This window comes from Lathamus discolor, chromosome 18, assembly GCF_037157495.1.
Source record: "Lathamus discolor isolate bLatDis1 chromosome 18, bLatDis1.hap1, whole genome shotgun sequence".
Classification (NCBI taxonomy): domain Eukaryota; kingdom Metazoa; phylum Chordata; class Aves; order Psittaciformes; family Psittacidae; genus Lathamus; species Lathamus discolor.
In genome coordinates, this window is record NC_088901.1 from 3,663,844 (window position 1) to 3,734,880 (window position 71,037).

A 71,037-nucleotide genomic window follows, 5' to 3' on the forward strand; every position below is an offset into this window, starting at 1 on the left:
TATTACTGAACTCAGTGGGAATATAAATGATGGTGGATGGCAGTGCTGCCAGCAGAGCCCCTCTGGCTGAGGAGATCAGCTTGAGAATAATTTGGGTGGGAATTTGAAGAGTGCCATGGGAGTACAAAACTGATTCCTGCTTTCAACTGCAAATGAAAGGAAAATACAGAGAGTTAGTAAAAATACCGCATACATGAGTGCAAAGAGGGAGAACGTGGATGAGGATGGAGTTCTCTGATATTCTGGCTGGCATTAAAAATTCATGCCAGTAACTTGTCAGCGAAGCCTGGCTCTGTGCTGAGCCTCCCACAGCATCCATAGTGCAAAGTGCAGGTTTGGGGTTTTTTTGTCCCTCCCAGGACAGAATGCTCCTAAACCGGTCAGCCCCACTCCTGCCTCCATATGGAATCTGCACCATGGAGTGTTCTCTGTCTTTAGTTTCTGAGTTTTCTCATGCATTTCTTTTTGAAGATGAAATTATTGTTGTATTCCTTCTCCTTTTTCTCTTGGGAGGTCTGAGCCCAGCTGTTTATCCAGACTGAGCAGAGTCTGGGTTATTGTAAGGATCTGGAGGGAGAAAAGTAGTTGAATTTTGTAAAAACCACCCTATGTCTGACTAACTGGTTCTGGTACAACCCTACATCATTTTCTCAACCATCAACTCCACCATCTTCTCATAGACTCATAGAATCAACCAGGTTGGAAAAGACCTTGGAGATCAGCCCTGTCTGTTTTCAGAAACAGGAAACAGTATGTTTGTGGCAGAAAAGTTTTGGGTTGTTGGAGGGGGAAGATGGATTTTGCTGTTTCAAACCAGTTTTTCTACTAAAAAAGAGCCTTGGAGTACTGAAAGAAAAGCATACTTTAAAATATTTTTTTTTTTCAGGACTAAAAATGTTTCAGGAAAATGTCAGCTTTGCTTGAAAATGCAGTTCTTATAAAAAAAAAAAATAGAGAGAGATTCAATGGAGAATTCAGCTGAGTCCATTTGCTCCTGATCCTAGCTGTGAAATGTTGACAGCCTATGCCTACCCGATGGGTTTGATCCATCTGTTTCCACATTCTTCATCCTCTGCACCTGGTATTTCCTACTGGCTGTATCAGTGTGAAGGTTTAGAAACACCACAAATCAGGAAGCCAAACTGGACATTGCAGCTTTAGTCAAAGTCTAATGGTGCCATATGTCTCTGGGAATTTATATAAGCCTTATTCCCTTTCTGTGACTCATTCATCAGACTGACTCATCCTTTAGGCTTTTTTCCCTGTGGAAAACACAGCTTGTTTTTATCCAGAGCCCTACCTTCCATTTTATTTAGGGTCAATCTTAGCCTCTTTTCATACTGGACCAAGAACACAGCATCTGGTTTTGCAGCTGTCCTTGTTCTAACACAGCTGAGCAGTTGCCCTCCCTTGGGTACTGTTTACAGCCGCAAGCAAATGTCACTTGTCCCACTGCTGATGCCTTCGGGTCTTTTCCATTCACTTAGTGTTTAGTCTCTTAGCTCTGCCAATATTCACTCCATCCTATGTCACTCAAAGCCTGTATCTCTCATCCAGAGGGACCCATTTCTGAGATGGAGAGGAATGAATCAGCTGTAGCTTCATGAGGTGCCATCCCTAGAACAGCAGAGCATGAAGCTCTTCTGCCCACTTTGATTGAAGGTGACTGACAAGTTGCCTGTGACAAAGTAGTCTTGAAGAGAACAATAGTGTTGTGCTGGGATCAAGACCTGGATATTAATCCAAGGAGCCATCCCAGGGTCCAGGTGGACTCTGGGGATGTCAGGAAAAAGAAAGGATCAACTCCTGTTGTGTCTGTTAAATAGGGGATGGAGTCACAGGGGTAATGTGTAATGGAGTGTGTAATCAGAAGTGAGCACATCAAGCCCTACAACTTCCCTGTTCTGCTGCTTGTAGCTAGAGTGTGGCATGACAGAGGTGAGCAAGGTTGGATGTACACTCAGGTAACAAACTTGCAGGGAGCCTGCCTCAGTGATTTCTTAGCATGTACTGTTACAGTGTGATTGACAACGTACCAGTGTGTGGAGAAACACAGTGACCCAACACTGATGGAAAGATCTACGGGCCGTGATAATGCTGGCATTTCTTCTGGAGAACTGTTCTCATGGACTTTTTCTGGGGAAGAAAATAAACAAGCAAAGCATACGGTATACAGACAAGAGAGCATTTCATTAGTATGATGATGAGATTGGGGCTGAAATCCTGATGGAAGCACATCTTAAGAAGAGCTAGAAATTAAATCCCTGCAGCAGTTTTGTAATACAAGTATTTGAGGAGACCAAATAGCTCCAGGCAGCACAGGCATGGCTATGACGAATTTAATAAGCAGTGGGAACTTTGTTTATGTGAGCTATAGAGGGAACAGCCCAAAGCCAGGTTGCTGCTCTGTATTGTTGTAGTACATTATTTATTATTGAGTGCTGTATCAGAAAGAATTTTCTTCAGATCCTCCCTTTGCTCCTCATTTTAGTGTTCTCTCATCTGTTCAGCTCTCCTTGATGTTTGATATATTTTTCATCCTCCGTCTTCACTGGACTTTGCCTTTCTACCTCTTTTCCAAAGATTTCCTGTGTGGGCATGGTCTCTTGGACTTGAGGTTCTCACTGAGGTTTTGATGCAAGGGCATTTGAATGTCTTACTCAGCCTCTAGGAAATCCATCCCACAGGAAACCATTAGGTTCAGTGGGACTCTGGTAGTGCATGTGCGTTGAGCTAAATTTCTCTGAAAGGCCAAGTTCCTCCATCCTGAAGCCCCACAGAAGCTTAAGAGACTGGTTATATGAGTAGGAAGAAGATAATAGTAAAGAAATGTTACTGTTGGAGTGTTCAGATCCATTTCAGAACTCAACTAAGGTTCCCCTCAAGATTCCCAGGAAGGAAGATAAAACATTTCAGCTTTTAGGAATGGTGTCTCATAAATCATAAGAGTCAATTTTAACAGTGACCTTAGGAGTGGCTCTATTAGGAAGCTCACAGAAATTGTGACTGTATCTCACTTCATTTAGGGAGCACAAGCAGCACGATAAGCACATTCCCTAAACACAGTGCTTTCAGCCCTGCCTGCTGGTCTAAGCATATTTTATCCTGAAACTGTGGAAGCCTTTTGAACTCTGGATTTGGGAAAGACATCTCAAACTAATGGCCACTCTGGTCAATATTGGCAGCCAGTCATTGAGAACTCTGCACTCTGGAAAACTTTGGTTTCCATCTACTGTGGCCAAAGACTTTAAGCTGTTATAAATGTCTCCACAGTTCAGCACAATAAAGTCTTCATGCTGAAGCAACCAAAAGCTATATCCAAGTCACTCAAGAATCTGTGAGATATAAAGTCTTTGCATGCTGGTAACATTTGCTGTGGATGGAAATCTGCAGTAAAGGTTAATACTAGGACAAATCCATCTACTTATGTACCGAAGAGGTACTCTTCCTAGAAACTAGTGTTCATGTCAAGAAATCACTTCTCTAAATTGCAACTCCAAGTGACATTTGGCCCATTAATACACAGAGAGTTAAAAGCTGACTATGATCATTCTTTTATTACATTCTCTGGCCTCTAATATCTTTTAGTACTTTCAGTACTCTGACTATAACTGTGCCAGGGGCCAGCAATATAACCCTGCTATTACATCCTGGAATCAACAAGAAAGGGGCAGAAGACAGCAGCTGCATGAAAATGTGCTTTTTGCAATACAGAAGGAAAGCTGGCATGATACCAGTCTTCTATAAGATGAAGAGCGGGCTTGAATCCAGATTCAATTTTGTCTGGCTACATGAGCATTATGGGTTCTGTCCCTGTTGCTAGCAGCGAGTACAACTGTATCTTGGGCTGAAATAATTCACATGGAGATTTGGAAGAGTCGGACTTGGAGCATCTGGTGATGGACTGTGCAACTGCACTACTTGTGCTGAGTCCTGTACAAGCTGCCTAAACAAGACCTTTGACTTGCCTCAGCACTCACCTTGGCCAAGAGCTTTCCCTGCCATTCAGGCCGAGCCAGTCTCTCAGTGCAGGCTTGTGGTCTTGTAATGTGAGCAATGGATCAATTGGTTTGATTTGGAGTGGGTTGGACTTCACTAACATTATTAATGAGTCTGATCATCTGATGACCTTCACCCAGCCCCCCTGGCTCTTCTCTGCTGAAGAGCCTCGTGGCTGTTAGAGCCAGCACCCTGTACACAGCACAGAGCTGTTTCCATGCAAGGGCACCGTGAAGCAGGGGTGCACAGGGCCTCATGGCTTTTCCTGCTCCATCAGCGGGCTCCAGCAGTCACTGCAGGTCTGCAGGGAGAAGGGGAACAGGCTCGGCACTAGGTTACAGCAATAGAGGTCAGATCTTTGCTGTAGGTACATCCTCTGGGATTAATTTAGATAGGTGTAACAAAGCCAGCTCCAAGGCCTCATGACCTGATACCTTCACCACAGGGCAGGTGCCCTGCCATTTCTTAAAGAGAAAAGATGAGATTTATTCTTCTTCTGAAAGAGACTATTTCAAATCTGCTTCCAACACGCAGAGCCTTTATACTAAAGGCTATAAATAGCAATAATGGCCTAAAGATGTAGGAGACCCAGGTCTGATTCTCTCTGCTTCCCAAAAAGATTAAAACTCACTGTCTCTTAAGAGAGCAGCATGGCTGCCGTAGAGATGTGGTGCATATGGAGGGTCTCTGTCTCTTTTTAAGTCTGCATTTAGGCATTGACATTTCATTTACATGGGGCCTACTTTAGCTTATTAGTCTTGGTTTCGATATGGTACTTGTCCTGCATCCTTTTTGCCTGAAGAGCTCCCATGGTCCATTAAAGAGTCCTTCTGTGTGTACCCTTTCAGCCAAGGCTTTGCTCCACCCCAAGTTTCCATCTCATTTCCTCCTGGGAGGTATCAACACAACCATTAGGAAGTGAAGGTCATTTGTATAGCACGGTCCTGTCTGCAGCAGCAGTTGGGTATAACTGCAGACATCTGGGAGAGCATGGGAGAAATGACTGTAGTGGAAAATGAGCTTCAAAAGCCCTGAGCAGTTTATGTGAGAAAGCCTTGTTGCTATTAGTGAAATACAGATTTGTTATGACGTTGTAAGTCTTAGCTGTGATACGCATCATATTTCCTTGGACTATCTGGCAGCTGTATCACTGCTTAATATATCTATTAAATACCACATCTAGATGTAGGAGCAACCAGTAAAACTTGTTTATTTATCTTTGAAACCTTTGACTGAGTAAAGCGTATCACTCTCTAGATAGATTCCCCCATTCAAATCTACTCGATATTTGAAATGGCAGTAATAAAAGAAGAAACTATAGATTTTCTTTCCAGCTCTGCAGTTACTGTGGACAAAACAAAGATGATCAAAATGCATTTATTTATTTATCTATTGCTGCTCTCTTTTGAATGCACCAAAAGTAAAACTCAAAAGAGTTCCCTGATGTGCTTGCACAATTGCATAAAGTATCCAAGAGGGACCGATAATCGCTGTCTTTACAGAGGGTTCTCTGAAATCAATCATCAGAAAAGATTCAGCATTTTGGTTTTATTGGCATTCATGGTCATATTTATTGTCCCTCTGCTGGGACAACTCTGGGCTTTCTTGGCTGGTGTGTGCATGTGCACACACATTCCTTCCAGCGCCTTTCAACTATCAATTCACAAAGATTGCTTTCAATTCTGAAACTATAACATTTCAAACAAGAGCGGCTGAAATAAAATAGAACATTAAAGCAGCCTCGTGGGTTCAGGCAAGTGCACGGCAACCAGGAAAGCCAAAAAGAGGAATCTTTTTGCTTTCCCACTTGATGAAGGTTACAGTCTCCTCGTGACTTGTTTTCTTAACTTTATTATCATTTGATATTTTTCCATTCCTGTTATAGGCAGAGCTTTAGACACTTGAAATAGCTTGTGCATCAGGAGGAGCAAAGGGCAGATCGACCTTGTCTCCTGTCACTTCTCCGTCTGCTCAGCCGGAGCCAACACGCTGTGTTAAATCGCTAAAGTTTGGAACAAGATAAATCCAGGTGGAGGCTGGGAAAAGGGAGAGAGATAAAAAGCAAGTGTGTACTCCTGGTGATTCCCTTGAATCTCTCCAAATAACTGAAGAAACACACGAACAAGGGAAGATTTGGTCTTTTTTTTTTCATGACAAACAGAAAAGAGATTGTGATCTTCCCCAGGTAATGCTGTTAATACAGTGGCTAGATGAACCGGGCTTACTTCTGATCTGCAGCACTGAAGAAGCAGCTTATATTAAGACCTGAAATTGTTTCTTATTTATTCTCCCTCCTGGTCTTGTTTGTGTAATTTTACAAGGTGGCTGTGGAAGGAAAGTTCACAGTGCAGCAGAGCCGAGGCATCAGCGGGAAGGGGCTCCACGTGCAGACCTGTAATGAGTAATAACCTTCCCAAGTGTGTCTCTTCAAGTAATTAGAGAGCATTAATTACCAGTTCAGGCTTTGGACATGCTAAATGTGTACACGTGCTCATTTACATGAGCAAAACTGCCATGTACATGTACATTTTTGTAAAAGGGGAGTGAGAGGGAGTTTAGGTGTGATTCAGAAGAGAGAAAAATCTGTTTCTATGTTTTTTTTCCTGTAATGATTAGTCCAGAGTTCACAGAGTAGCTATGTGAGTGTATATCCATTATACATCCTTACAGATCATATCATTGCATAATCAATACCTGGGAGTCATTTTAGCAATGTGCTTTGATAATTCCCATTTTGGAAGTCAATTTTATAATGAGAATGGCAATGAAGACAAAGTCAGTTTTATAGTAAGACTGAATAGAGACCAAGATGAACATGTTCAATCTATGTTATAAAGACTTAGAGATAGTAAGTCCAATAAAAGCTTCTGGATGAGATAATCACAGAAATTCCCTGAACAAACTCCACTGTTCATCTAAAATGTTTCAGCAGGCATGAATGAGTTTAAGCAACAGCTCAAGTGTAAGCCACCCACTGCCCTGTTGAGATGCCATTCTGCTTGCTGATACTTCAAATCTCCCCACAGGGCAGTGAGGCCACCATTGAGCTCTGAGGCTCTCCATACCTCCAGCAATCTGGATCTGGATTGGAAAATGGGGACAAATGCTGGGGAGAGAAGATCCAGCTTTTCATTTGTCGTGGTTTAAGCCCAGCCGGTAACTCAGAGCCACACATCCACTCACTCACTCCCCTAAAGTAGCAGGAGAACTGAACAGTTCTTAATAAAACTATTAGCTGTAGGCTGTAGACTATGGTTACTCTTTAGGGGCCAGATAGAGATCTCAATTAGAAGCTGAAATAATTTCCTGGCTCTCACAGGGCTTGCTCTGGCTTACAACTAATGCAAGCCAGAACTTCCTCACAAAGCATCGTGGCCACATTAACTTTTACAATTTCCATCAGTCAAGGAGTTGACTCTCAGCATTTTAGGGTTTGACCAAGAGAGAAGGAATACAATTGAGTTGGGGCTCTGTTTTTGAAACCAATTTCTAACTAATAGTTTTTTCCCCTTCATTTTAATACATGATCCTCTCTTGTACCTATATCTGATTGAATGAAATATTACTGTGCTGTGTAATATCATTGCCTAGCCCCCCGGGTCATGCAGAAGGCATGTTACTGCATTTTCCACAATATGGGTACAACCTACCTCCCTGCACAGCCTGGAGGCTGAATCCCACAAGACAGGATGATGAGTGAGAGAGGACTACTCTTTAAATCTTCTCTTTTAATAAGATATGGTAATTTTGAATTCAGCCCTGGGAAAGCAATAAATGAAGTGAGATTCATGGTGTTGTAGCTGTTTGGCACTGCAGAGGAGACAGTAAATGTGCTTACACTGATGGCAGGAAAGGGAGATGCCTCTGCTGCTGGTAGAGGTGCAGTGACAGCAGATTCAGGGACAATAAGCAATGTTTGCACTGGTAGTTTCTAATCTGCTTCATATGCAAAAGCAAAGTGGTCAGGCTGCTCAGAGAGACACCATCATGCACAGTGCCCCTGAGATTGGTTTGCAGCTGGGAATGAAGTGGGGACTACGATGATGGTGGGAGCAATGGGTGCAATATTCTGTGGGAAACAGAGTGATGGAAAAGCTGAAAGCTGGGTTCTAGAAAAGATCTTCAAGCCTCTTACAGAGACCACTAACAATTTGCTCTCCCTCTAGGGAAATGGGATATAGGGCCCAAACTGTGATGCTAACAGGTCCTTACCCTTAAAGCCTAATTCTCTGTTCACAATGCCACACCTAAGTTAAAACTTTAGCCCAGACTCAATGAAGCAGCTTGTTTTCTGGTGAGCTTCTACCTGAGTCAGGACTTTTGATCCTGGAAACAAAGATTTGTGAGGAAATGTACTTCATTTTAAAGTCAATTTTGAGATTAAAACTCTCACCATAAAGTGAAAAGTAACTTCAAACTGGAGAACGAAAAGGTGGTATTAAAATAAAAGCAGCTTTAAAAGTGATATGTCAGTATTTTTTGATTTTTTTTTTGTAAGGTGAAATACTGATGATGCCAACAGAATCCTGCATAATTTTCTGTCCTGATGGGATTGCAGATCTGGACACAGTTTGCCTGCGTGAAGTTTTGTCAGCTGTCTCTGTATTTTAGCTATTATATCTTTATTGAGCCCCTTGAAAATCATGCCATTCATTTTGATGCAAAAATGACAACTGTGCTGTTCTGAAACGCTGATGCTTAAAGGAGAAGGATGTTCCTCGTACCTGAGCCTGGCAGGTGTATCTATCTTGTCTTCATGAGTCTCTATGGGTTGCTTTAGGGACCAAACTGCTATAGGAAAGACTTCTTTGTACATGACTGCCGCACTCAAACCCTGCTCTCTTTTCCCTTGTTTACAGTGCATTTGGGGTTTGTGGTGCTTTTTAATGTGAAGCACCTTTAATACTTTAAGCAGTGTTGACATGTGAGTCTTGTCACTTTATGAGGTGGAAAACAGTCACTGTCACTGACAAGTGAATAATAATAGAGATGAAAAATTAGCCATGAAGAGCAGGGCCTATGCATTACTGTGCTAACGACAAACACAGGCACATTCATACATCAGGATTAATCTCTAATAGAAAGTGGGCAATGCTCTGTTGCATTTGTCACTGCAGTGAGGGATATAGAAGCAGGGAAATCATCACCTACTGCTTTCTTAAAGTAGGTGGATTAAGAAATAGGTAAGATTTGATTGCCATGATGCAAGACTTTCACTTTGGGCTGTGTCTGGAGCAAGAAATCTCTGCAGAGGGAAAACTGGGTGGAAACCCCATTCAAAGTCATCTTTTATCTGTATCCTTTTGTTTCAAAGCACAGAAGTGTGTGCATCTGAAAATCCTTATTCTGGCCAGGTTGGCAGGCTGGAGATGGGGAAATGGGTGTGAGTTTCAGCTCTACTCTTTTCATTTTCTGGCCAGGTTAAGGATAAGTATTTATGAATCTGACCCAACTTTGACAACTGCTTTTGGGCAAAAGGGAGAGACGGAGAACAAAAAAAAAAAAAAAGGATAAAATAATACATAAGAATTGTAAAAGTTGGTTTTTACATTGGCAAAGTGAATACTTCGACTTGGCTGAAATGATGTTTTCCTTTGATATTGACCTAAATTTTAACTTTTCAAAATGTTTAAAGGGATACAGGAACCTCCAACCTGAATGCTTCATTTTTGTATAAGCCCAGGGTATTCTGTGATCTATCAGGTTGTTCCCAACGCTTGTCTCATTCCATCGAGAAGGTAAGCAAGACTTTCAGTAACAACTTAATAATGAATTTGTTTCAGAGGTTTCTTCTTAGGACAGGAACAGGAGGAGGCTAAAGGCCAGGATTTGTCTTCCATGTGAACCCTGTGCTATGCGGAATTACCAATCTTCTGTGTGCTAAGGGGAGAAGAGCTTAGTGCAGGTCCCAGTTAGCACAGCTCTATCTCTTGGATCAGAAGAATGGCTACAATAGCAAAAATCATCAAAATCCTCTTACCCCTGAGTTTGACATCATTAGTGATTTTCTGGTGAGTAATAACAAGAAACAAAAGAAGAGAGAGGAAAAGCATTAATGTGAACTGGTGCAGGTTTCCCATTAGCTACAGATAATCAAACAGACAGAGCCCTTAAAGGTAATTATTGGAGCCAGCTGGAAATGTTTGCTGGAAATTGCATTCTGAGTAAAACCCGAGGTTCTTGCTGTATTTTTTGGATTGGGGGAAAAAGTAAAAGTGCCTTAGTTTCAGTCAGTCTTTGCCAGCATCAGCACAACTGCAGAGCTCCAGACCAAAAAGCACAAACAAGCAGTTTCATTTGGAAGGATGGTGGTATCTGACTAGCAGCTCTGTAAAACCTGCCTGATTCCCTTGACAGACAACGTAAAGTGAGGATACATTCAGAGGGAAGGGAGAACTGGCTGCAGAGGGAGACTCTGAGGACCCCCAGATGAAAGCAGCTCCTTGGGTGGATGTAGCAACGATTCATGCTTCAGCCCCAGAAGGCGGCTGCCCCACCAAAGGCTGCTGATACATTTGCTGTCAGACAAATGCTCTTTCATCACTGCATGTGATTTAAATTAATCACTTTTCTCACATATCCTGAGGCAAACCTGTTCCTAACATAGGAATGGAGCTTAAATCAGGGACTGCCTGCTATAACTGACAGCCTTCACTCAAACAGGGATTCAGAACATACAAGCAAGCACTCGAGAAAAGGAGAGGGAATTACAGGTGGGAGGATCACCAAGCTGTATTAAGCACTTCTGTCTGAACTCAAGGTATCATTATGATTTTCACATCAGAGCCTGTGGGGTGAGTTTCTACCTCTTCTAGTGTTAATGAAAACGATTCCATCAAACATAGCTGCCAAATACTACCTTGTATTTGTATCTTGTGTAACAAATGGAAAAAATATGACAGCTTGGATTCAAAAAGGGAAAAATCTAATTGGCTTTTGATGTAACTCTTGTGTTACCTGAATTGTATAGACACTGGGGGAAGACTATTTGAAAACAACTGCCTTTATCCTTGTTCCTGGAAACAAGGATAAGATGGCAGACATTAAGGGAGATGCATTAAAACCACAAAGTTGCATCTAATCTTCCAGTTTGGCCTTCTCTGAGCCAGAGCCCAAAGGTGCTCAGGCATTGGAACAGGCTGCCCAGGGCGATACTGGAGTCACAAGCCCTGGAAGTGTTCACATACCATGTAGATGAGGCCCTCAGTGCTGTGGCTTAGTGGTGGCCTTGGCAGTGCTGGGGAATGGTTGGACTGGATGAGCTTAAAGATCTTATCCAACCTGGCTGATTCTGAGATTCTGTGGTTCTATGATTCTATGGTCATGGAAGGCACTGGACGAGCTGAACAGCACTTTCATATGCATTGGCAGGCCTTTGCAGGCATTTACTTACTAAGGCCTTAGTTCGGACGAGGTGCAGTACTAAAGCCCAGACTCAGTTTTAATCACTCAGCATCAGGAAGGAAGCTCTTATTCAGCACTTCGTCCAAACCTCTCCCTGGATCAGACGTTGTGATGGAAGGTGAGGAGGAGTTTGGGCCTCTCTGCATGGTGGTAATTACAGTATGCTGACATGGTTGACCACACTGCAGCAAGAGCATCTGAAAACCCTCCCTTTGTACTGCTCTTCCAGCGAGGCCCTTGATAGTGTAAATGCCCAGGTGAGAGCTCGCTCATCAATTTGATATGCTACATGTCTGATCCATCCGCCCTATACAGACTCTCTGATCCTTGACCCTGCTTTCCTTTCATCACTGCCTGCGCTTACAAGATAGCAGCTATCTCTTTTCAACACTGGTCTGTTACACTTCTCGTCAGAGCTTTGCTTGCTCACATCTTCCAGTGCTGAAAAGAGACTGGGAGAAACACCGACAACTTGCAGATGCTCTCTTTATTCTGCAAGAGCAAGACAGGCCTTTTCTTTCCCCAGGCTGCAGCAGTGCACTTCTGGAAACATCACGTTGGAGCAGGAGGCTCTCATGGTATGAGAAGTCTGAACTTCCACAAAAAAAAAAACCCTCTTGTCATTACACGCTTGAGCAAAACAAAGCAAAACTCTGCATGAATATTCTGGCAAGTACCAGAAGGGCAAGATTGATGCTGCCTTCACCCTCCCTGGCTTCTCATCACCCATGTAATTAATACTCACCACCCCATGATAGATGGGAAGTTCGGTGCCAATTGTGAATGCTAAACAGGGAGGGTGGGTAGGTGCCCCCTCCTCTCCCGAATTGACCTACTTAAAGGTATTCTCTGATGACCTGGGTAAATAGGAGCTTCTTGAGTTAGAGACAGGATAATGAGGTGTGTATCCACAAGCTTTATCGATCTGCACTGCCTGGGTAACCACAAAGCCCTGGTAAAGGCTTCACACCCCCTCTCCCAGCATGCAGTGGAAGCAAGATAAAACTCAAAAGGGATTGTCTGCAGACAGTACCTTCTTTGTATGTTTAAAGCCTGATTAGGAATCTGCAAGGGTATTTCGAATGAAAGAGAGATGTTCAAACCCTCCCATGAGTTGTGCATTAGGAATGGAGTCAGAAGTGCAGGACAGGCAGTACAAAGTACTTGTCTTTAGTGCAGGAGGGGAGATTTCTGGAAGAAGAAGGTTTTCCAGGTGGAATAGGCACAGGAAGCATACAGTGGTCCAAATAGCACAATGCTGCTGGGCAGGTTTTGATCCAAGCCATGGAACAGAGGGCTTCATGGTGGCAGCACTGGCAGGCAGCTTTCCCTTTACAGTTGGTTTTGGGGTTTTTTCCCAGCTCTTTTTTTCCTGCAAACATTTCAGACCAATGCCAAGATCTAAACAGATTTTCAAGTATAGAAACCTGGAGTTGAGTTGATGTTTGACTCTTTCAAAGTGCTCCCTAGGAAAGAACAACAAAAATCAGTATTTGGAAGCTATAGCAAGAGAGATGGGCAAGATAACACATGAGCATTGTGAATGATAAACCACTAAAACAAGCAGTGGTTTAAAACAAGCAGTTTCAATTGAAAACATGGCAATTAATCTGGAAGATGCTACTCAAGCATCTGTCAGGTGTCCATCATTTGGCCCAAAATAGAGCTATGCAAGAGATCAGGCTTCTCTCAAAGTCTTTGTTACCTTCACTACTTGATTTCAGTCTATCTGGGAACTTACATGGTCTGCAAGCAGGAATTTCTGAGCAGTGTTGAAGACATAAGAACATATGAACAGGGAATCAACTCAGTTCTCCAAGCCCAGTTCCTCCATATGGGTTGTTCGTGTGTGGCCTGGACCTTTTCAACAGGTTGTGTCCTAGTGCCATTACAACTGAAAATGACAAAGCATCAAGACTCAATCAAGCTGTTATTGCTCCTCCAAGACATATTTTTACCCTTGGAAGTGGATTTTTGTGTAGCCACAGCAAACTCTATGGAATGTCTAACAGATGTGAACTTCTCAGGGTTCCAGCATCCTTGGTGGGATATGTCCCTCTGAACAAATGACAAAGTGCTCCATCTGTGCTAAGTGGATTGAAATGTCAGCCCCACGGTTGGGGTAAGATGAGCAGGATTTGTGTTTAAGCATTTCACAAGTATATTTGATTAGCAGTTACCCTGTTCTGGTTTTAAATTCACCTTTTTTCTTACTGCTGCAGGATGCAATATTCATGTACTGCTAAATCAAATACTCCATTAACAGCCCCAGAGATAAATATTGAATTAATGGAATAATGCAGGTTAATAGTAGATTCACAGGATAATGCTGGAGAATACTGTGTATGAATTATGCTAGCAGCTGAATCACTGCCCCTCACTGTGCTCTGACTGCAGGTACAATAAAAATAGCCCCAAAATGCTAAGCTATCTGAGATTTAAATATTTACTGGGAATAGGCACTAGGTCAGGGTTGTGGACAGATGCTTGGATGAAACTAGGACTGCCCATAAGCACTTAATGTTTCAGCTTCTCCCTTCCTGTTGAGAAGTAACAGAATGCACTGGTTGTCCTGATGTGCTGTTTACTAACTGTGCAGCAATGGATGCAGTGCAAGGGACTGTCCCTTCCTGCCTGTGACAAAACCCAAGGGCAGTCAGAGCCCACCATCAACTTAGTGGAAGGGCAAGGAGAGCCTACCAGCATGTGCTTTTAAATTGTCCTCATGGCTCTGTTCTTAATTTTCCTTTTGGACAAGCCTGTCTAGGCAGTTACTGTATTTTTATGCCTGGCTTCATGAATATTTCAAGTAGGAAACTCATCCTGAATTTGTTTCTTTTTTGTCTTTTCTTCCAGGAAATGGATGTGTGCAAACTCGCCCTAATTTATGTAAATACGGAGGCGGAAGAGTTTCACTTCATTGTTACAAATTAAAAGTTCCCTGACATTTCCAATTAGCTGGAGAGAAAAGCAACACAACTATAAATACATCACAAAGCTGCAAAGTCTGCTCTGGCATGAACAGCACGCTCCCATCGCGACACCCAACGGTGAGGCTTTTGCAGCAGAGATTAATGGCATGGTGACCTATTGCCCTGGGGAGGTAACAGAGAAATTGTGGCAGGGAATAGCTGAAAACTTGGACACAAGGGCAAGGAAAACAGCATTAGGGCTAAACCTGACTCAGTGTTGCTCCTCTTGGCTGATCCGAGGCTTAAGCAGGGAGAGGAGTAGCTTTAGGATATCAGCATGGTGATGTTTGACAGGCTTGCAAGACAAAGTTGCTGAAATGCCCTTTCCTGTGACCTGCAAAGCTGCTGCTGTCAGGGTCAAGCTTACTGTGAACATCTCTGCCTGAAACAGATAGAGGTGAGACAGGCAACTGCACTGAAGCAAAGAGATGGAGGCGGGTGGGTGGAATCCTGAAATGGGGGCAGGAATAGGACCACTGCCTTCCCACAGGAGCCCAACACCCCTTGTTTACCCCTTCCTTGAAATCCATCTTGATCTGGACTAGGGAGGCCCCAGGAAGGGGTAGAAAGATGGAAAAGTCTCTTTTGCCCTATGGTATCTCCATACAGGAACCTGTCCTTAGCATGGATGAAAGGAACCATGTGCGGCTATGATTCCAGCAGATAGTGTAGTCTGTACTAACCAAGCTCTGGAAGAATATATGGCACCTTCCCCACCCCAGAGTAAAAAGGGTGCAGGAATCGTATCAGTGGTGTAACTGCAGTTTTCCCTCTGCCCTCCTGCTTCAGTGTCTTCTACATGGCACCTACCTGTGTCACCTGACTCAGAGGCATAGCTGTGGCCGGTGGGGGGGGGGGGTCAGGATAAAGTGAGGCAACAAGCAGGTGAGTAGTATCCATCTAACCCTGCATGATGGTTTTGATTGCTTTACACTCTTTGAGGTGGTAATGTGAAACATCTCATGCCCAGTTGCCCAGCTTGGAGGTCTCCGTAGCTTCCTTGGGCATTAAGATGCCTGGGAATGGGCATTGGGATGCTCAGCATCCCCATCAATGCCCCTTCAAATGCAAAAAGCCATCGTTGAGGATTAATTCTTGTAGGTCATGCTGCCTTGTTTCCCAGCAAAGGGCATCCTGCTTTTTGGTGCTGGATGCCTAAAATTCCAGCAACATCATTTCCCTTTTTACAAATCCATCAGGCTGCAGACACAGTCGGGTACAATGTGTTCAGACATTCAGTGCAAGGAAAACTAATAATAATACTGATGCTTTTTATTGGCTTCACACACCATAGCTTGTACTTCTTCTCCCCAGGGCCAGATAAAAGTTTTGTGGTGTTATTTAAGCAAAAGCCCGTTTTGGCATCAGAGCTGGCAGAAATACCGAGAGCTTCATTTCTCCCCCTTCCCCTTCTCTTCCTCCTCTTGTAATCTTTGATAAAGAAAAAAGTGTGCTCCAAAAAAGGTATGTTAATTAACAATTAATTCCTTTATCTTATAGCACTGAGACTTTAAGACCTGAAAAAGATGTAAAGTAAAATGAGTGGTAATTAGCTTTTTAGAGCATTAAATAAACAGTGACATGAACGACAGAGAATTAATGCTACGCATTTATTTTTAACAATATTTATATAGGCAGTTTTTGAACAGGGCCCTGTGGCAATAGTTTCCACTAATACAGGCAAAACAACACTGAGAAATAATTACATTTAGCCTGCATTAAGACAGCAATATGCAAATCAAAGGAATAATGAAGAGAAGCCTGTTAATAGGGTTTTTGGAGACTCTGTACTTGCATATAATACTGGGCTTTGTTTTCCTCTGAAGAATGCAGAAATTACCACCCTCCATCATCCCAAGCCCCAGGCCTATGGCTCTGTGTGAACAGCACTGATACAGATGGAAGCTCCCAGCCAAGGTGAAGGTTCCTGAAGTGGTGCTTTGGGCTGTGCTGTTTGCTTCAGAGGGGACCCACTTGCAGGAAGCAGTGAGCAGAGGAGGATGCGTTGGTTGGCTCCCACTGGCTCCCTCCACAAGCCAGCCCCAGCCTTGCAAAACAGGGCACAACTCAACAGTTCCCTCCCCAGTCCCTGTTGAAACACCAGAATGAGGTGCCCCGATTTCCAGAGGGATTAACCCTGTAAATGAAGAGTGCAGAAGAGCTCGAGAACATGAATTTCAGCACTAACAAACCCCTTTTTTTTTCTGACTGAATGTATTTATTCTTTGCTATTGCTGTTCTAATCTTTCGGGGCACCTCTGGGAGCTGTTCTTCCCCATGTTAACATGCTCGGCGTGTGCTAGCTGCCATCCAAACCACTTCATTAGTGACCCCTCTGCATGCACAGGCTTCAGTTGCCAGGGTCGTTGGCACAGAGGAAACCTCCCTTATCTGGACATTCATAACCCTCAGAAAGGGACAAAGAAAACAAAACTTTGGCTCCTAATCAGCTGGAACACCCACGGATCATCCATCTTCCGTTATCGCTCCAGCAAATGTAGAAGGAAATGGGAAGATCTGTAAAAGCTTGTTTGTGTTACTCAGTTTTACTGCTAATAGGGTCTGCTAATTAAGAAAGGAGCCACAGCACATGAATCCTTGAAACAGTTTTTAATTAACATGCTTTCTAAAGTCACAGTCAGAGGGGAAAGAGGGGTGAGGCATCCTCCTCTGCTCTGTCTGCCTAGTACCAGGAGCCCAGTGCTGCCCGGTCCACAGGCTGATTTCCAGCCTGCCTTCAGAAATGCCTGTCTTAATTAAAGGAGAAAAGGCATCACTGGCAGTCTTCAATCAAGCGTTTAATGAAGAGCTGACAGGGCACTTAATGGCATCAGTCTGTTGTCAGTCAATGAAGTGACAGCAGGACATATATTAATATCATAACCTCCATTACAGGATCCATCCACTGTGGGATGCTGAAACCTCCTGTCAAGGTTTTACAGGGCTTGCTATCAGGCATAAAGCACAGGATTTGAGTTATGCGAAGTCTGTAGGTGACCCACAGCAGAGCAGGGACACCTCTGAGGGACTGTGTCTATGGGCAACCCATACTGGGACAGGGATAGCCCTGAGGGGCTGTGGCCATGAATCACCGATGTTTGAGTAGAGGAGTACCAGTAAAAAGCAAAGAGCAGCGTCAGCCTCACTACCTGCAGACTCAGATGGGGCTGGGGGAGAAGGGGGAAAGTGGTTTTAGCTGAGCCATGGGAAATGGGAGGTAATTTGTTTCCTTAAGTGGTTTTTAATTGTGTTCTCTAATCTGTTTTTTGCTCAGTACCCAAATTAGGCATCAGAAGTTGGTGTTAATTGACAAAAAATGAAATTAAGCAAAAATTTCCCAAGTTGAGGCTGGTTTGCCTGCAGCAAACCTCTGTTCACTGCCACAGAGCATGTGCTGGGCTCTTGCTGTTCTCCACCTAACTCTGCCCTTAGTCCCTTAGGCTGTCAGCTCATGTACGTGTGATGAGAACTGGTTCTTACCACCCTTAATAATCCGTTTGCTCCTTCAGTTCAAATGAGAACATTCCTGGGCTTCTGGGTTTGCCATGTAGATTGGGTTACAAGGCAATAAGGTTGTAATGTCTGATGGTAGTTTCTGTATATGATCACACTCCTGAAGCTGATCACTCTGTGGTGTGACCATTAGTCACAGATGGGAAAACAGCAAAGTAAGGACTCAGGGTGAGTGCATTTATATGTTAGCACTGCATTGAGACATTTCTTCACTCTCCTTTTCCTGCAGGGTAAGTTTTATTCCCTGATGGACAGTCTGTAATGATACACCCCTTGCAGAGTGATTGCAAGGTGCATGGTGACAGTTCAAACCCTTGCCTTGCACTGCCAGTCTCCTGACATCACTGATGGGATTGTCAAGAGGGTGTAAGAGTGTTCTTCCCTCTCCACAGCCCGTTCAGAGCCAGCCTTCCCATGGAGCAAGTCCCACAGCCCTAGGTAGGCTCTAGTGATTGTGATGACTATGGTGTTGCTGCTTGTCCTTTATCTTCAAACCCACCTGTCTCACTCCCATCTGGATCATTTGGTGGGAATTACAATCCTGTGACCTGTTAGGCTTGTGGGAGATAAAAAGGCCCATTCCTTCCAGCAAGATAGAGCTCATAAAACACTCAATTCATGTTCATTTAGAGGCTCATTCAGGGAAATAGAGCTGTAGGTGAGGCTCAGCTATATCACAAACAGAAATCAGATGGCAAAACCAGGCAGGCAGAGGAGCCTTTGCAGTGCCCTTTTCTCAGAAGAAATGCTGAATCACTGGGTGCCACTTAGGTCCTTGAACTGAATCAACTCTACTTTTTAACAGCCACAGCCTGAGGAGGAGAAATTAGAATGATGTGTCCATTCCTCATCTTGGAACAGCCATATTTAGCAGTATTGGGTATAAGTTGCTGTGGAGAGGAGACTGAAAACCACTGTGCTCCCACCCACAGGTAAGGCAGGCTGAAATCCTCATCCAGAGAGGAAAAGGTTTCCTCAACCCACTTTCCCTGATCCCTTTCTGCAAAACTTCTTAATCTCTCTAACGCATTTCTCTGATTGATTCTTTCTTTCTTCCTACATATTAAAGTTTGCTTCCTATCTCCCACCTGCAGCTGTGTGGCTGCACTTCTGCCAAGATCGCACATAAAACAGAATTAGGGAAGGAGAGATCAGCTAAGAAGCAGTTGCTATTCATTATGGGAAATTACAGCTTTCGTGTCTTCATAGGGTAAACTCCTGTCAGATCCAAACCAGGGACCTGTTGCATCTAAATACCTTGCTTAAGTGGGTGGATAGGCTGAAATGCACTCCAAATCATTCCTCCTTTTAGCAGGAATTGCTGCTTCTGTCCTCAGTGTCCGGGGGTGGTAGGATAAGGTGGACAGGACATGCTGTCCTCTGCTCTGTTTGCTTCCATTCTGACCTGGGGTGCCTGGTTGTTAGATCTCATATGGCACTCCCAGGAAGTGGCTTTCTCTGAACCTCCCCAGCATCTTCACCAGTGAGCAGCAAACACCTTGAGGTCTGTCCTCATCCAGGGGAGCAACATTTTCAGTGTCGTGATGGAACAACAGAACACAGAGTTCAAACTGGATCACTCCAAAGCTCATGTAACCTACATCAACCATGGAGCAAAATCCCAAGAGCTCCAAAGCACACAGCTCAAATCTGGGGAGGTCTGAATGCTGAAGCCATAGCTTCTCCCCAGCTCTAGAGCATCACGCCCACTGTAGAGATGGCTGCAGGACATGGATCCAAGCACAGCATGTGATAATTCATTAGCCAAGGTTCCCAGTTTGGACAGACACACTTCATGCCTGGCTTCTCATATAAGGCAGGGCCACATCATCACAGCTTTTGGCCAGTATCTCCTGTTCACTCACTGAAGCAGAGCTAAACAGTCCAAAAACAAGGGCCCAGGTGATGCTGGCAAACATCAGTTGACTCTAACATAATGTAAAGCAGCCCAGCATCCCCAGGATGCTTGCTTCTATGGTTTGGCACTCACACAGTGACTGAGGGAGACTAGACAATGTGCTAGGAGGTGTAGCTGTTGCTATGGCTCCCTAATTACCTTTTGGAGGTTACCATAGAGAAAAGCCCAGAGCTGTCTTTAGAAACAATAGCACTCCAGCTTTGTTTACACAGACTTTCCAGTTTCTAAATCAAACTTTACAAGAGCCAGAAATTGAGCCTTCAGCCCACTGCAGAGCAGGGAGGATTTTATCACTGCACAAACAAAACAAATAGCTCAACATTTGTTTCTCTATTTCATATTGCACTGAAGCAACAGGACTGGGGGGGAGGTTGTTTGGTTGCTGGCTAGTGAATTGGTTTATGGGTTTGATTTTTTCCCACTGAGAAACCAGAGAAGTTGAGAGTTGCATCTAGGAAGAGACAGTAACAGTTTAGGTGATGGGCAGAGACAGTCTGTGCTGCAAGGCTCAGTTATGGAAATGGCAAAGCTCCAACAGAAGTGCATGAGCAAGGTCACACATCCAGAGCAGGTGACATGCTGGCAGCAAGTGCATTTTCCTGGGCCACAGAAGATACAAGTGCCATATGCATACTGCGTATAGTCATGACACTGCAGGGTGGCTTTTTTGGTGGAAATAACTTACATTTACTGCATTAAAAATCCTTTGGTACTGCAGAAGGGGCATAAAGAGTTGTAGCACTTAGAAGAGAGAGCCAGGTCCTGTCTCTCAGTAATGGGTGGTTTCATTGTGCAGGTCGTTAGGTTGGAAGAGAATTGAAGATACCACATGGGACCAGATGGCTGTGGAATTCTCCAAAAGGCATCTTGGAATCACTAAGCACCTCATCACCATAGTCAGAGGCTGCATCCCCACATCACTGTACCCATGGGCTGACACATGTAGGTTCGGAGACTCGCCTTGTCCAAAACCTGGTTGTCTAAAGGGCTGGCACCAGGATAAGCTAGTCATGCTGTCTCCCCTCACTTCCACACCTCACCCATCGCATGAAAAGGTAGCATGGGTGACCTTCTGAAAGTACTGAGGTTGCACAGCAAGGGGCCTTTCTCCAGTTCCATGTAGATATTTGCAGTGCAGGCTGCTCTGATACAGATCCGGTTGGGTAGAGTCAGTGCTGCCTGGGGTGTGTTTTATCTTGTCTTGCAATAGATGTCTATACTGGTTAGAAGAATTGCTCCTCACAGTGCCTGTCTCTCTTCACTGACTTTGAAAGGAGTCTGTAGGGTCTCTTTCAGCTGGAGCAGCACACTTACACTGATTTTTGTCTGAGTGAGATGAATCCTGTCCTGAAGTGCTACCTTGAATTTAAGATCTAAAGTGACAGTTCATGTTAGTGATGAGGCAAACATGGAAACCCCACCATTCGACCTCATTATTTGACCTCAGCACTACCACTGACACTGGAAACTGAGGGATGTACATAGGTTTCAGCATGTTGAGAACAGCCAGATGGGGGTGGCCACAGAGTTAGTAATGAGCTAAGAATTAAGGACTGATTCCCACAAAGCATCACCTCGTACAGCTTGGTGCAAGAGGAAATCCGGAAGAGCTCCTCCTGCTGGTGTAATGGCCTCTAGAACTTTTCACGACACTGTCAGAAAGACAGAGAGTCCCATTCCCATTTTTGTTGGCATCAATAATGTAATAGTTTATTAATTCTGCAGCAGCACAAGTTAATTGGCTGGGAATAAATTATGACTGTAGCAGGAGGCAGGGAAGGTCTGTATTCCTCTCACAATATTAATACATAGCAAGATTAAAGCAATTGCCATCTGATTCATGGCTCCTGCTTTCCCTGAAGACAAGTGAGGTGGACAAAATTGCCACTTTCTGCTTCAAGACTCAAGTGTTTCCATCAGCTCTGCACTTGCTTTCTGTCCTAATGAAGAGAGGATCAACAGTTTCTGCTACCACCCAGACCCAGCCATAGGTGCTCAGAAAAGCAAGAATCCAGTCAGCAATCATGGCATTGCTTTGGGAAAACTTGCTGTAGCATTTAATCTTAGTGGATCCTGTTAGAACAAAGTACAAATAGTCAGTTAAAATTTCTCATGTTGGCTTTTTGTATAATCTACATGTTAAAAAAGATGTAAAAAAAAAAAAAGGGGAATAAAGCCCTTGGGACACATGGAGCTGACTTAAGGACTGCTGGTGAATAAAAGAGCACTGGTGCTGTTTTACACTGTGTGCTGGCATTGAAATGCTAAATAACCTGCAGACAAGTGACACTTCCAAGATGCCCTAATCAGAGAAGCCATTAGCCCTTTTCAGAAATCAAAGGAGCAATTCAATTTGCAAACAAGATGAAAAAGTTGGAAAGCAGAAGACCAAGGAGATCGCAGGGGAAACCAACAAGCAAGCAGAGTTCTCTCTGCCCAAAGGAATGCATCCTATGGGGAGGCACCTTCTTTCAAATGGGGCAGAGATGACAGCAGAAGAGAAAGGATGATTTTCCAACACTGGAAAAGTGAACAGCTATTCAGGCTTCCCAGAATAATCCATGGTTTCCAGAGCAGTGGAGGCAGTGCAGGATCACCTGTAGATGGAAGCAGATATGAGGATATCGGGGGCTGCTGGTGGTTCAGCTAGGTCAGTGGTCTTTTTCACCTGTGTTTGATAATAATGCATTCATTTTGCTCATTATTTGAGAGATATGAACACAAATTAGGTGGTGCTGGCTTAGAGTGTGGTAGTATCTCCCTCTAGTAACTGCCCCTGGCAATGAGAATTGCCTCCAAGCTGCTCTGTTCTATTAAGTTAATTTTCCATTTCCCTGTAAGTAGAGAACACTGGCTTTCACCCTGAGAATATTTGCTTTGATTCATACTGTCTATACATCTCCTGTATGCCTCACTGCACCAATATATCCCTGACTGCAGTGCTTAATAATGTGTAGCAGTAGTCCTGGCCACTGAAAGAAAAACGTACATTGGATGAGAGCAAGAAGGCTCCAGCTCCGTCTGTCCTGAGCTCGCTGTCGTAGTTTACACAAGATGAGAACAAGGGAAATGTGAGTCATTCCACTCTGATTCAGAAGGGGTTTACACCCTGCCTACATGAATGGAAATGCCCCCAAAGAGCATCAGACTTAAGGTCTACCAACAAGCCCACCAGCTATATAAATGCATATGTCAGGTTCTCTCTCCATGTGTTCTTTTTTTTGTAATACTTTACCCCAATTTCCTTTTCATAGCTCTGCAATGACCAGTGCTCAAAAGCTAGTCATATTTTCTCCTAAATGATACCAATTGTTCTAATAGAAGCAATTACTGCTCCCTGCAAACCTTGTCTCTATGGAATCCTTAAACCATCATGGTCAAAGCACCACTACCACTTTCTCTTCTTGCACATCCTTCTTATTAGCACTTTTCCATCATACAGATGCCTCACCACATTGTCCTCCAGATTTCCAACAGCCCTTATCTGCAGACCTGCCTGCCCCTACTTTCTGCTGGCTCATAGTGTGTGTCATTCCCTGTCACATTTCTCTTCTCTATAGCCTGTGAAAGAATATGACCTTATGTACAGTACTGCAAAGTCTGCTCCTGTGCCTGCACTATTCCCTCTGTAGAATCCCAGACTGTTTAAGGTTTGAAGGGACCTTAAAGCTCACCCAGCTCCAAGTGCTGCCACAGGCAGGGACCCCTTCCACTGGAGCAGCTTGCTCCAAGCCCCTGTGTCCAACCTGGCCTTGAGCACTGCCAGGGATGGGGCAGCCACAGCTTCTCTGGGCACCCTGTGCCAGCGCCTCAGCACCCTCACAGGGAAGAGCTTCTGCCTAAGAGCTCATCTCAGTCTCCCCTCGGGCAGGTTCAAGCCATTCCCCTTGGCCTGTCCCAACAGGCCCTTGTCCCAAGCCCCTCTCCAGGTTTTCTGTAGCCTCTTTAGGAGCTGCTCTAAGGTCTCCCCTTCAGGAGCCTTCTCTTCTCCAGGCTGCCCCAGCCCAGCTCTCTCAGCCTGGCTCCAGAGCAGAGCTGCTCCAGCCCTCACAGCATCTCCGTGGCCTCTGGCCTTGCTCCAACAGCTCCATGTCCCTCTTGTGCTGCTGCCCCAGAGCTGGATCAGGGCAGCAGGGGGGGTCTCCCCAGCGAGCAGTAGAGGGGCAGGATCCCCTCCCTCGACTGCTGCTCACGCTGCTACCTTCCCCCTTGGAATTCACAAGGTCCCTTCGTGCCCAGAGGTAAGTAGGCAGCTGCAGTCTCTGCACCAAGGCCACCCAGGGGCAGTAACATTTGTTTGATTTTGCACTTTTCTTTAATCTCATACCAGCAAAGAATGTGGTTTTAGACACAAGTTCCCAGCTCCAACTACTGACACCGGCAGAGGCGTTGTTACAATCAAGTTCAAAGACATCTGCCCATGCTCACCACATGAGTTTGTTTTATTTTCTTCGAAAACCAGGAATCAGAGCAGTCAATGTTTCTCTGCGGAGCTGTAAATTGGAACTAAAGGGTAGATTGAAAAGGAGCCGCTTGTACTGTATAAACCAGTGACCTTCCCGAAGAACTTTAATGTTGGAAACATCCTAAAATTTGTTTTGAATCAATTCAATATCACCACAGCACAAGGCAATCTCGAGATGTGAAAAAGGCTGCAAGGAGGAACAAGCTTGTCTAAGCCAGACTGGCAGTGTTGCAGGTTGGATTTTGATTACAAGACTGTAGATACCACTTCTGCTTAATGGGATTGATTAAAAGCTTCAAATGTATTATCCTTTATGTGGGGTCACTTTTAGCTAAGGCTATGCTTTTTTTCCCCTCCTTCACAGGTGCAGGTTCATCACTTCTGCTGATGCTAATGGAAATCACACGTTACTTTTGGCAACAGGGCCACTGAAAGTTACACAAATCCTTTTACCCTCAGGTTGGAAATGGCTTTGTCAAGGATTACAGAATGCATGTATCAGAAAGTGCCCTCATCTAAAGAGGCTCTTGTGGTATGTTGGAGAGAATCCTGTGCTGAAAGAGGCCCGTGGTGATTTAGGGTGAGTCATTTAGCCTTTGCACTGCAGGGGTTTTTACCTGTAAAACTGAACAAACCCTTTTTTCCCCTGCCCCTCTTCTCCTTTTAGCCATTTGTACTGTTCACCACAGGAGTCAGCTCTTTCAAGTGATTTGAATTGTACCTGATGCAAATCTGGGTCTTTCCAGCATCTCCACCCTCCAAGAACAAGCAGGACCTGTGCTATTTAGAGATTTACAGCACGGACTAGTGCTCAGGTATGATTTCTCAGGCATGACACCAGTATTGCACAGCGCCCTGAATGGAAGCTCTGCCAGTCATGCTAATGCCCAGACTAAACTTCCCAGTACACAGACAGCAACAGGAGTTTCTATAGGCCTGTGCCAGTGGCTGCAAGATGCCATGATATACATAAACCCTAAACTTGCACTGACACCAGTGAGATGAGCTGATGGCCTGAGGTCACCACAGCTGTTGCAGATGGATACTATCCATGTCCCAGATGTCACTTATCCCAGTCCCTGGGGAGCCAGCACTGTCTGCAGACCCAGGTGATAACTGTTAAGAGTGGCTGTGCTCCTGTAATTTCCCCCTGCAAAGACAACCTCATGTTTTCCGTTTTACTTGCAGTAAACTGAAGCTGGTTCTCCTCCTCTGCCAGGGAACGTTTGGAGATCTTTGATTTCTGACCCTTGCCCATACCTGGATGATTTGTTCTTCCCTTGTACTTCCTGACAGCTTCCTCTTTTGGAGTCTGCTTCTGCCCTAGGCTACATCATTCTCCCCTTGAGCATCTCGGTGCAGAGGTGATGGGATAGGAATCACTGATGATTAAACAGATAAGTATGAGCACTTCTCTCCTTGTTCTTACTCTAGGTACCCCGATAGCTATCACCCTCATGAGCCAGGCATCCTCCATTCCCAGTCAGGCATGAACTCTGGATGATGGATCACCCCTCCAGGCAGCTAAACAAAGTCCTCCATTAGCTGCCAGAGCAATGGCAGTGGAAGAACTGTCAAACTGAGTACGTGGTCCCTGAGGCTGCTCCACGGATAGACTTCACAAGCAGCAAGGCAAGGGATGCCCTCGTGCTTGGAGGATGCTCTCCAGGATGGCAGATGGGGGGGGGGGGGGATTTGATTAATAAAAGAAGCAATTCTCACTCCCCCGCTCTCCTCATTACTGGCATTTGAAAGCCAGGATTCACATTTCTTCTGAGCTCTGGTGCTGTGTACAGATGTGAAGCTGTGTGTCTCGGGAGTGCTTCTGCCAGCAGAATTCAGATGGGAGGAAATGGGCTGGCGACACCCAGCAGACAATAATCTATTGGAAAGTATCCTCTGCAGATGTGCTTCTTCTTCATCAGCACTTACTGTTATCAATAAGATTCCTTCCCTTCTGCCCCACGCTAAAAACTGGTATTTTATCTTTTTTCTTTCTTTTTTTCTTTTTTTTTTCTCTTTTCCCAACAGGATGAAACAAATGAATGAAAGAAAAGAAAGAAAAAGTATTCTGGGTGGGACTGACTCCCATGCAGTGAAGATGAATGCAGAGACTTCTGGGTCACCCTAGTTCCACTGAAGCCTAGACCCTAGATTTGCTAGGAGACATCTCTGTCTCTTCTTGCACTGATTGCAGCTCACTCCTCTCCTTTGCACTTCATAGGTGCTCTTCTACCACCACCCCTATTCCCAGAGGGATCACCCCAACCTCCTCAAGATGGAGACGGTGGCAGAAGGTGCTGGTGAGTGGTTGGGAACGGCCGCTGCAGCCCCCCCCCCAGGCCCCAACATGAAGGACACCATGGGAGAAGGCAGCAGCCTGGTGCTGAGCCAGTGCAGAGGAGCAGAACAGCGCCCAGCCCTCTGCAGCCACCTGCTCGACACGCACCAGGCTGGGAGGATGCTGCAGCCACGCCAATAGACAGTAATGGTCCATCCCCACCAAAAAGCAGGCTTAAGTAGAAAGAGCCAGAAAGCAGAAATAGGTTGTATCTTAGTACAGGAGTTAGTAACTATAGTGTTGTAGGTATTGAAATAGGTTATAGGTTAGTATAGGCGTAAGTCACTATATTGTTCTAGGTGTTGGAATAGCTGAGGTCCTGCAGCACAAGACCTTAATTCAAGAGCAATGCAAGGTGCTAATCTTTGTAACCAGCTCTCCTTTAGTGTCTATAGGAAACCTTTACCCTGGTAGAGTTGTGGGGAGGATGATGGGCAGAAGGTGGGAAAGGCAGAGCTCTGCTGCCCGCGGAGATGCTTGGGCCGTGATATTGCTCCTCTGCAAGCTACCACCTTTCCCACAGAAAATGAGGCAGGAAAACCTTTTGTTTTAGATGATTGAAGTGAGAGGGGTTATTTTGTTTGACTCTTGTTTCATTTTATTAAGTAGGAGGAACATGAAACTTTGGGGGGGAGAAAAAAGAAAAGCAAAACTAAAATTGCAAATGGAAACATTTGGCTGTTTTGACACATGGAAATGATGCTTTTTGTTTCTCTTACCCTAGTCTGAGAATCTTGAGATGTATTTTTAAAGCAAACCCCATTTTTCTGTGCTAATGTTTCTGCCTGGGGCCTTCCTCCCCACTGTCCTGTGTTTGCTGTATTTTTGTCTGCAGAAAACCCTGTTTTTCTCATTCCATAATCCCAAAGAACCCAGAATGTTACATTCATTTCAATCCAGAATTGTTTTCTGATGGTCCTTCTTAGGAAGTGGGTTTTTTGTTTTGTAAAAGAGTTCAAATATTTTCAGGGAAAAACAATGGCAAAAATTCTTTTCTAATAGACCTTGTATATAAATACTTCAGTCATTGAAGAAACATGTCTGGTGTGGTTTTATTTCACTGCATCTAATTTAATGGATTAAACCTTCTGAGCACTGTCTTTCATTTAAATGACCTTTTTTCTTTATTTGATTCAAGGAGGATTAGTGGAAAAAAACCTTCTGATTTTTTTTTGAGGGAAAAACTGCAGGAAAAGGTTTCTTTCTTGAGCAGAAGGAGATTTTTAATGCTTTTCCCCACCCAGGGAGTTCTGGAAAAGCTTTAAAAAGAACCCCCAAACAAAATAGGAAAAGAGCCAATCTCAGCCAGTTGTTTTTGTTTGAAATGGTTTGGTTTGGTCTGATTTGGTTTGGTTTGGTTTGGTTTGGTTCTCCCTTGAAACAATACCAAGCCTCCGTCTGCCCAGACTACCAGGGCAGTCCTCATGCTTACAAATCTGTACTGTCTCTGACTTTTGGGAGCTCCAGGAACTTGAGAAGCCATGAAGAAGACATGGAGAGATCCTGGAGGGGAGTGAAGGGATACACTGGCTCCAGCTCTGAGAAGCTGGAAACCCTGGGGGTGCTGCCCAACTGCATCTCCCTTAGGTACCGCATCCCCTTGGGTACCGCATCCCCTTGGGTACCACATTCATTTGGGTGCTATACTCCATGCTGGGGAGAGGTAGGGCTTTAAACAGGAGCCCACAGCTCTGGGTCCACAGCCCCAGCCTTTCTCCAGGGTCCTTACCTCTGGTACATTAAGCTGAGAGCTGCTCTGCACTTGAGCTCTGGGCCATTACTTGTTTCACATGGGCCAACAGACACGAACCATGTTCATGGGACCCCGCTTCAAGTGGCCAAGTTACCCAAGACAGGAAAGCTGGATTTTGTTCTCCAGTCTTTGTCCTCCTCTAAACCTCTTCACTCCTCTCCTCATCCACCTCGGCTTAAGGCACTTAGGTATTTCTACCCAAGACCAAGCAGATGAGCCCCAGCAAGCTGAGCTCTAGCCTCACCACCATGTAATCCCTAGATGTGAGCCAGACACAGCTGGGTGACCTGGAGGTGAATGAGTTTGAATGCAGCCCACGGTGCCAAGGAGCTCTCTCCTTCCTATCGATATTTTCCTCCTTCTCATGCTGCTTGGGACGAAACAAAACAAACCAAAATGAGCCAAGCTGCTTGATTCTGCAATCTCCATAGATGTTGGAGGCAGAGACGGACGCAGAATAAAGATATCCTGTTCAGAGGAAATAAATAAGATGTTGATTGGCAAGCTAAATCCTCCACAGTGTCACTGCCTGTATGACTGGAATCCCAAATGAGCCAAACTGCAACATGCTTGATGCTGTTTCTGCACTCCAAATGTGTTTTTCAATCTATTTCCTTAAGCCGGCAGGACCACTGTCTCGAATTCCACGTCCCATTTCTCCACTTGGACAGAAACACTAAATACAAGCTCTCCTTAGCGACAGCACCTTTCATTTCATTTCTCAGATTTCTAAGCACATCAGAAGGGTTAGCATGTGTTAACAGAACCATTGTCATGAGATAATGGCCTGCTATTAGAGCATCTTCTTTTTTTTTTCTCCTTTCTGATGGCTGTGGGCGATTTTCCTGTGATGTGAGAAATAATGTCTTGCAGTTCCTGGACATATTACGGGATGAGCCTTGTCACACAGCCCAGTCACTTCTGTGATCTCTCTTTTGAGAGCCAAAGAGGAAAAATGTCCCCCTGGGACATTGTGTGCTAGCATGACAAAACCAGGCTGATGAAGAGGAAATAGCTGATCCCAGGCTGAATAAACCCTGGGCCTACAGACCAGCATCCCCAAGCAGAGCACTCGGCAAGAGAAGTGGGAGGCCTGCCATGGAGTCACCCTCTGCCTTTAAGCAAGAGCCTGTGTCCAAGGGATGTAAAGCTACTTGCCCTCCTTTGCACAGCCTGGAGAAACAGAGCATCAGCCTGTATTGAGGTCAAAGTCTAAGGATGAGAACAGGGAAGGAGCTTGTCCTTATGGAGAAAAGAGTCTGTCCAGCAAGAATCCAGTCTCTTCCCCTGAGGTCTTTCTTGTGCACTGCAGTGAGGGTGCAGACAGGGAGATGAGGAGCCCTCCTGAAGTCTGGGAGGAGAGAATCTGGTTTGGGACCAAAAGCCTGCTGGTCCTGCTTTAGGTCAGGATGCAGTGCCTGCAGGGGATGCTGTAATGCCATTTGTCTTGTGAGGACAGTGGTGGCAGCCACTGGGTAACATCAGGATCAGACAGCAGTGTCCAAACTGCTGCCTCATAGGAACAGAGCCTGGAAGGGGTCTGGAGGGGGGATGCAGGACACAGTGGTTTGGATGGGAGGGCACCTCTGGAGGTCTCTGGGTCTGCACTTTGCTCAGAGCAGGACAAGCACAGAATGAGTTCAAAGCTGTGTGCAGCTGAGCTCTGAAGTGTCCCTCCCCTGACTGCTGCTGCTGAGCCTCTGAGGACTGAAAACCTTGCATCCACCCATGGCCACCTCATGCAGTTTAGTTTCAGTCCCTCCTTCCCTGGTACAGGCTACATCTCCCTCTGGCCATCCTTGTCTCCTACCTCTAAAACAGCTGTAGGGAATTCACACCACTTCTGCTCCTTCCTTTCCCTCACCTGGAGCTAAGATAGCCCCGATTAACCCCAGGGTTCATTAATGCCCCTGTGGTATAAAAGGTGAGATGGGAGCTGCTGGTTTGATTTAGTGTGGTGCTTTTTCAGCAAGGAAACAGCATCTTTTCCTTCCTGTTCCCCTGTGGAAGGTAGCAAAGGTAAGAGTCCCATTGGCCTGGTGATGCACAGAGGCTGCGGGATAGACCAGGGTGCATCAAGCTGCAGCCAAGGAGTAAGCACAACCTCGGTGCAACCTTCGTGTATCCCCATGTTACCCAGAGCTGCTGTGGATTCCTCCTTGGGTGCTGCACACCCTGCAGAGGTGCTCGTTTGTTTATTTAGCTGCTCTTTGACGCAAAGGTTAACCAAATCAAACAGCACTGATGCGGTGCAAATGACAGAGGGCTAAGTGGTGTCCTCTTTAATCACTGTCGGTGTCAAGGAGAACACCCGGGTGATGGGGATGCAGGTCTGGTTCGGTGGGGGATGCCAGCTCGTAATCCATATTCAGATGGGGCCATCTAGTGGCCGAAGAGGCATATTGCAAGGGTATGGAGAAACAGCATCAGCCTAAGCAGATAAATGTTGAGGTCAAAGTCTGAGGATTTATTAGCTGCTGTGATGGTCTGCACTTGCCTCTCCTTAAGGAAATAAGGCAGCTTAAATGACCTGGAAATATTAAGTGGGAGATAAGCAGCCAGATAAAACAAGACAGAGGAGGTGGAAAGAGGCTCCTGGACACTGAGCATCCCTGCATGGTGTGATGGTTCCCTGGAGGCTGGGAAGAAATGGGCTTGGTCCTGGTTCAGCCCAATTGCTACCAGCCCTTACACCCCAGCGCAGCACTTGGAGGGCTCAGGTGGTCCATTTTAAGCAGATGAAGTTTGGTTGGTTTAATGCCAGTCTCCCCCTTTCCTCCCCTTAACTCTGATTTTGGGGACACTGAGACATGCAAACCCCCATCTTCCTGTCTGTATCTTCTCTCTGTGAGTTTTCTCACTTAGTTCGGTTATTACTAGAAGGAAATGGTGTGTGGGTTTGGGAAGTTTTTGTCACTCTCTTACATGGTAAAATGATTGCACTTCAGTTCTGAATAGGCTTCCACTTCTGCTATTGCATCTCACTTCCCACCATCTACCTTAACTTTTCTTTCCCCTTACACCTGCTGCTATCAAGATCTCCTTCATATACATTTGAAATGAATCCTTTATTTCCCAAAGCAGCCCTTGCTATCGGCTCTAGTGTCGGTGCCAGTAATTGCTTCCTTCCGATTCCTATTAGTTGGTGAGACACGGTGGCTAATTTGTGGGTACGCTGATGTAAACCAGAAGTGTCAGGTGATTGCATTGAAGTCCATGCATGAAAGGTCAGGAAGTGATTTCCCCCATGGAGGTGCTTTATTAATTTTATGCGTTTCTGATAGCGTAGCAAGAGCCCCCGAGGCTCCTGGATCCCTGACACATCCTCCCAGTGCAACTACTGCCATAGAATCATAGAATAGTGTAGGTTGGAAAGGACCTCAAGATCATCCAGTTCCAACCCCCTGCCATGGGCAGGGACACCTCACACTAAACCATCCCACCCAAGGCTTCATCCAACCTGGCCTTGAACACTGCCAGGGATGGAGCACTCACAGCCTCCCTGGGCAACCCATTCCAGTGCCTCAGCACCCTAACAGGAAAGAATTTCCTCCTTAGATCCAATCTAAACTTCCCCTGTTTCAGTTTTAACCCGTTCCCCTTTGTCCTGTCACTACAGTCCCTGATGAAGAGTCCCTCCCCAGCATCCCTATAGGCCCCCTTCAGGTACTGGAAGGCTGCTATGAGGTCTCCACGCAGCTTCTCTTCTCCAGGCTGAACAGCCCCAACTTCCTCAGCCTGTCTTCATACGGGAGGTGCTCCAGTCCCCTGAGCATCCTCGTGGCCTCCTCTGGACTTGTTCCAACAGTTCCATGTCCTTTTCATGTTGAGGACACCAGAACTGCACACAATGCTCCAGGTGAGGTCTCACAAGAGCAGAGCAGAGGGGCAGGATCACCTCCTTCGCCCTGCTGGTCACGCTCCTTTGGATGCAGCCCAGGATCCGGTTGGTTTCTGGGCTGCGAGCGCACACTGCAGCCGGCTCATGTTCATTTTCTCATCGACCAGCACCCCCAAGTCTTTCTCTGCAGGGCCGCTCTGAATCTCTTCTCTGCCCATCTGTAGCCATACCCAGTCGTGTTCCTTGCTGTCTGCAGGTATCCTGTATGCATTAATTCACCAGAAGCTCTGGTGCAGGACATGCCCATGTTACCTATTCACAACCATGTAAGGTTGACCCGTGATGCCAAAGACCCTGTTTCCAGCTGACTGGTGGATGGATGTGGAGAAGTTGCCCCTAACTCCTATACCTGCTATACCAAAGGCTTCTTCCCTTGCTGTGCCCACTTGCAAGGCAGTGGAAATGCCTTGGGCATATCAAGGCAGGATGGAGAATCAAAGGTGTGTGGGGAGGAAGTAATGAACCTCTTTGCTCAGCTGTAAAATCACCCCTGTGCCTTGTCCTTCATGTGCCTCAGGTCAGCCCTGGAGAGCAAGGACCTTCCTCCCTATCCCTGCAGCACCTTCTGCCATGGCCCAAGCACTCTGTGATGCTGCCTGTTCTACATCTTTTTCCATCCAGACAAGAGGGAGAGCAATCTGGTCCCCAGCAAAGAACACAGCACCACCTGATAACAGGTAAACTGATAACAGGTAAACTGGAGCATTTATGGCTAGTCTCATCTACACAGGGTGTAATAGTAGGGTTAGGCCACAGAACTGTAAAACACCACAACAACTGTAAAACTTGCAAACCACTTCCTGCCATGATGGGTGATTAAAAGAAGTAAATCCCAATGACTATCAGGTATAAACCCACTTACAGTTTATTGCCGGAGCTCTGATCCTAGGCAAGCTCATCACTAAGGGATCACAGGGGGTGGTGTGCCCTGCCTTGGTGAAGCCTCTTCCCAAGTTGAACATAAAATGACAAACAGTAACGTGCACAGCATAAATTTACCAGCACCTTAAACCTGTCTGTCCCCTGAATTACCTGAGAGTGAGGGAGCTTTTCACAAGGACCAGTAAATTCATAAAGCCCGAGACAGGTTTTGCTGCCTGATGTTGCTTGGAGAAAGATCATAATAATAACTGGTCTGCTACCTACCCATTCATTAGCAGCAATTACGCTGTATTAGTGGTACAATTTGCTATTGAAAGCTGTTACCAAGCTAGAAGCCCTCAGTTTAATTGAAAGCAGTTTCTATTTGATTACTAATGGCCCCGTGTTATAATATCAATGACCTGCATGAAGAAATTGCTTCCCCAGAGGGATCTGCTGGAAGGCAGAGCTTCCCTCCTGCCCTTAGGAGCAGTGGAGGTTTCCATCTCCCCATGGAAACCTCTCAGCACCCAAGGGGAGGCAAGGAAAAAGTGGTCAAGGATTTTTTCCATTCCCAAAGGACAGCATTTTGCCAGAAGATCCATAGGAACTTGGGAATTGGTGGCAAGCAAGGGAAGGGCTGGTGATGTGTAGGATGCTGCAGCAAAGAAAGGGTGAAGAAGAACCATGTCTATAGAAGGATCCTTTTAAAACCTCTAGAAGGAGGCTTTCACTGTAAGCCCATGACTCCATAACTGGGGATGTATGAGTGTTTGGGGGGGCTTCATTGTGTGCAGCAGCTTTTGTTTCCAAGATAAGGATGTAATTAGGTGAAAGGAAATGCAGAGAGAGGCTCATCACAGGCTTCCATCTTGCCGCTGTTGGCGATCCATTAATGAAGTCTAATTACAACATCACAAGCCTGTGTTCTAGCCCAGTGACTAATTGACTTTGGAGATGCAAAAGCTCTGTTGTTGTTTTAAGCCAGGAGAAGGGAGGAAAATGAATTGTTAATTAGCTTAGTTCTGCTTTATCTGCAACACAAACCAAAATATTAGTTACAGCAGCAGCTCTCTGCCTGATGATAGATCTTGGCCCTCCTCCTAGTGCAGAGCGCTGGAAAAGCAGTCTGTCTGTTCATACCTGCAACAGTCATAGAATAGAATCACAGCATAGTGTGGGCTGGAAAGGACCTCAAGATCATCCAGTTCCAACCCCTTGCCATGGGCAGGGACACCTCACACTAAACCATCCCACCCAAGGCTTCGTCCAACCTGGCCTTGAACACTGCCAGGGATGGAGCACTCACAACCTCCCAGGGCAACCCATTCCAGTGCCTCCAGTCCTGCGTTGTGTTCCTTGTGGAGGGTTCTACTGTGTAAAGTAGGCCTGGAGAAGGCAAAAGGTTGCTTGGACTGAGGTTTCAATGAGCAAGGACCATAGTGTCCAACAGAGATTGCTGCTTGACTGATTGGATGGGATGGATGGACAGGAAAGATAGCTTGGGAAAGACAGATACAATGGTGTGATCTCCATAAAGATGGAATAGCTGCTACCTCTGCATGCAGGGGCATTTCTTTGCAGCATCCAGGAGTACTGCTCTCAAACAAGTAACTTGGTGATTTAGACACCGTGTATCCTAGGTCCTTCTTCAGAGTGGCTTGCTGAGGTTTGAAGGGCTTGGTGTATCAGCCCTTCACATCCCAGTTTGAGTCACGAAGCCCTTAGGCATAGTCCTACCTGGATAATCCTCTCTAGAAAGGGCTGAGCATTGCTTTGCTCCTCAAAGAAATGAACAGCACCGAGTTTCATGGGAGTTGTTGGGTTAAAGTGGCAATGGGCAAGAGCAGGCTCAATGGATCCAGTTTCCTTGTGGAGGTGAAGATCAAGCCCTCGCTTTAGATGAATCTATCCCATTACCAGAAAAAGCCAGGTAAATGGCTTAAACTGCGGAATGACAATAGCAATCTCTTATCATGTAGACGTTTCCATGGGTGCCATGACAGGAATTAAATTCCAATCCATCTCTTAGTTCATGAGACTATTAAATTTTACTTTCAAGGCATGTAAAGAATAAATGGGCATGGAAGAAAATGAGCTCCAGGAGCTCATTGCCATCATTGGCAAACTGATTATAACTGGGGAAAAAAACCCCAGAAAAATAATGCTGTCATCATGGTATCAGATGGAAGTGAATTGCCTCTGATCAGCTCTTAAATTAAAGAGCCATAGGAAAAAATGAGAAACGAGGAAACTGGAGTGAAGAATAAGCCCAGAAATATGTCAGGGAACCTGGATATTGCATTCCATGAGGACCAGATGAGTGCTGGGCTGATGGAACATGGCAGAAACAGCAGCTTTGCTGGCCATAAAGCTCTGTTGTCACAAGAGAGCCATTTCAGCCTAGCTGAGGGTGATAAATGAGGCTCCCAGCTACCCCCATGGCTTCATCCCCACCTCAGTGTGGAGATGAGCAGCTGTCAGTGAGCAGCGAGGTTTCCAGCCCCTGAGCTCTGTTTTCATGGATGCATTTCTCAAAGCCCAGTTGCTTCCTGGATTTTCCTCTGGCCAGGAATTTTTGTTATCCCTTTTCCTGGCTTTGTATGGTTAAAAACCCCTCTGACTCTTCCCAGGGTGCCTGGTGCTGGAATGGGTTTTGAGCCAGTGAAGCCATGGGGACAATTGGGAAATATTTCCATCATCTGTGATGTTTTCTGGGCTATGTTTGAACCCTGGTTTCAAACGGGGAGAGACAACAGGATCGACAACAGGAAGGGTCTCGGGTTTCTCTAGGGACCGAAAGGAAAGGTTATGCCAGAGAGGGGCTCTTCATCAGGGACTGTAGCGATAGGATAAGGGGTGCTGGGTTTGAACTGAAACAGTGGAAGTTCAGGTTAGATACAAGACAGAAGCTCTTCAATGTGAGGGTGCTGAGGCACTGGCACAGGGTGCCCAGAGAAGCTGTGGCTGCCCCATCCCTGGCAGTGCTCAAGGCCAGGTTGGACACAGGGGCTTGGAGCAAGCTGCTCCAGTGGAAGGGGTCCCTGCCCGTGGCAGGGGTTGGAGCTGGATGCTCTTAAGGTCCCTTCCAACCCAAACCATTCTATGAAATGAGATGGAGGATTTCCTCCCCACTAACAAGCCGAAGGAGAGGTGTTGTTGTGAAGCAGCTGCCTCAAAGCTTACGCGAAGAAATAAGTTAAATTCCCTTGTACAACTTTCAGCAAACGTTTAATGCTGACCCGTGCTGCGGTGACAGCTCTGACCAGGCCAGGTCATCCTCAAAAGCTGTTCACGTGGCTCAAGTATAAATATTTTGATACAAAAAATAAAGACAAACCCCTCCAAACCCAAGCCCTTGAGCTTGCGGTCAGTGATGCTCCACGGGGCCATGAATGAACACAGCCTCTTCCCTTCACCCTTAGCCAGGCTACAGCTGTAGGAGACAGGCAGCGTTGGATGCTTCCAGTCCACTTTGCTTTCTTGTCTTGCCAGTGCTGGGAATCAAGGAGCAGAAGAAAAGTCTGCAAGTTCTTGAGATGACCTCACTGGCTTTGAAGGTGCTTAGAGGTGAGGGATGAGGAAGGAGCTAGGGAGCCTCAGGTCGATGCAGTGATGAAGGCACCACATCCACCAGCAGCAGTTCCCTGTGTTTTAGGTGCTCCTGATGCTTTGTAGCTCCAGCTGAGGATGTAGAGACCAGAGAGTTAAAGAGCAGGGGCACATCTCCTGGGGTTGGTGTTGACAGCACGGCTTTGTGCTACAGAGAGCCAGGGCTGCTGGCTCATTGCACATTATCAGGACTTACCTAGAACAGGTCTAGCTCAGGTGCCAGCTCTCGGAGACATTGTGAGACCATTGGCAAGGGAAGCTGAGCTTTTCTTCTTCCTATATTGTACAGCAGCTATGGATAAGCCCACCTAGCAGCAGCACCCTACCCTATGTTGTCTGCAATGCACACTCGGAGCTCGTTACTCTATTTCACCTACTGACAAATGCGCCATGCTTACAATAAGAAGCTGATCAGCGGCTCTGGCATTTTACACTCAGCATCTGAGTTGATTTTAAAGTCACTTTGACTTTTAAATTAAATTATCTCATGCATAGAAACAAAAGATGCAGAAGAACACCGCGAGGATTCACAGAACTCATAATCAAGTACTTATTAACACATATATATATATTAAGCTTTAAATCAAAACCAAATCTTTCCACTTTTTTCATATATGAATTCTATATGATATAACACACATCAGCACGGTCTAGCTCCCAGTCACACACGGTGCTTTGCCTGTTATACAATGTCTGCTCTACTGTCCTACTTCTGCCCTTTTAAACAAATGCAGGTAGACTAGACTCTTTAAAGGAATGGAAGCTGCCATAGCACTGTGGCTGAGCTGCTGCCTGTTATGACTTGAAGGAGTTCTAGTCTTCATCCATTAGGAAGGAGGGAAATAGAGTGCTTTGGGATCTTAGATGATCTTGTTCTCCAGGGCTTCAATCCTTTTTGCCACAGCTTCCAGTGAGCAAGAGTTAAGGGATAAAAAGGACAGCGCACAGCAGTGATTCATTGCTCAAGTCATCCCCTGGCTCGCGGAGCAGGTAATCAATGGAGTTACCTTGCAGGGCGCAGGCACAGGGATGCTGCCATCATCTGCTCTGGCCTTTCCAGAGATGATGAGGCTGATGAACTTTTATTGAAGGTAGAAAACGTTCCTGTGTGCACAAACACTCACTTGCACCTCTACATTTACTATGAAAGGAGGAGTAAAAATGGTGAGCCTGATTGGAGTGTGTTTTGAGTGGCTGACAGAGAATTCCTGACCTCGAGCAGCATGGGTTGTGTGATGAGTGGGGCTTTTCTTGGAGCTCTATGGTGTGTCACAATTTTCTGCTCTTTTCACTAATTACTTTTCATGATGTGCCTGGGAGCAGCAACCCACTGGGTGAGAACTACTGATTTACTCTGACCTTTTGCATAACAGAAGTCGTGGATTTCACTCAATTTGAGTAAAGAGGAGAAAATACACAGAAATGTGTGAATACATTTAAACATTGCTTTTAAAATCATATCCTTCCCTTATTCTCAGTAATGGAAAACCTCCCCAGCCCTGTGTGAGCCACCCTGAGGGTTTGCTAATTCTCCCTGTGAGAACTTAGAATCTCATCCTTGTTTAGTGGGAGGTGTCCGTGCCCATGGCAGGGGGATTGGATCTGGATGATCTTAAGGTCATTTCCAACCCAAACTATTCTATGATTCTATACCCAATTTTTCCTCTTTTCCTTGTTTCTCTGTCAACCTCTTATTCATGGTCTTTGTGCAGTGTGACAGGACCCAGCATACAGAATGCAGCCCCACCAGCTCAGGTCAGATGGGATCCAACTCACCTCCCTGGACCTCTCCACCTTCATATATCCAGACCACCACCAGTCAGAGGTGGTTTGCTGGAGAAGACCCTTCTGCTCTCCAGTGGTGTGCAGGGATTTAGGCAGCCAGCTCAGATGTTTGCACTGTAGACATTAACCATCATAAAGAGAATCCCACCCATGGGGCTTTAATGACTGAGTGATCAGCTGCATGTGTGCACCCGTGGTTGGTCTGCTCCCAGCCCTCACATTCCAGCCTGCTTCACAGGACCGGCAGCTTGCAGAGAGAGCAGCAGCATCCCATGCATGATTATGCATCTGCCTAGAACCTGACCTAGGTCTTGGTGCCTACAGCTCATTGCTGCCTTCCAATGGTTTGCCATATTGTCCTTTGGGTCTATTCCTTTTTGAGCTACTTATTCTGTGTCAGACCATTCACTCTGGTGCAGGGACTCTTCTTGGTGTATGCATTCGTAACCTCAGTGCCTTGTTTCCCAGCTTCCTGAACACCTACCCAACCTCCCTCCTCCATGAGCAGATTTCCCCCACTGGTCCCTCCAGAAGACACATCCCTACCCGCTGAATTCTGACCAAATACAGCTTCCAAAGGATATATTTCCTCTGCAATGAATTTATGAGGTCTTCTACTTTTGTCTGGAACTTCACAATGGATTTACATTCACATGGATCTTCCTCTGTGGATCACAAGGTCAAGATGAGTTAAGTGGCAGAGGAAAGGGATTAGATCAAAATCACTGAGACATGTGAAACAAAGCAATTTGTGTTTTCTTTATCAGAAGCAGGAAGGAAATCAAAAGGTTATTCTTGTTATTTATATGAGCGATCACTTCTGGCTTTAACCTCAGATGGCTAGAAAGTATCACAGGCCAGAAATATTGCTATATTGGCATGTAGTGCAGAAATCATCCTTCCTGGATTTCCATTTTCCCCAAATCCCACTGAGTTCTACCACCGATGCTTAACGTTTGCCCCCGACATTTGAATCTGAGCAGACAGAGTGCTCAAAGCAACCTCTGTCCTCTCAATAGCATCACCATGGTGGGCCATACCCTTAGCCCCGTTTGCCATCTGAGAGTCGAGAGCTGTTTGAGCTTTGCTCTCAGTACTCCATCTCTTTAGCAGGCAGAGCGATGTGCAGGCCTTGGTTTGCTAATCTAGGTCAATAGTTTACATATAATCTTCAAGACAAATGAACTGGAACCGGAATAGAAGCAAAAAAGGGGTACGGAGATGACTGGGAAAGGAGAGGAGATGTTTACAAGACCACAGTGAGTCAGCTCAACTGCTTAGCAAATGGAAGGAGGAAATAGGAGAAGGATTTTTGGAGGTAAAGGACATGACTTGCACAAAAGCACAACAGGATTAAGCCAGTTATGAGTAAACTAAAGCTGGATATTAAGAGGAGATTTCTAGCCATCTGTTGATAAATACGAGCTGGCACTGGAAATCAAACACACACAAATATTTCCTTTCCTTCCTTTTTTCTAACTCAAATGTTAAGCTCTTCACCAAAACTGATCTTTTGGCAAACAAACACTTTTCCCAAACTTTATTTTTACTTTATTTGAATTATTTATTCATTTATTTGTTTGAATGCTGAAGCCTTGAATGTGTTTGCTTCCTTAAAAGACATTTAAATGCAGTATGTTGCGGCTTTTCGTATAGCTCCCATCATCTTGTTCTTGAGTCCGCTCCTACTCTTTAAAGCTGCCGTGGCAAAGAGAGGTTCTGTCTTGCAAGCCTGGCTTCCAGGCTCTGCAGACACAGGACCCTGGAGGGTGTTCTCCCTCAGCATTCCCCTGGAGGAAAAGGAGGCCCCATCTTTAGGGATCTGGAGAGCAGGGGATGTGGCCAGCATGACCCAGAACATCTGTAAGGGTGTAAGGAGCAGAATCTGATTTTCCTGAGGCAAGGCCCCTAACTTCCCAAGTGCTTTTTCTTTCTAACCTACACCTAAGGACAAACCCAGATGAGTCACCTACTGCTACCCGCTAATATTTACATGGGTATCTCTTGGGTTTGGCACAAATAACAATGTTAGAAATAGCCAAAACAAAGGGGAAAAGGGGAGTCACATTGGGCAATGATTATCTTTGAATCTGGTTGATGTTGTAGAATGTCTCCATACCCCATGCCAGCAGCTCATATGGGGCTACGGGGCACTCAAGCAGGTCTATGCACTCATGGGAGCTAGAGCTGAGCTTGGCAGAGCTCCCTTGGGAACTGAATGAGCCCCATCAGAGCTGGGTGCAATAAACCTTGCTGGAAACTGGAAGGCAACGTTTGCCTTGTGGGATAAAACACTCGGAGCACCTGGACTTGACAAGTGAGTGCCCGCTTCCTGGTAGGCCTGGCAGCAGAGCTCTCCGAAACGCTGCAAGGTATTCAATGCCTGGCATGAAGCTGGGGTGTTTGGGATTCGCTATGATCTACCTGATCAAGCAGATGCCTTGCAACGGGCCAATATTTCATGGGAGGCATCTGATGCCTTCAAAACAAAAACATAACTGGTGGTTCTTTTTAAAACCATTTTTAGACTCAAGTTATTTACAGGTCAACGCTCCTTAAATGTTAAAGTTATTCTTTACCTCCTCTTGTCATGCCTGGCTCCCACTCAGTCCTCTCTCAGCCTTTCTTTCACTAGGCTGTCCAAATGCGAGCAATGCAGCATTCATGTTACCCAGATTTATACACCTACAAGTCGTGTGGAAGATATTAGATGCTTATTCCAAGTCGAAATGTGTCACCCCTGGGGTGCCTGTTTGCCTGCAGAAGCAGCCAGTGGCTGGTGAGCTTCAGCTCAGATGTCCGATTTCGTGATGATCTTCAAATTAAGCCAGAATAAATCAACCCTTAGCTTCTCTTTAAAGAGCATCTCTCCTTTCCTTAGGACATTTTTGGCTGTCCTCAGGCCCTGGTACATCCTGAATTCACGATTTCTGAATAAGGTAGAGAGGGGAAGGAAAACAGAGAAAAAGGGAAGGAGAAGGCAGGGGAGATAGCTGAGGTACAGGGGTGGCCGTGGTTCAGGTATCCACCTGAATTATTGATGTCTCATGGTTTCATGTACCCTGCCAACTGTACACTGAGAACAGAATGCTTTTTCCAACATCCATCTGAAGAGGTGTTTTTATCCCTCTGCTTCCAGCCTTTCCATGCTGGGACTAAACCCCCCCTTCTCCCCAGTCCCCCACTCTCACCAATGCAGATTTTCATTTGTAGCTTCTTCCCGATGTTGCTGATGGTTCTGAAGTCAGCTGTGTAGAAGTAGTGCTCAGCTACTGGTTCTGAAGCGATTTCCCTCAGCTCATCCTCAACGGCATTGCCAACTCCCACAGCAAACATCCTAAAGCCTGGGAGCAATGGGAGCCTGTCAGTTGGACACCTAAGGAGCATCTTGCTGCTACGGTACCCAGTTTGTACATCCTTGCTCACCTTCTGGACCCCGGTATCCACACAGCTCTGCAAATGTTAACTGGAAATCGCCCCCCTTACCCTCTGCTATCATAGACTGCTTTCACCAGGGGTTTCAAAGTAGTTTTGCAGGCAAAGTCTTACCAGAATTATCCGGACAGTGACCACTATCAGCGCAAGAACAATGTTTCGGAGCTATGAGGAAGGACAGATGATCATAACGCCCTGACAGGATCATCCATCCAGCTCATATGGAAGCAATAACACAGCCAAAGTAAAGAGAGGAAGTTTTCAAAGCAGCCTGCAGCCACCATTCATCAGCCCATGCAGCTCCATCCCCTGTGCCACAGAGACCTTTGGGTCAGCAAAATCGCAGCTGAATCTCCTTCTGAAATTGCAACTTATGGAGTATGTCAAGAGCGACCCAATACTGGGAGGTGAGAACATGCTTCTCTGCCAGGAAACTGGTTGGCCACCTCTGCCTTAAGCTTGTTTCTGTTGAGCTGAACTGCTGATTTGAATGGTGATACAGGTTAACCTCTGTTTTGAAATACTTTTTCCACTTGTCCATGTCTAGACAGGTGTAGCGCTTTCTCCTCCTCCCCTTTTTGCCTTGTTTTTCTACCTCTGGATGTATAAAACAGTCGGTTTTTCCCTACTGCTCTAGGTAATGAACATGGTTGGGGTCTTGTTGTAAGCATCTTGTTATTTATCCCCCTTAAGATAACTTCTGAACACATTGGAGATTTCTGTGTAGGAACAGGAGAGGAGGGAGAAAAAAGGCGTAAAGTTTTATCATCACAGAGGACTAAATTCTATAGATACAGTTGATAAAGGACCTTTTGTTTTATAAGAGCTGAACATCCACACAACGCATCACCTTGCTTTGTAAACAGCGGCTTTTCATGAGCTCTCATCCGAGCTTCATTATCACATGCTAGCCCTTAGTCCCATCTAGTGGTGGAGCTCAGAGTTAAAGGGAAAGAAAGGATTTAGCAATTCATGAGCCTGTTCACGTGGGCTGCATCCATTTACCACAGGGATGTCAGAAGACTGGGAACTTGCTCAGCAGGTCAGCAAAGGGGCAGATCTCAAGCTATTTATACTTCACTCTGTTTAGACATATGCATACATCAATATGTGGCCCCTGCGCACTTTCAGTATTCCAGCAGAAGCTGGAGAAGGTTCCTTATTAATGTGCCTGGGATTTGAGCAGGGGGTGCATGGATACCCTCTTAATCCGTGTTTCTGCTTTGCTTATTGTTTCATCTCTTCTTTCCCTTTTCCTTCAGGCTGATACAGCCGAGCCACCCTTGGCCCTACAACTCCCATTGCTCTCTGAGGGGTTCTCTGATGGTTGGCTTTGCCTCACCACGAGTGCCACTGCTGCTGACCTGACTTTCATTACCAACATCAGACAAATCCGCAGCTTCTCCCTGCGGTTTCCTTCACATCCGTGTGAGGCATGCTAGCCCAGTCTGCAGCCCATACCAAATGTGTGAAACTCCATCCTGCCCGGCACTGAGACCTCCAGCAGGCTTGGATCGAAGACACAGAGGGGCTCTGGGAACAAAAACAGCTGCTGGCAAATCAAGATTAGTCTGAACCCCAGCCAGAGTTGCTCCAAGTTCTATATGAACATGCAACCACAGTCAGGCAGCATCTCAACAAAGTCACTCTGTACTAACAGGTTTCTACCCTAAGACATATCTCCAGAGAAAGATTCATTCCTAGGGTTATGCCAAGCGCAATACCTGATCCAAGGGAGAAACAAGACACTGAGAGTTCAAGACACCTACCTAAGTCTTTGGCTTTCTTAGCAGCATCAGTGATGTAATCTTGTGACCGTCCATCAGTGAAGACTATGCCCACCTTGGGGACCCCGGGCCTGGCTCCGTTGATGATGGAAAAGGAGCTGTCAATGAGATACTTCAGAGCCTGGCCCGTCATCGTTCCTTTCTCCATGTAGGCCATTTTCTTGACCGCTGCTTTGATGTCCTTCTTGTTCTTGAACTGCCCCAGTGGGAACTCCTGTCTGACAGAACTGGAGTACTGAACCAGGCCAACTTGAGCCTGTTTGTCCGACACCTCCAGCGAGTCCACAATTTGGTTGATGAATTTCTTCACCAGCTCGAAGTTCTCCGGCCGCACACTCTTGGAGCCGTCGATGAGGAAAACGAGATCCAGAGCAGATCCTGACCCACCGCTGCAAGCTGAGAAGAGGGCAAAAGAAAACAGCAACCAGGACCCCAATTCATTATGCAGGAAGACGTTACCTGAGTGCCATTTTATTGCTAATGGAATAGGTTAAATGAATCAGAACTCAAACCACAGTTCACACTCATGGTTTCAAAATAACTCTTGGTTGTAAGGGGTTTGCTTTTCTGAACAGGACTCATCTACCATGTCCCAGTCCTGTCCTCACCATTGCATCACCAATGTCCCCACCATTGTCCCCAGCAATGCATCAGCATTGCAGATCACAGCTCGGCTTCGTGCGAATGGAAATGATTACGTACCACTGCAGGTCTTCCCATCGCTGTTCAGTGTGAAACCTTCTTTACAGGCACAAGTGTACGCTCCTGGGGTGCTGATGCAGATCTGCTCACAGTCGTGGTCTCCAGTGGCGCACAGGTCTGACACCACTGTAAGCAAAGGTGGAGATTAAAATCAGAGACCATGCCAAGGCTCCTCAACCCAGCCCCTGCACAAAGCATGATATTAGTCCCGTACACTAAGCATAACTCAGTCCATTCTGCAGCAGAGGATAGTGACTGAGATACAAGGAGAAGTTTACACAAGTCTCCTGACTCAAAGGCACAGCCAGGACTCCATTCTGAGGGCAAAACCCATCTGTCTGTTGGGCGTATCACAATACACTTCACCCTCCAGAGCTACCGGAGGAGGTTTGCTACCATCTGGGCTGGCCAATGCCCTTGTTTTCCAGCTATGTCATGCAACTGTGATTAGTGAGATCAGCCCCATGTACAGTTGTCTTTCCTGGATGGGATCCACATGCATTCACGTGCAGCTTTCAGATTCACTCTACAAACACTTCTCCTGCTGATCTTAACGTGGATCTGACTCCTGAGATGCTGAGCAAACAGAAGCTGGATCACAGCCCTTTGAGCCAGCAGCATTCTGCGACTGACAACACTGTCACAGCTACCGCAATGGTGATGGAAAACAGAAGTAAACAGGTCTGGTTGAAGCAAGTTCATTTACAAATCCCAGGGAAATCTGTGCAGAAAACCAAGCATTGAGGCCTATCAGAAGTCAAGGGGCTTCTATTCGTTATTTCAAGTTGTTTGTGTTTCGCTCTGCATGTGTTTTGTACTTCTTCTGGCCTTCCCAATCCACATGTTTGCAGATTGCGCCAGGGCTGGCAGATCTTTCCAGCATCTACGGAGCTCGTATCATTAGGAATATCACTAACCATGCAGATGGCTGTAACGCTGGACTCTCAGGTTGAGTTCTCTGAAGCCTACAGAGATCATATTAGTCAAACTAGTGGCCAGATTGCCAAGGGTGTCCCTTTTTCCTGTGTGTTTGTTGAGCACTATGGGGAACAGCTCGGACACGGCAGGGCAGTCCTTCCTGCTGTCAGTACCCACAAACCGTGCTTTGCAATAGCAGGTGGAGTTTGGGTACGTCTCCAAGGATGGTTTCGTGCAGCTGCTTGCATAGCACGATAACAGCCCACTTGGCAGCTAATGTGCTGCTCTTCTCTGTTAGCTGTAATAATCCTTAGTGCAGCGCTTCCCTTGGATGCACCTCTGAGGGTTTTTACCATGGGGAGCACTTTGTCATCTGCACGTTGGGAATTGGAAGAGCAAGGCACAGAAAGGGGCTTTTTCCTCTTTATCTTTTGCAATGGCATCAGTGCCAGAGCTCCAAACCACTTTGTCAGCCCTCTCTGTGCCAGGCTGCCTCCAGGGCAGCCAACACCAACTCCTGCAAATATTCACGGCCTGGATCCCACCTTCTGAAACTTCGTCTCTGTCCCTTTAGTATGAAGTATTCGTTCCCCTCTTTCATGAGCTTCTGGTGCAGTGACTCCTGATTACAGCACACGACTCACTTCATTTTCCTCCTTCCTGCAGAGGAGGAAATTTTCCTCCACAAGAAGCTGCTCCCCCCCATCATTTCCAGCCTGAGCCATGAAATCTTACACCTCTGGAAGGAACTGGAGTTTCACAGGTCCATCTGTTTGCAATGCCTTGCCATAGGCACCGTGGGGCATCACACCTTTTAAAAGGTGTTGCCGCACGAGATGGGCGTGCGAACCCCCCCAGGCCTCTCTTGCTGACACATTAAATGGATATTTATAGGCCACCTCCTACAGCCTTGCGGGTACATTTGAAAGTAATAAAGCTTTCATTCACTGGTTTATGTAGGAGTGAGTATGTGTTTGCAGGAGAGCCAGGCTCTTTATGTGCCGTGCAGAAAGGCGTTAGATGCTGCACCAGCCAGGAGAGTCTCCTGCCTCACAAGGCTTGCAAAGCCAATAGCGTAGTCAGCAAAGGCAGTTCAGCCTCTAGCAGGGAAACGAAACTGTTCCTTGCTGAAGTGGGAATTCCAAAGACAATACCGATGGGGGAAATTACAAAGCCAGATTCTCAGAACTGCCCAGATGGGCTTAAACATAAGGCCAATTATTTTAGCTCTATAAAGAATGCGTTTTCCAGATTCTTTTTCAAGGCCTCAAGGAGCATGTGGGTCAAGTTTACAAACTGGAGACTTCCTTAACTAAACCAAGCGATTCCCTAACCCAAACCTGAGCTGCTTCAAAGGCAACTTCAAAGGTCATCCATCTTTCATACTGCTTCGTGCCCCTGCCGACGCAAGTCCTTGGAACAAGGAAGCGGATGGATGAAGGGTGATCATACCTACAGCTCCCATGTGAAAAGCTTGCAGCCCCTTGCATCTCTTGGCTAGGAACCCAAGGGTTGTGTGGCGAGGACTTACCACAGAAAGCTTCTTGAAACTTGTGGGTCAGCTTCTCTATCACGCTGTAGCTCTCCACGTAGTCCACGTGGTCATCCTGCGGCTGGCTGGCTATTTGCCGCAGCGTGTGCATGTCCACCCGGCCAACCCCGATGGCAAAGATCTCGATGCCGGCTGCCCTGGCCCTCGCTGCCACATCCTGCACTCCGTCCTGCGGACGCCCGTCGGTCACAACGATCGCCACCTACGCAGAGGAGGGCAGAGGCGAGGTGGGTGCTTGAGCAGGCGTTGATGGCACTGTTGCTTGTGGAACAGGCAGGGTTAGGAAAGAAGGTTTCTGTTTCTACAATTAAGGAGAAAGGAAATGCCACCCTCTCCTCCTCCTCTTCCCGTTCTTCCTGAGAGCACACCAGTCATTCTTTTATGTGGGATTTGTTTCTTTCTGAGCTGGAAAGGTTAAGCTGCCAGGGACCCGGCTGATTTAGTTAAGGGAGAACTGGTGCATCTCGCCCCTAAGGAAACTAAAGTAAAGGTTGCGTTCTTCAATGACAAACTAACGCTCAAGCCAAACTCTAACTATCTTCACAAACCCCCTGCTGACAGAAGGACAACTTTAACTCAGTGTGGGACTTTAGAGAATCTCAGGAAGTGTCATGGAAGCATCATGAGATGCAGGCTTTTCCCCATTTTGTACATGGAGAAGCTGAAAGAGATGAAGGGGAGGAGATCTGCCTAAGGTCCTGCTGTGCGTCAGTGCCCAGTTACCTTGTTCCGCAGTAAATAGCAGAGATGGAATCCTACCTCTACTAACATCAGCATTAAAGTGACAGCTGGTTTAAGTGGAAACTGGTTTTCGCCTTGGATTAGACGGAGCCTGGAACCAGTGGAAATCCTCCAAGAGTCCTGCTCCTGTTGCTTATTTGTCCATTTCCCTCTTTATTTTTCTTCTGATACGTGACATTGTCACAAAACCTTAATTTTTGTTCTTTGCCAATTCATCTGCTCCTGCCCCTTTTCCTTACAACTGTTTTATTGTGACACCGCTGCCAACTCCAAAGGCAGTGACTGGGTTGTAATGCAGGGTGGAGGAATACAACCAGCAGGAGCAGGTGAGCTGCTAAGCAGAAAAAAGCTCCGCATTCCAGGCAAATACCCTTAGAAATAGAGAAAGTAAAGAAAGATGAAATGAAAAATCCAACTGGCAGCAACAGTGAGTTCAAATGAGCCATCGTCTGGTCATTAAGGCAGTATTTGCTGCTCTCTGTATAAATCAGACCCACCAGCTGCTCAGTGTGATGGCTATTATACATCCTCAGGTGGATGGTCAGGAGTGGGGTTCCCTCCCCTACTCATCCAAGGGGTGCTGACCATGCACATGAAGTGGCCTTTTTCCCTCTCTGCCTACCCTTCTGCTGAGGGAGTGATGGATGGATGGGTGGGTAGATGGATGGATGGATGCATGAACGGATGGATGCGTGGGTGGGTGGATGGATGGATGGATGGATGGGAGGGTGGGTGGGTGGGTTGATGGATGGATGGATGGATGGGTGGATGGATGCTGCAGTCATCTGTCCCAAAGTAGCACTGCAATACTAATCTGGTGCCCTGTTCAGAGCTTTTCTTCTATGCAAAACTTGGGTGAAACAGGAAAAATGTAGAGCTTTTCATTCTGGGGCAGGGCTGTAAGTTCAGATGTGTTTCTGTGCTTCCTAAGGGCTCACAACTCTGTAACTGGCTGATTCCAAGGGAATCAAGAAAGAAACTCAAGTATTTCTCTTCTGCTGGTGGCCAACATAAGGAGAAGGACACCTGTGGCAGATGTGAGTGTGTGATGTAAAGGTGGAATGAACATGAGAATCAGAGACAGACCAAAAGAAGCCCTGGGGCTGCTCCTGGACCACCAGCCACGCAATCACGCTTTCTGCCAGGAGAGGGAGCCCTCGACTCAGCAGCTCTGCTTCCTGCATGCACCCAGCAGCTCCGAGAGAGGGGCTGCCAATTAGAGCTTATCAAAAGCCAACCTGTCAGGAAACAAGATGTATTATCAAGCATCTTCTGCGAGCAACACCACCCTGTGCACAGGTTTCTGTCAGCAGCTGCGTATCTTCCTTGTGGTGTTTGTCACGGGATGAGGTGTTGCGTGTCCTCCTGGCATTTCTCTGCCTAAACAAAGCGATTCTCCGGGTTTAACCAGTTCCTTTCATTCTTCCCATCAGGGTGGCATCTTCACATAGGCCTGAGGCTCAGATATGACCCAGGTGTCTGCTAGCAGCATCCACATGTGGATGGGATGGAAAAGATCCTCATAATTCGTCTGCGTGAAAATCTGCTATAGAACACTCAGAATTCACGTTGCTGTTGGGGAAAACAAAACTTCTGGGTACAGAGTCTGGATCAGGCATCAGGAATTCATCAGTGACCCCGTGGCTATAACGAATGGGATAGTGACGCAGAGCAAGCACCAACCAGCCAGGGAGCCTGTCTGTGACCAGGCACTGGTGCTTTCAGACAGAGTAAGAAACAGAACAAGGACAACGTGATCTTGCCGTAGTAATCTTGATAACCAGGAAATCCTGATTTTTCCCTAGCATTCCCCCTCCAGACGGCTTCCTTCCCTGCCAGCCTGAGGCAGGGAATTCTAGTGTGGAAAACCCCAGCATCCTGGGGGTTTTTAACCTACCTCCGAATCATTTGCAGTCACAGGATTTGTGTAGTTCTCTCTGTTGTGACCTTGTCTCATTTAAAAAGCTGAGAGTCCTGGAATGTGCCTTGTTTGGTAAAGAGAAAAGGAGCAACTGCTGCACCCTGCAGAGGCTGACCCTGCTCTGCAGCACAGGGCTTGTGCTGGCCTCGGCAGGTAGCCATGGGAGAAGAATCAAGAAAGGGTGAACACGTTTGCTCCCTCAAAGAGCTGAACAGGATCCTCAGTTTTTCCCTAAGGAAACTCGTAGCATTTTGCTTTTCAAGGTCAAAACTTTCGCTCGTGTTAACCACCACCTTTCCGTCTCCCTCCAGTCCCTAACTGGATCCTTCATGTGTTGCTTCTGTCATAGAGAAATCCCCCATGGTCTCATGACACAATTTATTCTTGCTTAACTAAGACACCAGAGTATTCCGAGGCATCCCTAGGTATTCATATTTCAGGGTAGGCAACCCAGCAGCTAATGAGCTAGCTGTGTTTCATTATGCAGTGGGCAATGTGAATGGTGCAGCAGCACTGAAAGGAGAGTTGGGCAGAAAGTTGAATAAGGCCTTCATTTTCTCCGCAATTTGACAACCGATTTGCTGTTCTTCCTAAAGAAAGATAAAAGTCTTTGGGCACCCCTGTAGTTTTTGATGAGAGTGTAAACAGGCTCTGCTCCGAGCTCCTGCAGAGAGAAATGGTGCTTTTCCCCGTCCTGGGGTGGCATTTGCCACACAGAACACAGCAAGATCAGGTGAGGCTCTTGTGATGTTTTGACCAGTGTCCCACATGGTTGCAAACACAGCACAGATTTTCACGAGGCCTTGCTGCATTTCTGCTGCGTGAAGGAGCAAGAACCACGTCCAATGCTTCGGGAAGCTTCATCTCCCCCAATTACTGCATGACCCCAGGCAGACGACTGAGTCACCTTGGGCAGCATGAGGGTGACAGAAGGGAAAAGTTTGCTGGGCTTCAAGACATCATGGGAAAAGGGCAAAAAATAACCAGGGAACCAAGGATTTGCAAGTGGTTGTGGAGGATTCCACCTTGGAGATACTCAAAAGCCATCTCAACATGACCCTGGGCAACCAGCTCTAGGTGGCCTTGCTTGAGCATGGTCACTAGGACCCCCGAGGTCCCTTTCTGTGATTCTGCCCCTTGGATCAGCTCCAAAGTGGAAGGGAAGAGGGAGAAGCAGATAGTGATTTTATTTGCTTCTTTTCTTAATGCCGGAGATAAATCAGCCCCCCACCATTCTGCTTTTTTGCATGTCCAGGAAATAAGGGTTTAGGGAGACAAAGCAACTTCAGCGATCTTTGTACCACCGTCCACACAAGCACTGATGCTTTAGCCATCCACAGAATAAATGAGGTTTGTTTTTTAAGAGTTCAGATACGTAAGCTAGAGGCTTGTTTGATGTATTAGCAGGACATAGCAGCCCTTACGTGCATTGAGATGACAGGAAACAGCAAGGATTGCAGAAGCATGCTGGATGAGTTGTCTAGCAGCCCAGTCGCAGAGTAGACAAGAGCAGGCTGACTACATGAAGAAATGGTTACTTAAATGGTGTGGAAGAGATGAGTTAGATAAAGATCCAGGCATTTGCATAGCTCAGTGAAAATGTCTCTTCAATCTACAGTAATGGTCAGCACTGCATGGAAGGGGTCAGACTGTATTAAGAAAAGAAGTATTAAAAGAGTATTGTATAAATCAGGACTGTGCCCAGTCCTGACCTAAACATGATCTTGTCTTAAAATGGACGTTGGGGAATTAGGTGAAGACAGGAGAGGATAAAGAAACATGGTGAGAGGGGCGTGAGTGGATTGCATAATGGTCCTAAAAGAAACTGGACCCGAAAGATGCCATTTGAAAGATAAACAACAAGAAAACCAGTGAAGTCAATGGGAGCAGCAGGACTGGAAGTCAGGCCCCTCCTTTAGCATCCTTCATTCATAACCCAGGTACCATCCTAGGTGCAATGACTGGCCACGGGTTTCCTGTTTCTTGACTTCCCTCATCTATTGATTTAGGGTATCAGCTTAGTTGAGGTTTCTGGGGGCATTGCAGGAGCTGAGTCAGGGTTGTGATTGATGCGGGACAACTGCTGCCATGGAGGCCACTGGAATTCCTGGAATATTGAAAAGAACAGCTGGTTTTCCCTACACGTGCATCTTCTGGATGGATGAGGGTGGAAGGGATGGTGGCTGGCAAAGAACTGCCTGGGGTTGTCACATCCCACTTAATGGCAAATTAGCAACTGCCTGAGATTTCTGCTGATGTGCAGTCCTGCAACAACTCCCAGCTTTTGGAATAAAGCCTTTGTGCACTAATTGGCACCCTTCAAGTGCCTTTATTCACTGATTTCTTTCAGTGAACCTCAAAGAATTTGACCAAAAACTCAACGTTGCTCCTTTTGAATAAAACCCATGGCAATTAGGTCTGAGCTCCCCTGCAAGAGCTGAGCTGGTAGATTTTGCACCAGGTGACTCCTAAGCTAATAATGGCTCATCAGAAGAGCTCATCTTTCTGGACCTGATTGTCAGTGAGACTTAGTAGAAGTTTCTCGGAGTGTATTTTTCTCCTGTTTTTACTCTTGTTTTTCTTCCTATTGCATCAAACCAGATTTAGGCTAAAGTTCAGAGAATTGCCCCCACTGTGAACTCCGCAATAAGAGACCATATGAGGACAGAATCATTCGTATTTGCAAGTTGCTGATAGTTCAACACAGTGAGGGGGCACACAAGACCTAGTCTAGTGGAAAGTGTCCCTGCCAGTGGCAGGGGGGCTGGAACTGGATGTTCTTAAGGTCCTCTCCAACCGTAACCATTCAACGATTCTAGGATGTGCGTTGATAACCCTGCATGTTCGTGCCTAGCTTCTCCCCCAAAGTGTTGAGCTTGGTTTTCAAGAAGAGTTGGGAGGTTTCCACCTCCTAAAGGGTTGCCACCTTTGTCGGTTACCCCCCTCTTGTCCCCGCACAACCAAAGCACAGAGAAAACCTCCTTTTCCCAGCTGCTCCATGGTGAGGCACAATGAAAAAGGAGCTTCCAAGAAACAGATCGTTTTCTCACCTTATTAAAGTTGGGAGACCTCACCCTGGCCCCTTCGGAGTTGCTAAAAGCCCGGCTGATGGCAAACTGGATAGCCAGCCCAGTCATAGTCCCAGTGGAGAGCGGCTCTATCCTTCGGACCGCCTGCAGGAGCGCGGCTTTGGTTTGGTAGGTCTTGAGGGAGAACTCGTTCTTGACAGCACTGGCGTAGTTGATGACACCCACCCGAGTGGAGTTGGGGCCCACGTCCAGCCCCTCAATCACTCGGGACATGAAGACTTTGACCTTCTCAAACTCGTGCGGGCGCACGCTGCGGGAGCTGTCGATGATGAACACCAGGTCGGTGGGTTTGGTTCTGCACAGGGTGCCTGGAAAGGATAAGGAGGGAGGAGGAAAATGAAAGAAAAAGAAGAGGAAAGGATGCCAGGGGGGGAAGAATGGTCTTGTTGGAGGGTAGAGGACCCGAGAGCTTCAATCCTTTCTCTGCCTATCTCAGAGAGGCCAAGTGAGACCACTTTAAACTAATTATCATAGAATCATAGAATAGTTTGGGTTGGAAAGGACCTCAAGATCATCCAGTTCCAACCCCCCTGCCATGGGCAGGGACACCTCACACTAAACCATCCCACACAAGGCTTCATCCAACCTGGCCTTGAACACTGCCAAGGATGGAGCACTCACAGCCTCCCTGGGCAACCCATTCCAGTGCCTCAGCACCCTCACAGGAAAGAATTTCCTCCTTGTATCCAATCTAAACTTCCCCTGTTTCAGTTTGAACCCGTTACCCCTTGTCCTGTCACTACAGTCCCTGATGAAGAGTCCCTCCCCAGCATCCCTATAGGCCCCTCCAGGTACTGGAAGCTGCTCTGAGGTCCCCACGCAGCTTCTCTTCTCCAGGCTGAACAGCCCCAACTTCCTCAGCCTGGCTCCATACGGGAGGTGCTCCAGTCCCTGATCATCCTCGCGGCCTCCTCTGGGCTTGTTCCAACAGTTCCATGTCCTTTTTGTGTTGAGGACACCAGAACTGCAAATCCTAAATGTTCTTTTTCCTGTCATAGAAAAGCATCTGTAAGAAAAGCAGTTACTGGTTGACAACGTGTGCTTCTGAGGGAGCGAGGTGATGAGACACTGGCACTGCACTTGCGGAGCAGGTTACCCACTTGTCACCCCAGGCTACTGCTAATGTCTACATGAAACTTAATTCACTTACAGCAGCACGGAGGGAGGAATAAAGCTGTGAACTGAAGCCTGTGTGTGCACTTTGGCATCAAACAGCATCTAAAAAGGAGTTATCACATTTCAGACATGGATGAGCAATCCCCATGGATATTAATTAATGAGATTATATCTTCATCATGCATGACCAGCAGCAGGCATGGAACTCAGCAGTTCAGATTTGGCTGTGGGTTGAGATAGCCAGATTAACTAACCACCCTACCATGAACCAGTCTTGTGTTGTTCAGCTGTGGGCTAGTAAATACTGTAACACGGCAAAGACCAGCACTTTGTTTCTGTGGGCTGGTGAGGGACAATACAATAGAGAGACGTAGAACCATGTAATTGATAGTTAATCTCTGCAACCCCATAATCAGACATGAATATCCACTGTAAAAAGTGAACGGCACAAACAGGAAGCATTAGCATTGCAAAAAGCTGAGTGATTTTATTTTGGTTTTAATTTCTCATTTTCATGCTGTTTCCATCTTAATTTTCAACTGTGGCAAAACATAAAACGGACTGGTGTTTTTTATGCTTTTCTAAATGAATTGCCCCATTTCCCCCACCCCAGATCTATAGCATTCTGTTCTTTTCATTTCTTTCTGTCATTTAGCTTGTCTCTGTAGGGGCATCAAGAGTTCTGTTACTATTTGATTTCTGCAGAGAGGGACGATATAGGTTAGATCATAAAGGAGATTTCTGTGGACAGATTTTTAAATGCGAGCTTTTGGGCCAACAAATCTGTTCCAAATGATGACATAAATATTACAGCTGGTCCTCGGTGTGAGATGTAATGGAGCTTTCAGTCTTTCAGACAGATAAAAATAAATACCCTGTGATAGATCCATAAAGGATATAATCAGGTTAGTTTCCTGAGAGACACTAACGCTGAATGTGCTTCTGGCTCTCAGAAAGGTCTCTCTCGAAGATGCTGTGTGGGGAAGGGATGCAGGCAGTGCTTACTTCGTCAGATGCTCTAGTTTCCCCTAAAATGCAATATAACCTTTTCCCATGTGGGTGACTTCCACTTCGCCACCATTATTCGTTGCAGAGGAAGGGAAAACTCCTTTGGCAATCTATCTGCAGCGCTGCAAATCCCTTTAGCAGGGGTTGCTTATGCCTATTTTACAGGTGAGAAATGAAGGTACAGAGAAAGGCTCAAAGTCTTGCAATCAGTTATGTCAGAAATAAAGGGCAGATTCTCCATTGCCACTGTAACTAATGAATCTCCTCTGGTTTTAGTGACAAACCAAGTAAGAAAAGTTGGTGTTTTTTCCCTAGAAGCATTTGGATCCAATAGAAGTTTTCAAGATTTCTTATTTTTCTTTATGGGAGCTCAGTGATTTTGCCCTAAATAACTTTTTTAACCTCTTTTTATGAGAGTGAAGTGTACCTCAGGGCAATGAAGAGAAAAGAAGAGGTATCAGATGGGAGCTTTGGGGTTTCAGCCTGCCTGGTCAGAGCCCTGGTGCACACATCTGGTCTGCAGGACAGGCCTTGGTTATCTCCAGGAGGTGACAGACAGGCACTCTTGCTCTGATTGACATCTTGACTCAGCAGAGTTGATCTTAAAGTTGAATTAAACCAGAAAGAAAATGCTCCTCTATTTTTAACAACGTCCACACTTGGAGTAATTCAGGAATAACTGAATTTCATGCACTGATTTAGCAGAAAATCTCTCCTAGGGCATCTTTGCCATATTCATTAAAAGAACAGGAAACCTGCCTGGTAAGTCAGAATTAGGTGTTTATTCTAGAAGCAGTGATTGCTCGTGGTAGGGCTGAGTTGAATGACCAGTCTGTTTAGTTTCCTGCCTTCAGTAGTGCTGAATGGCTCTGCAGCAAAGATAACTCTCCCTCTCCAAATTACTGAGGAGAAACTGCTCGGTATGTCAGAAAACTCCCCTTCATGAGCAACACCTAACGCCGCAGTCACTGTCATGCCTGGTTTACGGTTGTCAAGCTGCCCAGGTGTATGCATTATGCATCATCATAAGATCATTCAAACAGTTTTAGAACCCAGCAGTAACTTTTTGCCTTGGCCTCCTCTCCTGCAGTGAGTTCCCCAGGCTGGTTGGAGCGCCAGCAGCATCCTGCTCCTGGCAGAAGGGAGATGCTTCCTCACCACCAGACCCTCCAGCCTTTCCCTTTGTGTTTGGTACTCGCTGACACTAATTGCAGACTAGGAGTCAAGAGACCGTGCAAACCAAAGAGCAGGCAGCTCTGCTCCCGTCTGGCTGCTCCACACCCCATTTGGAAAGACAGAGCAGGATTTTGCATCAGGAACGGATGAGGGGAAAGCCTCGGAAAGGCCCATCCTCAGCAGCCTGACCCAGACCTCCCTGCTCAGTGAGGTTAACCAGAGCCTGGGATGTCTGGCCAACTCCTCCTTAAGCTCCAGGCAAAACCAGCCCTCTGCAGAGCTGTGTGGAGGAGAAGCAGTCTTGGAAGGCGGAGGAGAGCCCTTCTCCTGTCTAAGCTTCCTACAGCTCAGAGATGGCTGCTATGCTGGGGGCTAAGGCTGACCTGCTGCCACCTTTGCTGTGTCTCTGTGCAGACCTCCCACTGTTTCCCTAAAGCAGTGTAACGGGAAGAAGCAACCCCATCTCCAGCCTTTGCTGCCTTGGGAAAACACTTGAGAAAGCTCCTTTGCTTCCTTGACTGATGTTGGGTGTCTTTTCTTCCTTCACCTCCTTCCCGGTCCCAAGGCAGGCTGGTGGCAAGGAGGTAGAGGACTGACACCGTGCATCCCGCTGCTGAGCTCCCCACTTACCTCTCTGCTGTGGAGGTGTCCCACAAACTCCATAGCTCTGGAGGAGAAGCAGCAAAGAGAGCAGCAAAGCAGAGAAAATCCCGTCCATGGCTGCGGAGGAGCCAGTGCCTGGATGCAGAGTAGCAAGCACGAGCCTTGGCCCAGAGGTATTAACCTGCCCTTCCTCGGGGAGGCATGGGGCCAGCCCCTGACACGTGTGAAGGGCTGGGGGGGCACCGAGGGGAGAGGGACAAGCAAGGAGGACTAGGAAATGTTGCATGAAGATGGGGAAAGGGGGGGGGGGGATGTCCAGCTCTGCCGGCCCCCATCCCCTCCACAATGGCTTCATTGCTGGTGAAGGGGATGGGAAGCTATAAAGAGACCCGCAACAGCATGGTATGTGGGGAATCTGGGACTGTAACAGTGGGAGCAGTGAAGCCAGCCCTGGGGAGCTGGGGTTAACCTGTCAATCACCAGCTCCTGCCTGCAAACCCTGGGCTTTGCCACTGTAAGCAAACTGCAGTGTGTCAGGCTCGTGTCCATCCTCCGGCAAAGCCCAGGGAGGGGTGGTGGTGGGAAGGGGGGCACGGGAATAGCATCACACAAATCATCCCTTTGCCAAGCGCGGGGCTGGAAACCAGCCTGAGGGACCAGGGGACTTCGCTGCCTTGGCATAGTTCGCAGGCAAATCGTTGTAGGAGGAGGGGAGAGGAAGAGGAGAGCAAGGCTTGGGGAGGAGGAACGAGCGACAGCGTCGGATGCAGAGCAAATTCCTTCCTGAGGGAAACAGTTGCTTCTCTATGAGGCTGTGCCCCTGTGCAGCGGAGGGAGGGAAAGAAAGAACTCAGTAACCTAAACTGGATAAATAGACAAGAAACTCAGCATAGACAAACGGATTAGAAGTTTGATTTATTTCTTACAGTGCAGCTTTTGGGTCTCTGCACATGAGGGAGATACAGCTCCTGCCACAGAAAGCCAATAATCTAAACCAACAAATAAGACTGATGATGCTGCAAGTGAGCGGAAATCCAATGTTTTCTTTATGGCAGAGCAGCAGGGAGATTTGGTACCAGAGGAAGGGGAATTTAATGATGGGCTCGTCACAAAGCAGTGCATCTATTTTTTTTCTAAGTACCATATTACAGTATTGTCAGTTGATTGAAGCCCTTCTAAAGATGGATTAGTCTTTGCTCACCTTTCCAGTCACACACCCTTGGAGCACTCATCCATTTAATCTGCATTGTGTTAGTGCAGTGCTGTGGCAAACTACCTTTAATTCAAAGCCCAGTTTCTCTTTCCTTCTCCAGATTCACTCATTACTCCCAAAGTGCTTCAATAGAGACTGAGAGCTCCTGTGGAGAAAAGCTCTTTGATTAGGAAAAAAACGGACCTGTCCTTAGTGAAGCTGCCAGGTATTCTTAACTCTTTTAACATTAAAAGTCTTAATGAAAATATAAAATGTAGCTGTGGTCTCATGCAAAATCAGCACAGATTTGCCCCACTGCTGTCTTCCCAGGTACCCACCATCAGACACAGGCCTTCATCCACCTCTGGAGGTAGCTGGACATTTTTAGCCAGAAGGAGAAAATGGTCCAGATGAGAGGGGCTTTTGCTCCCATTTCACCTCTTTCTGTCTTTGAGCCCCTTTTCCCAAGCTTTGTGACATCTTGGTTATTTGCTTATCATTTCAGAGCCCCTGGGATTAAAAGGGCTGCCATGAATGATGTGCAAATTGCAGCTATGGTCATGGAGTAGTATAGAACACACACACGCACCTTCACGTATACCTGTGCATGCACAAAGAAAGAGCTCAGTGCAAAAACTTTGTCTATAAATGCTTATGCCTGTGAATGGATGCATAAATATATACACATGACCACACATGCACATAAACACAATTGCATATGTGTTTCTGTATATAAATAGATGTGAGTGCGCATACATGCAGACATAGAACTCTCCTCTATGCGTGCTTTTCATGGATGTGTTTCTATATGCATGGATGCAGATGGGTGCTAAGATGTATAAATACTATTCACTGATACCCTTGTGTGCTTATATGCACATAGATGCGTTTGCTCCCCCAATACCTAGAACAGCCACACCGGTACATTTACAACTACTAGGGAACAACATGAAATACAAACATAAAACCAGGGAGATTTTGCCTCCAGCCCTGTCTGCAATGGGGTTTCTCCTGTTGCTCTGCCGTGCATACAAGGATCTATTGGTGCAGACAGTACTCGCTTGCCATGAATAGGGATCATTCAGAGCTCTCCATAAATGAAGTCTCTATGGCTGTTCTCGCGGAGGAAAGTATAAAGTTTCTCTGTGTCATTTTGCTGTTAATTAGCAAAGGAAGATAAATACATTTCAGGTGAATATTTTCACTAGCAGAGCTTGTGGCACACAAGCAACATTAAAGCTTTGAGAAGGCGGCGAGAGGCGAAGGTGTGCTGGATCCCAGCGCTCTGCGTTTACGCCTCTGTAAAAGCCCTGTTTGTTTTGAAAATATGAAACATAATTTTTCCCCAGGCCTCCGAAAATGAAAACACCGAATTCAATATTTCGAGAGGAAAATATGCATTTAAAGCTCTTCCCGAGCCTGCTTGCACCGTAAACAGACAAACCATTAATGGCTGATGCTGGCCTCAGAGCAGCCCTGTCGTTCTGCAGAGCCACTATTGCTGGCTTCACATGTCCTGGCACAAGGAGGGTTTGCCTTTCCCTCCAACACAGTCACATCCATGCCTCCTTACTAAAAAGGGCTTGTTGTAAATACCAGATCCCCTCTTCCCTTCCACAGCGGGATGGTCAGCAGAAGCAAGGAAGGACAGGCCAAGGGGAATGGCTTTAACCTGCCCGAGGGGAGACTGAGATGAGCTCTTAGGCAGAAGCTCTTCCCTGTGAGGGTGCTGAGGCGCTGGCACAGGGTGCCCAGAGAAGCTGTGGCTGCCCCATCCCTGGCAGTGCTCAAGGCCAGGTTGGACACAGGGGCTTGGAGCAAGCTGCTCCAGTGGAAGGGGTCCCTGCCCGTGGCAGGGGTTGGAGCTGGAGGAGCTTTAAGGTCCCTTCCAACCCATATGGCTATTTCTGACCTGGGTTTGCACCCATAAATTATGACCATTGGGACTATTCTCAGGATGGAGGTGCCAAATACCATTTTTGGAGACATCTCCTGCACACGCTGTGATGCTCTGCTCCGCTCCACCAGCACTATGGGTAAAAGCCCTTTGCTGATGGCTGCAGCCTCTGTGTTCCCACTGGCAGGAGCTGCTGGAGCTGCTGGGGCCATCTTCTTGTTGCTGTTGTGAGACCATGGTGCTGATGCCTTTGTCGGCCAGTTCGGATGAATGAGCTTGGCTGCAGGGTCTGGATGTCACAGCACGGATGAGACACGTTTAACAACATGGCAGCATGAAGCTCACTGTCAAGTGCTTAAACTGCTGGGAGACTTCAGCTGGAATGTAATACCATAAGTGCTTAGCAGGGCTGGAGAGCCTGTGCACTGCCTTAACCACCAACACACCTAACAGCAGCCAAAGCTTCTGCCTGTGGGTGAGAGACTGTATTAAAACAAACAGCTTTCCAGATGCAGACAGGTCCAGCAGAAGACACCACTGCAAAGCCACTAGATGCAGTTTATCCTCCCAAGCATGACCAGCTGGGGAAGCATCATCTGTTGCCAACCAGGCAAGAGAGAGGTTTTCCTTGCTTACTGTGCTGCATCCTCCTTTGGATCCTTCCTTGTCTTTCTAAAACCTTTTCCAGGTTTGTAATATCCCGATGTTAAAATGCCACTCTGCTGGACAGTCGAATCTGCCAGCCTTGGGGTGGGCCAGGAAAGAGCAAAGCCCAGTTTAAGTGCTAAAAGTACTAAAAATCAAGTGCATCCATAATACGCATTGCAACTGGGAGCAGAGGTAACTTCTCATTTGTCGTAAACCAAGCAAGTCTGATATCATGAACTGCACAAATAGAGATTATTTCTCTGTCACTACATGCATAACATTTCGCAGGAATCAGATGGGAAAAGCCAAGAAAAATGACATTTTAATTTCAATAGCACAGACATGCTTTGTTTTGATTTGGCATTTTCCTTTTCCAATTTGCTTTGCTCGAGTTTTATTTTAAACCAGTATATTTGGCTTATATTTACATATTTCCAATAAACATATCATTATTCCATTTAATAGCTTGGGCTACATTTCACACTGCAGCCAACTCAAATGATAACATCAAAATGAATCAGTCCCTCCGGCACATCCATGTGAATGACCCAGAAGAATGTGAAGGTTTTCTGGGGAAAAAAAGGGAAATCAGACTTCAGAGGTCTCGAGACTTTTCCAGACTTCCAATAGAGTTCAAAATGAAGCCCAGTGCTTGTAGCCCTGGACCCTTCTTAGAAGCGATGGGGAGATGCTGGCCAAGTCACGCCAGTTGAGGCAGCAGAGCAAGAAGAGGTTTGGGATGGGACAAGCAGCCAAACGCCGAGTAGTTTCCTACTGTGTAAGATGTGTATTTCACTCTAAACACACCTGGTTTAGCTCTAACAGCTTTCTCACCTTCCATCCACCAGCAAATTCCAAGGTCTAGCAAAATGCTCAGTAACTTTCTTGTCTTTCTCTGTGATGTACCCAGGTGGGTGTTTCGGAGCTGGATTCGCAGCCTCCATTCGTCGAATGCTCAGAGAAATGGTGACAAAAGCTGCCATTTAGTCAAAGCTCCAATTCTCCTATTTTATCCCCACGGTGTTTCTATTTCAGGTTGTTACAGGGAGTGCAGGAGTCCCTCCCCGCCTGCTTCATTACCAGAAATGATATTTACTGCACCACCACTATATAGCCAAAGTGGTATTTACAGCAGTGGGATCAGTGCAAAGCATAAAAGAAATGATGTAAAGGGAGAAAGACTGGGGAGGAATGAATGGCTTTAAATATGACCTTTTTGACAACTCCCGATCAAAAGAACTGCTGTTTATCCTTTGAGCTGCAAATGGCTGGCAAATATCCTTGTGCTTTGATGCTGTAAATAGTAAATGCTGTTTATGGGTAGTCAATGTTTATGCATTTTATGGGTCACATTTATTTCAGAGGGGTCATTTTTATTTGCTGTGTTAACCTTGCCCACATCTTTCCCTTGGGACTGAGTTGCCTCCTGGACACTATTCCTGGCTCTCCTGCTGACCACCTGCAAAACCTTGGGCAGCTCATGTCCTCCCTCTGTGTCTTGATTTCTCCCCCAACAATGCTGGCCTGGACCAGAAATCCCTGAGGTTACATCTAACTTAACTAAATTGCCTGAATGAAACAGCAGTATAAGGCTTACCACTTGTAAAGATCATGGGATCACTGTATCATAGAATGGTTGTGGTTGGAAGGGCCCTTAAAGATGATCTCTTAATTCCATCAAGAGATGAAGGTCACTATGTGGGCTGTTCTTTTCTCTAAGGTGAATGAGCTGCTGGATGTAGGCAACCATACCAAAGGGGGTATGGGTAGGAAGATGCAGCAACAAAGACTCTGGAATCATCCAAGAAGAGGAACTTCCACGAGCAGAAATGCTACAGGAATCCTGTGGGCAGACACAGGGATGAGAGATCCACAGCTGGAGTCCACGGGGGCATCTGGCCTGATGGGTGGGTGTGCAGATGGAAAGCAAACAGGAACAAAAGGGTTTGGGCTGATGCATGACCACCCTGCCAGTTTCTGTCATTCTGGGCCCACCACTGGGAACAGTGGTTGCAGCGACTTCATTTGACTGGTACAAGTGAATAATCATCTTAATGAAGTGTCTGCAGGAGAGCTGAAATAAAACATGTCTTTTTTAATGATGTTTGATTTATGCATTTATCATGGTGCCTGTCCCAGGCTCCAGGCACAGAATCTTGGAAGGTTTATAGGTGTCATTCAAACCAGCAGGAACCAAGGCAGCAAGAAAACCAAGTAAGGCAGCGTGGTCCCTGCGGTGCAGGACAGCCTGCAGTGACAGGCTCCTGGAGAAACGCCACACATCCATCACCAGGGATTCCCTCTGCCGCTCCAGGGCCAGTCGGGATGTTGGCTTACGTCAGCTCAAGAAGATGCCAGGGAATGCTGCCAAGTTGCTGTCTTTGCCCTCTTCAAAGTCTATTTATACCCAGTCATGGACATCAGAATACCCTAGGGGCAGGAGAGACCTTTCCATCATAGTGGATGCTATGACTTGATCTGCGTGGTTTTGAGCACTGTTGGTCCTGTGGCATTATGCATTCTTTTTGCCAAGTTGCTAGCAGCTCCATCATGTTTCTGGATGCCATTTCAAAGTCTGATAGAAGCCGGCACCAGAAAAATGCTTCCGATCCTCTCCGGGCTTTACTGACACTGTTCTCTGCCAGCTTCGGTGCTGTTTAACATCCAGGGGGATTTGTAGAATAAGGAATTTTATGGAGTTTCCATGTCAAAAAGTGTCTTACAAAAAGGTGCGGCCTGGGTTGCTGGAGCAATCCATGCTGATTACCTCCACCAGGAAACATTGCCCATCAGTGGGCTGGTTTATCTAACAGTTGACTAAAAGGCTGCAAATGGTGCACGGGAGCACTTCCAGCACGTAAGTGAGGTTTGTAGCATTGCCTAAGGCTGAGGAAAGGAGCCTCAAGGAGGCTCTCCTGCGTCAAAATGAAACACTTCTGCAATGGCACAGAGCAAAACTCCACCTCATCAAGGTATGAGGAATACCTGCCAGTCCCTAGGGTTTTACTTAGACCTTTAGAGGTTTTTCTTGCCTGGTTTTGAGATAAGACCAGGACCATGCTCACCATTTCTGCAATTTCCTTCCCGTCTTTGACCGGTTCTATGATATTCCATGGGTTTTTTTCTTTTCCTTCATGCCTCAGTTTCCCTTCAGCAAAGAATAGCTGCTCATTTCTCATCTCACTGCAAAAGTAAAAGCAATGTGTGGACCAGCATTAAGCATATCTGTGTGAACTGCTTCTCAGCCTGTATTAGAGAAACTCACATCAGTAAATCAGTTTAGAGAAAACAGTATAACAGTGGCATATTAAAAGAGTCTTTTATCAATCTCAAAACCAGCATTGATAGCACCATCGTCTGACTTATTAACAGGCTTGGAACAGCTTGTGCTCAGTTTGTGTTGGCCGAATCATCTAACATTGCAGAAAACCAAAACCACTTCCCGTCTAGAACTCGGCCCCTGACCCGGCTGGAAACTCACAATAAATCTATACATTTTATCAGATTTCAGGGGCTTTTGAGCCAAACTTCCACAGCAAACTGTTCTGAGTCCTGGAGAGAAAACACTGCACGAAGCAGAAGGATCGTCTGGCTTAAGAAACATGAAACATCAGGTTCATTTAGAAGATCAGGTGTGTACCTGAAGGCTTGACTCCTCATACACATTGAAACCCCATCACTGCAAGCCAGGTGTTGAAAGTTCTTTAGCTGTATTATCACAGTCAATTAAAACAAGAGGCTTAAGGAATGTTTAACCCTGCTGCAGTAACTAAAGAGCCAAGAGCATTATTAACAGGAATTTAATAGGAGGTAGAATTTGAACCATTTAAAAGAGATGGAAATGGATTTTAAACACAATTCAGTTGGTTTACACTGAGTAACCCTCGTCTGGTTAGAAGTGAACTAGATGCACTTTGAGGTCCCTTCAAACCCAAACCTATCTATGATTCTAAGGCAGCAAGGGCAGCATCGTTCAGAAATCACACAGCAAAGCACTGAAGCCATTAACTTCTTTTTAATTAAAACTCATCTTTCAAGTCACACTAAAAGCAAAAAATAAAAGGCAAACACTCAGGTATAAAATGGCAGAGCAATACTGTGACAATCCCAGCTCGTTGTTGCGTACTCTGAAGTACACACTATTAATCATCATCATAAGCAGACAGGATGAGAGCATCATCGTTCGTTTGAAATCTTCATTCTTTTGCTGATCCATTTCCCATAGGGTTCTCGTTAAAGGATGCTGGTTAGCATAGCTTCAGGGTAGGACTACCTCAGCGAAAAGCTTCTTGCTTGTTTTCCCCCCATTACACATCTTAAATGTCTCAGCTGCTGATTTGGATGTGAGACAGATAAGAAACAGCATCTTGCTGGCATAAAGTAAGCCTGACAAGGGATTCAGGCCAGTGCCTACACTAGCCAGATGTCAGAGGCCGGTGATGGGAGCCCCTGTGGTGCCTGGTGTCCAAGTTAGCACTGCAACTTGATAGTACCAAGTCAAAACTGCCAGTGTAGAACAAGTCACCAGCTCCAGTCGGTCACCACCACTCTATAGGCTCATAAAGACAGGTGGACTGTAACAAGCATGATATTGCTATAAAGTGAGGACTTTTCAATGAGACTGACTATCTGACAGAAGGGGTAAGAGCCACCAATAGCAATGCAGATGTCATCTTCATAAGTGAAGTTTAAATCGCTACGTAGGGTGGTGGGGATTCCTTGGAAGGCAGCTCTAAGACTTCCTCATAGGATGGCAGCACAGCCTGAAAGAGAAGACTGTTAGTTACGGGGATCACATGAAGGGATTCAGCAAGTGATATATTCCCATTTATCTGCTTTGCCTGAAGCCTGAGTTTCAGGTTCCTTGCAGATACCACTGGCATTGAAAGATTTTATACAGAAGTTAAAGGAATATAATACAATTGGAAATGGATTATAATTGGAAACCTATTAATGCACATTTGAAGGGCTGAACAATCTCTCAGACAGCCAAAGAAGCAAAAATAAGGACGATCATGCATCTCATCAGCCTAAACCATGCCCTTTCATGATGGAAATCTGAAGCAGTCTTTACTCACCTTTTCAATTGCTTGAGGGTCAACTTTTACCTCCTCTCTCTTGCTGGCTTTAATATACTTAAAGCAGCTCAGGACACATTTGAACATATAGGCCTGGAAAGGAAAGGGAAGTCTGCCATCACATTGCACATCAACAAGAGCATTTCTACTTCTGCCATCAGCCTGCTATTGTCCTGCTCTCTTCTCTGGAGGTAGAAACATGGGACCACGTGTCTCAGGACCTTAAGAGAGTTTCTCTTGATCCTTCACTAGAAGGGTGACAACTCCATCTATTCAGAACAATACACTGGTGTGGGAAGTCAAGAGGACTGGTAATACCATTAAGTATTAAGCACGTGCTTAAGACCTCGAGGAGTGCAATGTCATCACGTAGGAAAGGAAAGCGTGTCCTTCTTGTTATTGGATGTCTCAGAAAAGCACCTTGGGCACAACATCCACTTCCCAGAGATCCAAGGCTCCCCGGTCAACTAAGACTGACTTGAAAGGTCAGCTCATTCAACAAAATCCTCTCTCTATATATCCTACCTTATGCTTGCAATAGTTACGCTTTCCTGACAAGGCTGCCTTGCACCTCCCCGATGCAATAAATAGAGCTTTTCTGAGAGAAATGAATCGATTGACAGGTTATGGCAGAAGAAAATAAGCAAGGCCTGTGAAACACACCATATTAAATAAATATTTTCCCTACTCTGTGCAGCGAGGCAGAGTCGTGTGCCTCTTGTTTTCATTGGCCTAAGAGCCTGCTTTAAAAACAGTTGGCATTTTCAAAGGGACATAGGGAGTTATATGCCCCGAGAGCAAGCCATGGAGCTTAGGACTTCTTAGAACAATGAGGACTGTTTGTCTTGACACAAAGCCAAGATAAAGAATGAGAACAAGGAATGAAGTATCTGAGTTGAAGGAATCCGTCTCTCAAACAAACTTCCAGAGATGAGGAGGTGAATCCAAGCTTTGACCACCATTAGGGAATACTGCAGAATCCTTCCCTGTTCCAAAAGCCTCTCTGTATGGAGAGCGAGCTATTTCAGAAGTAATTGTGTTAAAGCCTTACTTTCATTTCTCATCAGAAAATGTTTTACTCCCCTTGGTTTCTGCATTCATACCACCATGGAGGGGGGTGGGTTTATGATACTCAAATGAGATAAGGATAATTTGTGGATACACAGATCAGAAAAGGAAACTGCCCTGAAGGTGCTATGTAAGCATCAGTTCATCACTCTCTCTGCCCTTTGAATACTTTGCATTTCCAAGGAACTTCGGCTTGAACAACTGGTCGTATCACCATTGAGGGTCTACAAGTAAATACACCCCCAGCTACCACACTGGTAAGGAGCCGTGAAGTTGCATGGAGAGACTTCCACATTACAGAAAGGGTGGTGTTACATGAAAGAAATGAGGAAGAGGAGCGTTACCATCCCTCTAGCATCATCAGAGAATCTTCTTCTAAAAGGGACAGCCAAGCTTTGCAGGTCTCATACAAGGTCACTGGCAGGGGCGCTCAGTGAGGCAGGTGCCCCATCACTTCTCCATCTGACAGACCACCTTCTAGCTGAACTATGCTATGGTATTGGATGCAGAGAACTATTTGGGGACGGTAATTGCCAGTTGGCAGGCAAACAGCACCAGATACACAGAAACAGCAATTTAGTGTTAGAGCAATAAATGCTTGTGATAGGTCATTAAGCAAGTCAATTTATGCAAAGAGATCCTGGGCTAGTCCAACATATTTACATACCACCTTGGTGTGGGCATTGAATTGAAACCAATGCGCCCTAAATTGGCCAAATGGCCTTTTTAGGTCTCAAATGTTTGAGGTTGTTGCCACATTCCTCATCAGATCTTTATCACTTGGAAGGAATTCTCCAATGAAAATGGTTTTGCTGCACATGGAAGAGGGGAGGAATTGTCACTGAATTTAAGGGATGGGGTTCCTAATGACTTGTTTCAGGGAGTACTTGCACTTGCCCGTTGTTTCTTTTATTATCCTCCCCTCATCCCTTCTCCTGCAAACTCCAGCACAAGAAGCCCTTGTGAGTTAAGCAGTCTTGTAGCTAATGCTGTGGAAAATTCAAATCAACCAATTTGCAGGGTCAGAGAGATTTGTGCTGCAGACCCACGGTGCCAGCTGGGTTTCAGGGTTATCTCCACTCCTATTGCGCAGTTTATGCAAATATTAAGAGATGCTAAAGTAACGTCTGCAGTGCAATCATGCAAGGCATTCCACTCCACCCTGCCTTGTCCGACCACCTGGGAAGAGTCTGAATAAAACTGCTTTCCAACTAACAAGTAGCATTTTTCACTGTGACAGAATCTGCTCAAGTACCTGGAAAGATCTGGTTTTCTTACCTGGTCTGAAACCCCTCAGTGAAAACCCTGCTCTCTGATCCATTGAAGCAAGAAGAATAGAAACCATTTCACCAGTGGAGTTTTCAGAGGTGTAAGCAGAAGTCAGCAGCTCGTGGGTTTTAATTAAATTTCAGGGTATCAGTGTGCCTAACTCAGCTTACATCAGTGCGGAAACAGCGACTTATCCAAGTGGAAGATCTAACCTGCTGCTTAATGATCTCATTTATTTTGGCACATGATAGCAGAAGAGTTTCTTATATTTGTTTTCAAACATCCTTTTAGAGATGAATGAATGGGAACTTGCATCTGTAGAAGCATAAAACCAGTGACTTGAATATTAGACCTGCCTCAGATAATATGCTGAGGCATAGCTCCTATTACCTCCAGGGAGAGACTAGCAAGGCTTTCCAATGCCCTGGCAGATTTAAGAGAGAAGACCAGTTCTTCCTATTCCCCAGGCAAGAGAGCTTCATTTCAGCCTCACCAGACCCTGCATCCATTTACCTTCAGGAAGAGGACAGCAATGAAGGCAATGGTGAAGGTGACCATCACTTTGGCATATTCCTCTGTCGGTAACTTCTCCACAGTTGGCAATAAGCTCTGTGAAAAGAAGGAGAGGGACTCAGTAATAAACGCTTGCTCCCTCTACCAGGGTTACACAACGTGGTGGAGATCTCAGCAGGTTTCTCAGCCTGCCTCTCAGAAAGGTGGGACAGGCCACCTTCTTTTCCTCATTGGAAAAAGCGGGGATGTTTTTTATCTCCTGCTGCTCGCACTCCTTTGGCAAAGGTTTTCAGGGGACTATTTAAATGAGAACTCAAAGTATGACTGTTTAATAAAGATGAAAAGTTTATGCATTTTCAATGCGTGCTTGCAGGCTCCATCCAAATCGTTTTGCTCTGCAATTTGCATCCATAAGATTCGTAAGAGAAAAACAAGGTGTACTTTTAAGAAACACCGGCATAAGCAAGCTGTCAGTCAAGAACACAGTGTTGGTGAGAATATACAGAAAAATCTTCTTTTGTCATCAAACAGAGCAGTTCTGGGTATACCGTATAGATCAGAGAAAGTTTACTCTGTCTTCAAAGGAGCTTCATAGGAGCTCTCAGCATGAAAACCCAGCTGAGCTTGCTCCTAACCTACCCCATTGTCTGAAGACTTGAGGCTGAGGTAGGTGGGGACCTCCATGTAAGAGCTGCAGAGAGTGAGAATACTCAAGCAGAAGTCCAGCAGCTGCAGAGCCAGGAAAGGGATCTTCGAGTGTCCCTGCTGCAGGAAGGGAACAGGAATTTGGTTATCACTACGGGATCGTGACACTTCTATAGATCCTCCACATTTTACACAGGGCCTGTGCTTTGTTCACATTGAGCCTAAGCTATTTAATTTACCCCAAATGATGCGCAAACCATCTTGGTGGGCTGATTGATGCAAGCTCCACAGAAGAGGCCTCTAGCTGGGTGGCAATAATCCCCGCTTAGCTTCAGAAATCCCTTCTTAGCATGGGCACACCCAGAACGACCTTCCCAAAGCCGTGAGACAGACAATAAAATCATCAGGAAGATCCCCAGACATGGGACGCTGAGCAATGTCCCAGCTGTCACCAGCTCTCCTTATGCACCCCGGAGCCCCCGAGGACTGAATCCCACCTCCAGCCAGTATAGAAACTACATTGCCATGAGGAAGAACCATGGCCGAAGACAATGATCCCTCATTCCTACATTATGCATTAGCTTCCATTGAACAGAGGACAGAGAAAACCACCCCAGAAGAGAGCTGTTACCTACCACATGGCTAAGGGAGGACACGGAAATGATCGCAGGGACTTGTATGTAGGAACTGAACATTGTTAGGAGGCTGAGGAGAAAGTCCATGACTTGTAGAGCAAGGAATGGGATCAGGAGACGTTCCCTCTTCTGAGACAGAAAAGCAATGCCAGTTATTTCTATTCCGAATGGGAGAATGAGACCAGCTATCAATAAGTCAAAGAACATATATATTAAGGTACTCCAAAAATAGTTTCCTGGAATTCTGCACCTAATTCCCCATCCTGGGGTAGTAACAAATTAGGAAAAACTGAAGGCCACCAACACTGAATTTTTTAATCCCCTTGGAGAGTTTCTGTGAATTTTCACTATATGACATTAGCATTTGATCTCATCAGCTGTCATTCAGCTGTCCCCAAAGCTTACTATGACAGAGAAGACTGGGTTCCTACACCAATGCAGGGTTGTTCCTGCTCCTGATATGGGGAATGAATCCCCGATGTGATATGGGAGTTAGAGTGCTCCTGAAGGATCCAACTTGGATCCTGACAGCGAGGAAATGAGGCAATAAAACATCGCTTTGAAATCATAACATTTCCATTCCTTAATGTGAAAAATAGTCTTGACGGAAGCATCACTGAGATTTGGTCCAACTGGCAGTTAGCAGCCTTGTAGCAGAGCTTGAGGCTGCAAACCAGCCACCTTCCCCTTCTGTAAGAGAGCAGATATATTACCTGCTTTTCTGATCATTCTTCAGCATTTCCAGTGAGCATCCTCTAGTCCCCTCCTCTAACACCTCCTCACTCGAAGAGGCCTCAGCCAGCAGCTAAATGCCATTGTGGAGAACGTACCTTCACCACACCAAGGAGGAGGTTGAAGCTGATGATAAACAGCATGATGATCAACAGGAAACTGGTGACAACATCAGCTAAAAGTAATGAAAGTAATTAGCACATTACTAAAAGCTTATTATGACAATTTTACCACTAAGGAAGAGCTAAAGCGTGATTGCATATAGAATCATAGAATGGTTTGTGTTGGAAGGGACCTTAAAGCTCATCCAGTTCCAATCCCCCTGCCATGGGCAGGGACACCTTCCACTAGAGCAGGTTGCCCAAGCTTCCTCCTGAGGAGTTCCCTGGAAGCAGTTTTCCCTCTTATGCCCTGATGATGACTACCAGAGCCTTGCGTGCACTGTGCGGTATGCGTACACATTTGGTCTTTGTAAGGGCCTAGACAGTGTGAGGAGTTCTGTAAAGCTGGTTTGCTGCTTAAGAAAAGGGGGCAGCTCACACCAAATGCAAAATACTGCTGTTTTCTTTATCTGCCATTGCAGAACATACAGTCTGTCACAGTGCCTCCTCCAGCTCACTCTCCAATTTATTTCCAATTGCTTTACCTGAGCTTAAAATAGCAACCTGGGGGTCTCCAGCTCCCAAGTGCTTGAATAAAGAGTGTAATTTTATTAGAAAAAGAGCCAAGTTTTTAGCTTTTCTGATATTTTTTAAGGCAACTGACACCTTCCATAGGTACATTTCTCA

General features: G+C 46.1%; 2 protein-coding genes and 1 long non-coding RNA gene across 3 annotated transcripts in view; 1 reads left to right on the forward strand and 2 right to left on the reverse strand.

Annotated features, from left to right (window-relative positions):
* Positions 1–30,309: 30,309 nt before the first annotated feature.
* LOC136023433 (uncharacterized) lies at positions 30,310–40,123 on the forward strand. The gene is made up of 3 exons (XR_010616592.1): positions 30,310–30,384; positions 32,784–32,943; positions 38,452–40,123. It is a non-coding gene; the product is annotated as an uncharacterized LOC136023433 (long non-coding RNA).
* On the reverse strand, positions 37,600–56,687 carry MATN1 (matrilin 1). The gene is made up of 8 exons (XM_065697864.1): positions 56,600–56,687; positions 52,631–52,977; positions 46,898–47,120; positions 44,449–44,574; positions 43,729–44,142; positions 41,716–41,868; positions 39,109–39,189; positions 37,600–37,649 (listed from the first exon to the last, which is right to left on the reverse strand). Exons 1-8 carry the CDS (start codon positions 56,685–56,687, stop codon positions 37,600–37,602), a joined length of 1,482 nt encoding a protein of 493 aa, XP_065553936.1.
* An 8,095-nt stretch (positions 56,688–64,782) lies between these two features.
* LAPTM5 (lysosomal protein transmembrane 5) overlaps positions 64,783–71,037 on the reverse strand; it is a 20,218-nt gene continuing 13,963 nt past the window's right edge. Inside the window, exons 3-8 of the mRNA XM_065697771.1 lie at positions 70,348–70,424; positions 69,518–69,646; positions 68,877–69,002; positions 68,238–68,333; positions 65,388–65,480; positions 64,783–65,072 (exon numbers count right to left, since the gene is read on the reverse strand). Of these exons, the coding sequence (XP_065553843.1) occupies positions 64,998–65,072; positions 65,388–65,480; positions 68,238–68,333; positions 68,877–69,002; positions 69,518–69,646; positions 70,348–70,424 (596 nt within the window). The 3' untranslated portion in view covers positions 64,783–64,997. The remainder of the gene's footprint in view (positions 65,073–65,387; positions 65,481–68,237; positions 68,334–68,876; positions 69,003–69,517; positions 69,647–70,347; positions 70,425–71,037) is intronic.

What these genes read in the sequence shown, in the direction of transcription:
- MATN1 (XM_065697864.1), bottom strand. Translation starts at nt 56,687, where the DNA reads ATGGACGGGATTTTCTCTGCTTTGCTGCTCTCTTTGCTGCTTCTCCTC. An exon ending in GTTTCAAGAAGCTTTCTGTG is followed by an intron (nt 44,575 to 46,897) that starts GTAAGTCCTCGC and finishes CTTTGCTTACAG; the next exon opens with TGGTGTCAGACCTGTGCGCC. An exon ending in TAAGAAAGCCAAAGACTTAG is followed by an intron (nt 41,869 to 43,728) that starts GTAGGTGTCTTG and finishes CATTGCTCCCAG; the next exon opens with GCTTTAGGATGTTTGCTGTG.